Here is a 72,089-nt window from a genome sequence, read left to right as displayed (position 1 = left end):
ATATATGAAACACAAGAAGAACTCTCGACAAGCTTGGAGGCAATGCCAATCTATAGGCCATCAGCCCCACACGCTGAAGAATCTCAAACATCCCAATATATCTAGGACTAAGCTTACCTCGCTTCCCAAAATGCATGACACTCTTTATGGGTGATAGTTTGAGCAACACTTGCTCACCCTCCATAAAGTGCATATCTCTTACTTTCTGATCCATATACTTTTTTTGCCTTCTTTGAGCTGCTATAATTTTCTCCTGGATGAACCTAACCTTCTCCAATGAGTCTCTTTATAGATCAGTACCTCACAGTCTTACCTCCAAGGCATCAAACCATCTAATAGAAGATCTGCACCTCATTCCATACAAAGACTCAAACGGTGACATATCGATACTTGAATGATAACTGTTATTATATGCAAACTCGACCAAAGGTAGAAACTGATCTCGATAACCTTCAAAATTCATCACACACGCACAAAACATATCTTCCAATACTTGAATCATTCGCTTGGACTGCCATCGTCTGAGGGTGAAAAGTTGTAATAAGGTCCAACCTTGTACCCAACTCCTCATGCAACTTATTCCTAAAGATAGGGGTAAATTGAGTACCCCCTATCAGAGATGATAGAAATTAGGAACCCATACAACTGAACAATCTCTTTAAGATAAATCTTAGCCAACCTTTCTGCATTATAAGTCACCTAAACCGAATAAAATGCGTAGATGTCGTCAACCTATCCACAATAACCTATAGAATCATACTTCCCCAAAGTCTTGGGAAGAACTGCAACGAAATCCATAGTTATCCTCTCCTATTTCTATTCAGGAATAGGCATCCTCTGAAGAGTACCACCAGGCATTTTATACTCGTACTTTATCTGCTAGAAACTCTGTTATTTAGCAACAAAATCAACTATATCACGCTTCATTCGACCCCACCAGTAATGCTGCCTCAAATCATGATATATCTTAGTCGCTCAAGGATATATGAAATACTTCGAACAATAAGCCTCAGCTAGAACAGTAGGAATCAAATTATTAACATGAGGCACACAAACTCGTCTCTTAATCCACAACACACCCTCACCATTAAGAATGGCCTACTTGGCCTCACCATGCAAAACTTTATCACGAATCTTACTCAATTCAGCATCCTCGAATTGTTTAGCCTTAATTTGATTATGAAATATGGACCTTGCCTCAATGTTGGCTAGAACTCCTCCTCTCCCAGTCACCTCAAGTCGAATAAACTTGTTAGCTAAAGTCTGAATCTATCTAGCCAACGAACACCTACTAACATTCAAATAAGCCAAACTACCCATACTTGCTGACTTCCTGCTTAATACATTAGCAACCACATTAGCCTTCCCCGGATGCTAAAGAATGGTAATATCTTAATCTTTAAGCAACTCCATCCATATGCGTGAACACGTACTATAAGCTATATTCATTAGTGAATACTTCACAATGAACCCCATACAAGTAATGCCTTCATATCTTAAGAGCAAAAACCACAGCAACCATCTCCAAATCATGAGTTGGATAAATCTTCTCATTAGGCTTCAATTGCCTCGAAGCATAAGAAATCACATTCATTTCCTGCATCAAAACAACACCTAAACTAGAACGTGAGGCATCATAATAAAAAATAAAATCCTTACCTTCTACCAGCAAGGTAAGAATATGAGCGGTAGTCAACAAGTTCTTGAGCTTTTGAAATCTCTCCTCACACTTATCAGACCAAATAAAAGGTACATTCTTCTGAGTCAACTGCATCATATGAGTATCAATAGAGGCAAACTCCTTCATGAATCTGCGATAATAACTCGCTAACCCCATAAAGCTACAAACCTCTGACATTCAAGTAGGCCTAACCCAATTCTTAACCACTTCAATCCTCTACGAATCTACCAATTACCCTTTTTTTTGAAATCACATGCCCCAAAAAGGATACAGAAGCCAACCAAAATTCACAGTTAGAAAACTTTGCATAAAGCTTTTTCTCGTTTAACAAGCCCAAAATAATTCTTAAGTGATTCTCATGCTCATCTTTACTTTTAGAATAAACTAGAATACCATCAACAAAGACAATCACGAAAGAATCTAAGTAGGGTTTAAATATTCCATTCATCAAACTCATAAAAATAGTTGGGGCATTAGTTAGACCAAAAGACATCACAAGAAACTCGGTGCTCATACCTAGTTAGAAATGCAGTTTTAGAAATATCGTTGTAACACCCCAAAAATGGGTTCTGAGACGTCACACGGTGCTTAAGACTACGAGTAGTCTCAAGCTAACTCTTTAAGCCTTCTACTAAAGCTATAACTCATAATACAGGAATCTAAGCATGCAAAATAATAATGAACTACTGAATACTGTCTGAACTCAACTAGAATTAACTAAGCTTAGTGTCTGAAAGTACTTAACTAGGAAATCTGAACAACCAACATTGAAAAACTGAAATGTATCTAACAGTCGGACAAGCCTCTAACACTGCTAACTAGGGAGTCACTGGGACAGGCCCCCAGCTAACTCGAACTGACTGAAAATAACTGAATAAACTACTCCAAAAATCTAGAAACCTGATTAATTGGGTCCCCGAACTATGAGGACTCACCAATTATCAGGATGTAGATAGAGATGCTCGCGGTCAATCACGCTGCTGGAACTAAGCACCTGAACCTACATTATTAAATAATGTAGCACATAGACATATATGTGGATCAATTCTTTTGGAATGTACTGAGCATGTGGGAGTGAATGCATAAGTAAAATAATATATCAACATTCATATAAACTCATAAAGGAATGGATGCTAAGTGAAAATGACTCACATTGGCTTGAGTAACTGAAAGCTAAAAATCATAAATCATGAAAAATAAAGCATACTGTATAAATCTCGTGAGCCATAACACTTAGTTCTAAAAGCTGTACTTTTATTTTGTCTTAGGACTTAGGTTTTAGGGAGGTTCTTCTAACCGTCATACACCATGTGAGCTATCATGGTGTCCAACTTCTAGTTCCCCTAAGGGAGAAAACCTCACGTTGGGGAGAGGTGTCATACTCTTGCGACTGGAGCTTGATTGTTCACCTTGGCTTGGCGTAATACGGCGCTATCGCATTGCATTATTAGAAATGGATGGGTGCAAATTTGCACTCCACCATGACATGGTGCTATCGTGTTGCGTCACTGAAAATGGATGAGTGTGAATTTATACTCCACTGCGGCATTATCATGTTGCATCAATGGAAACGGACGAGTACGAATTTACACTCCTTCGTGACACGGTGCTTGTTCCACCTCAATTTTTTATGCGACTTGGCCAATTGCAGTGAGCTACTGGAAAGGACGATTGTGATTTAGGGGCTCACCACGATGCGGTATAATCGTGGTAAGCTACTGGCTCACACAAAAATTTCCATAACTTCTCACCTGATATCAGATTCGAACAAAATTGGTATCGTTGGAAAGTTGACTCAATTATCTTCAATTTGGTGGGTCTTGAGCTGGGAAATTCTACATACATCAAGAGTTATACACTTTAGAAGTTGACCCTTATAGAATCGAACACCAAACTTTGGACAAATCTAAGGTTCTTGACTCAACTAGACTCTAAGGAATTTCTATAACCATTCTTCACCTACTAAACACTTCACACACTAGAAGCTAAACTGAACTAGGAAAAGTATGGGGTATTACAATCGTCAGGACGAATCTTAAGCTGGTGATACCCAGACCTTAAATCAATCTTAGAAAATATAGATGCACCCGATATGGGGAAAAGGATACTTATTAAAGATCATAACTTTGTTTAACCGCCTGTATTCAATACACATACAAAGACTACCATCTTTCTTCTTTACAAACAAGACAGGAACACCCCATGGAGAGGCACTTGGATGGATAAACCCCTTACCCAACAAATCATACAATTGAGTATTTAGCTCCCTCAACTCAGTCGGAGCCATCCTATAGATAGAAATAGAAATAGGATGATTACCTGTCTCTAGATCAATACAGAAATCAATGTCACAGTCTGGTGGTATGCCAGATAAATCAGCTAATACCTCTTGGAACTCACATACCACAGGATCTGACTCAATAGATAGAACCTCTGTAGAAGTGTCCCGAAGATGTGCTAGGAAGGACAAACAACCTCTCCCAATTAACCTCCTTGTACGCAAAAAAAAGAATAAATTTCATTAGAGCAGGACTATAATCACCCTCCCACTCAAGTCTATCCATTCCCAACATAGCCATAGTCATTGTCTTAGCATGACAAGCTAATATAGCATGATACAGAGACCACCAACTCATTCCCAAAATTATGTAAAAATTTACCATGTCTAGAATCACTGAATCTGCCCAAGTTTGATACCTCATAAACATAACAGAACAAGAATGATAAACCCTATCAACAATAACAGAATCACCAACAGGAGTAGACATATAAATTGAAAAGTTAAGTAAATCACACACCATGTCTAATCCGACAGCAAAATTAGTAGATAAGTATGAAAAAGTAGAGCTAATATCAAATAATATAGTGGTCATCCGGTCACAAACAAGAATAGTACCTATAATAACAATATCTCATGCCTCTGGCTCGGTCTTGCCTGGAAAGGCATAGATATGGGCCCTACTACTAGTTTGAACGTCACCCCTGCTAAGCTGAGAACCACCTCGATAGGGCTGATTTCCACCCCTACCTACCTGATGACCACCATGACCACCCTGTGGATGACCTCTACCATTACTACTACCTCATCTACCTGCTGGAACTAGAGCTTTAGGAGCCTGCTACTGGCTAGACTGACCATATTTCCTCATATTAGGACAAAACCTCCTGATGTGACTAACTCTGCCATACTCATAACATATACAATCCTAGGTAGGCCACTGAGTTGATGAAGATGAAGTGATGTAACCACCAAAGTTTGAAAGTGGTTAGCTAACTTCAGAAAAACCATCAACAGACACCTGCATCGCTGATTGAATGGGGTGGAGGTATCCCTGTGAACTCTGAATCCAAGAATAAGAACCACTAAAACTGCTTCCTCTACAAGCCTTCTTTTCTAATGCCTTGGCATAACCCTCTTGCCTTACACCCTCCACCTTCTTGACAAAATCAACCATATTCTGAAAAAATCTACCTGCAGATGTCATTTGAAGAGCAAAAATATAGAGACATGTATATAAATCCTTCACAAAGAGATGGATCCTCCCCTCTTCAGTTTTCAGCAAATGAGGTGCATACTGATATAATGAATGAAATTTGGCCTCGTAGGTCTTAACTGACATATTTCCCTATTTAAGATTAGTGAAATCATCCCTTTTTCTATCACTCAAAGTACGAGGCACATACTTATCTAGAAAAATAAAGTAAAACTGAGTTCAAGTCAACGAAGGCAAACCTGCATTCCTACACTCTACATAAGCTCTCCACCGCATCTTGGCATCCCCTGAAACTAAAAAGTAACCAAATCTACACCATACCTCTCAACCACACCATTTTGTAAAGTCTCTCATGACAGTCAATAATAAACTCATCGACATCCTCAGACTTAGTGCCATGAAAAATAGAAGGCTTTATCTTGATGAACTTATAGAATAAATCATGCTCATATCCAATCATAACCGAACCTACTACCTGTCTTGGAAAAATATCTAATCCTGACACCTCTTCCATTCGAGAAGCTACAGTAGTAGCATGTTGCACCCCCGATACTAGATTGTTGGTGATGCGGTCATAGTTCCTATTCCTGCCAACCCACTCAAAAAACTTAGATACTGCAGAATCACTGTAGAAGACATCTGAATCGAAGTTGCACCTCCCTGAACTGGTACAACCTCATCATGAACTAGCATCCTCTCATTCGGTACTTGCATCGCTCCATCCTCTGTCATCCCAGCATATACTCATGTGGGGGAGGAGATATTGGCCTTTCTCTAGCTGGTCTCGCGGCCTGAACTCTACCCCTGGTGGATATAGCTCTCTTTTCTCTTCCTCCCCTTGCCTGTCCTCTACCCTGAGCAACAGCCTCAACAACCGGTTCAGGCACCTCAACTCTTGCTCCATTGGCATGAATAAGAGTGGAAAAAGTTAGATACCAATTGGAATCATCGGATATCAATTGAAATCAAGTATTAACACCTAAGAAAGAAGAATTTGAATTTTCCTAGTGTCCCTTAGCCTCTCAAAAAAATGTACAAACATCTTTATATCATTCCACAAGACTCTACTAGACATGTTCTTATACGACAAGATCGACGAACCTATGACTCTGATACCAATTTTATCACGACTCAAATGATCATGAGTATCTCCCACACTAATCTTTCTGTGGGAGAACCATCTAAATAGAACTATTACCTAATCACTTAGTCAATATTAAAATGAGAGTATCATAAAACCAACTTAATGACAATAATTCATAGCTAATCATAAGTAAGGCGAAAATCAAATAAAGTACTTTTTAAATCCCCAAGATCAAAATTCATCGTACAAGAACTTCTAAACAAAGATCATGTTTAAAAGAGATATCCAAAAGTAGCAAAAATAAAGAATATTTCATTGCCCAAAAGAGGGACAAAAACAAATAAGATGATTCATGGCAACCTGGAGATGGAATATTTACCCTTGGATCGAGATCTGCTATCAACCGCTAGAGGTGAGGTCGTGTTTGAGCCTCTAAAATACTTTTTGCACTCAACAAAAGAAGAGTACAGGGTAGTATCAATACATATTACTATATAATGGTAGGTATGTTAGACCAACTCAATTTAATAGCATGTACACAACATAAATCAATAACAAGTAGACAGGCATCGCCACATATCAAATATTCAATGAATCAATAATACAGCAATAATAGGTAAAACAGGGCTTACAAACAAGCCACATAATTATCAAGAGTATCAACCATACTGTAAAAAGCCACAAAATCAACAACAATATCATAAATAATGTCACACCCCCTTTTAACCAAAAAGATTAATTTTAAGGGTCGAAAGGGTTTTTATTATTAAAGTGACAAAATGAAGATAATTTGTTTCGAAAAAGATTATTTATATTCAAAATTCAGAGTCGCCACTTGGCATAAATCGGGTTTTCCAAGTCACCCTTGGATATTCTTTTTCAAAATAGTTTTGACTCTATAACTAATCTGTGAACAAAGATTTTGGCTAAGGAATTCTATTGATCGAGGGGAAGGTGTTAGGCACCCCTCGATCCCGGGGTTCGACCACGGTCGCTTGGTGGAGCGTATCGACTAATTTGACACTAAAAAATATATAAACCACACAAAACACACAAAATAATTAATCAAACAAAAAAGACAAAACAAGTCAAAAACTATAGTGTTCAGTCCAATTATTACAACCTAAAAGTAGAAAAATGCTAAAATATAAATCCTATTCTAAGATAATCCTAGACTATGCTCTACCCGATGCCTCGGGCCTTCGTCACGAACGTCCTCCGAATACAAGATACCTCGGGGCATTTTCCAGTGAATAAATACATCAGACTTTGGGGCATTCCCCGATAAAATGAATACATTTTCTCAATTCTGTGCGTTTGAAATAGAAGAACCATTCAACAAGTATTCACGCATTCAACAAGTCACTAATCCTAAATTTTTTGCCTATCCGAACCTACATTTGCCTATTCATTTCAACACATCATAATTCTATCATGTTTCATATCGACAATAAATTAAAATTAATCTGAATCTACCCTTTTCATCTATTTTTAATTCCCACCCCCCAACTTCCTTTTTATCAATCACGCCATCAAAATTATTCAAATTATTTCAGATATGGCCAAAATAGCATCGTCAAGCACATAATCATAAGATCAACAAAATCCAACAATCATGATCAACCCACACATACTCACAAAAAATTCAACAAAATCAAGATAAAATAAAGAGAACGAATTAAAAAAATAGACCTTCATAGAATGTTTTCATTGATAATAAAGAAGTTTGGAAACCGGAATCCTCGAATGGAGAATACCAATGACGAACAGACCAAATTAGTGTCCCGAAATCACCATTCGAATAGATTTCAAACCAAGAAGAAAAACATCAACACGAAACCCCCCTAAAAATCCAATAGAAAACTAACACCCGCACGAGTCGAACTCCGGTGAGCTCAGAAAGAGGCAAAAAATGACAGACCAAAATAGATTCCAGTGAAGCTCACTGTTTCCATCCATATTCAGCTAAAAACAATGGAAAACAGAGTATATTTTGGGGAATTTCACACTTTGGTGGATTTTTAATCCTGTAATACCTAGAATAGACCAAAACGGCCAGTTTCGGCGACCTTTAGCATGCCTCGATGTTTTCCAGTGATGCGGCTTCCAGAGTAGTAATAAGACACGACCCTCCCCACTCTTGATTTCTTAATCTCTATCTCCCTCATCTCGCTATCTCTCCCTCTCGCTCGATTTCACTCTCTTTCTCGATGGAAATTATGTGTGTGCGCGTTCTTAGTGAGATGAGTGTGTGTTCTTGCTGTATTGGGTGTAGTCAATAATAAGATAAAGAAGAAGAAAGTGGCGTCCTCTCCTTTTTCCCCCTTAAGATGCTGATCTTTTCCCTGTATATATGGTTGTGGGTTTTTTGTGTATTCTCTATTTTTTGTTAATGGTGCGGTGTATATTAAAATAGAAGAAGCTCCTCATAGTGATGGGTTTCCTCCCTATTGTATATGTGTGTATATATGTATAATAATGAAAAATGGTGTCTCCCTCTATTGTTGTGGGGCCCGCGTGTATATATCAAAAAATAGAATAATCTTGTGCTTTATTTTGTTAGAGGAGAATTAAAATATGAACGGAAAGTGGGCCACATGGGTATGTGGGGTAGAGATGGTGAGGTGGGGGTAGGGCGAGGGGGCATGGGGTGGTAATGTGTTGTCAAAAATTGATAGGAGAAGTGGTTAATTTTGTTACCAAAAGAATAATTGGGGAGTAGGTTTGTTAGTGGGTTTGTTATTTTTTGTATTTTTGTGGGATATAATAACATGGGTGAGGGTACGTGGTAAGACGGGGATAAAAATGGTAAAAATGCTTTCGGGGAGGGATAAAATTACGTGTCTACATCATTCCGCTCTTTGTATGTAAACACAAAGTGTTTTCATACAAAGAAGTAGATAACGAGACAGAATTTTAACCCGACCATTATTCAAAGGAAGAAACAAAAGGAAGAAGGACAACCGAGTTGGAGAGTCGAGTGAGGTCCCGTCAAGATTTCGATCCGTGGCTCTGCCATTACATTAAGAAAATAAAAATTACAAGTTAAAAACATAAATGAAATTACAAAAACTCTATCTATGCAGCTTTCCTTGACTCTTGACTTGCTACTTCATCACCCTATTCTTCAGGCGGGCTCTTGACTTGCAATTTCTTCATCCTGTTCTTCAGACGGGCTTCTGACTTGCAATTTCTTCACCCTGTTCTTCAGGCGGGCTCTTGACTTGCAATTTCATTACTTGTTGCTTGGTTTTTAATTTCTTCACCCTGTTCTTGACTTTCCATTTATTCGCCTTGTTCTTCAGGTGGGCTCCTGAAATCATATCAAAACTAGAAAGAAAATTATTCCAAACACAATTATTGTAAAGAGAAATTCCCTTTGCCAGAAGAGTAAAGTTCCAAAAACATAAATTAAATTTTTTTTCCCCAGTTTATCATCAGAAGACTTTTGAGAAATTCACATCATACCTACTTGCTTGTTGCAATGATGAATCAAGACTCTGACCAAGAAATGCATCTCTTGAGAGTAAAATTGAATGACCAAGACTAGGAAGTGCGTCTCCTAAGAAGTAAAGTGAGGGATTCTGACTAGAAAGTGTGTCTTCTAGAGATACAAGTTTAAGTTAAAAAGTGTGTCACCTGACAAATGAAAACTAGCAAGGAAGTGTGTCTCCTAAGGGTTAAGTGCAATAACTCGACTAAAAAGTGCATTTTCTAGAAATTAAGGGGACTGACTCGACTAGGAAGTACATCTACTAGGAATCAAGGGGACTGACTCAACTAGGAGGTACATCTACTAGGAATCAAGGGGACTGACTCAACCAGGAAGTACATCTACTAGGAATCAATACTTAAGTTAGGAAGTGCATCACCTAAAAGAAAAATTTGGATCACCCAATCAAGGAAGTGCGTCTCCTTATCAATGTTGCTTGAATTATCAAAACAAGAAAGTGTGTCTCCTTACTAATACCGCTTGAATTATCAAAACAAGGAAGTGCATCTCCTTACAAATGCCGCTTGAATTACCCAAACAAGGAAGTGCATCTCCTTATATTTGTAACTTGAATTACCCAAACAAGGAAGTGCATATCCTTATATTTGTAACTTGAATTACCCAAACAAGGAAGTGCATATCCTTATAAATGTCTCATGAATTAACCAAACAAGGAAGTGCATCTCATTACAAATATTTCTTGAACTACTCAAACAAGGAAGTACGTCTCCTTACAAATATTTCATGAATTACTCAAACAAGGAAATGTGTCTCCTTACAAATGTTGCTTGAATTACCCAAACAAGGAAGTGTGTCTCCTTACAAATATTGCTTGAATTGCCCAAACAAGGAAGTGCGTCTCCTCATAAATGTTGCTTGAATTGCCTAAACAAGGAAGTGCGTCTCTTAACAAATATTGCTTGAATTACCCAAACAAGGAACTGCGTCTCTTCACAAATATTGCTTGAATTGCCCAAACAAAAAAGTGTGACTCCTCACAAATATTGCTTGAATTGCCCAAACAAGGAAGTGTGTCTCCTTACAAATGTTTCATGAATTATCCAAACAAGAAAGTGTGTCTCCTAAGGTTCAACTGGAATGAATCGAGTAGAACATGCGACTTCTAGGAGTGAAGGTTCAATTTAGGAAGTGCATCACCTAATACATGAAACCTGGATTACTCAGATAAGGAGGTGCATCTCCTAGGGGTTAAGTAGAAGGACTCAACAAGAAAGTATGAATTCTAGAAGTGAAGGTTCAATTTAGGAAGTGCATCAGCTAATGAATGGGCTTGAATTATCCGAACAAGGAAGTGTGTCTCCTAGAGATATTGGATGATGAGTTTTTACCATGGTTTTGATTACCAAACCTGTGCTACAATATTGTATCCTACATTTGTGGGAAGTTAGGCATTGCAACCTTTGATGTTTAGGCTTTAAAATCCTAGATTCGAAGGTAACATGTGTTCCTGTTTCATACAAAGAAAACTTATGAGTTTAAAATATGGTGGCTGGTTTATGGCTTTAGCTTTCGTGGCAAATCGCTCTTTCCCTCATCACATTTAATCTTGTTTCCAACCATTATCATATATCATTGACTTGCTGCATCATTGACCCGAACTCTGATTATTAAGAGTGACTCCAGAACAAACACGAAATCTCTGCTTTGTCATGCTTCTCAGATAGACCCTTTTGAACCTTGGTATTTTCCTAAGTTCCCCGACTTGTCTTTTGAAAAAACTTTCTACATGCCCTTTTTTTCGGCTCACAATCATGTATCTTTCATGTACTGGCTTTTGTCTTGCCTTGTGCAATTGAAGAAGCTGGTATCCGATTTTGAAATCTTTCCTTACTTGTTTTTATACGAACTTGACTCAAGGACAAGAGAAGAAAAAGAATGAGATTTTTTTTTATTTGGATAACTGACTCAAGAAAGATAAAACAACAATAAAGAGAATAAAGAACAAACAATAAATGTCCCCATTTAAAACAAAGAAACAAAAATTTGTCCAAAAATCACAGTCAACTCTAATAATTATGCCATGCATTTGGATTAATATGCCTGATCTTTCTACCCACACTTTCTACCAACTGTTGTTGAGCTAAAGGTCTTGAAACTGAGTTGCTTCCTTAGGTCAATTGCATTCAAGACCTCATTCATCTAGTGATGCCTTGAAGGGTTTTCGCCAACAAGCCTCTCTCATTTTTCTTTTCCTCAGCTCGTCATTGCCTTGTAGTGTCTGTAAGGGTTTTTCACCAATGAGACTTTTTTATCTTCATTTCTCTCAGCTCAGCATCACCTATGGTTCTCGTGGGGTTTTCACCGATAAGACTCTCTTATTTTAATCTCTCTTAACTTACCATCGTCTTATGGTGCCCGTGAGGATTTTCACCAATGACTCTCTCATTTTTATTTCTCTCTTGATTCCTTATGCTGAGGAAGACAAGTGGTTCCCAAAATGCATCATCATATGCATTGTATCCTTAGCTTTAACATTCTCAAATATTGATCTGAAGGTCTTTCTTTGGTTGTAACTCGGTTTTTGGATAAGGTTAGAAAGAAAGGATGACATGAGGCCCAAACGACACTTGAAGTGGGGTAGGACTTACAACTTTTAGAATCGACTCAAACACTGAAAATTAACTCATGCCCCAGTTTCTTTTGGCTGGGTGACTCTAAATTATTTATTTGGTTAGACTGAGCTCAGAGTAAGGCAACCTACATATCTCCCCCGAGAGAGGAGAATCAGGTCACGCGTAGTTTTAGCAGCTTGTTCTTTTGATTCATTTTGATTTTTTTTCTCTTTTGTTGACTCTTTTTCTCTTTGAAACTTTCTGACTTTATTTTCTCGACACTTTTCTCTTTTTTTTCTTTTTGGACATATTTTTTTTTCTTCTCTTTTTTTTTTTAGAAAATTTTCTGACTCTATTATTTTGCTCGATACTTTTTTTTGAGCTTTGCTGACTCTATCTTGGTTCCAAAAGAGGGGTATGAAAGAAAATAAGACTAAAGCTCAAATGGGGTAAACAAAGAATGACACGATGTTTGGATAGCAGAATGAAATGTCTTCGTCATATCAATCCTTGAAAATGCAAGTATATATCTGCAATATGAAAGTGAGAGATGAAGATCATTTGTGACATCTTTTTAAGCACTAACATTGGCTGAGTTTGTGCGTCACTACTTCTTTCTGCGCTTTCTAGCATACAACTCCACTTTTGTTGTACATTCCTCACATTAAATAACTGATGATTTTATGGAGACAATTTTCTTTCTGTTGACGCAGCCATTATTTGACCTAATTGAGACGTGTCTTTCAATTGATGACCAAGTTATTTTTGTGATTCTCAAAATAAGTTCCTTAATTTTCAAAGAAGGCTTCAACTTGTCATCAAATGTCTCAGCACTCTACCTATTTCCTCAGATGTTCTCTTTTACTAACTTAAACCTCTGATTCAATGTTTCATGATTAAATTGGATTTTAAGATCTGACTGAAAATTCCACTAGCAGGTCATATCACTAGAATCAACATAAAATGCACTATGTGAAGAAAACAAACAAACAACATATATTTAAACACAAAGGGAAAAAGGGACACTTTATTTAATTGAAATAAAAGATAGAGGGTTCGAACATAAACGACAAAGAGACAAAACAAGATAAATCCTGAACTACAACCCTGAAATACTTAGGAAAATAGAAAGAAAATAAAACAAACTACCAGACCTCTTCCTAGTAGGGAGAGGGGTGACTTCACTAGTGTATAACAAACTCCACTTAATTCAACGGTAGGCTCAAGAGTATAACAATGATCATCAAGAGTATTGAACGTGGATTCACTAGTGGACTTGGGAAGCACAATCGTTGGATTGATAGACAAAGTGAAAGCCTTAGCAGAAGGTTGAGAAACAAAAGCATAGACGGTATGTGGTGCTGTGAATGTGGTAGACTGATACTGAAGAGCTAAAGAAAAAGTAGTGGAAGTATTGAGGTGCATTTGACATGGAATGGATTCTGAGGCATGCTGTGGTGCATCAACAATAGAAGGAAACTGACTTTGCGATTTTAGTGAAAGACTCAAGGTATTTGCAGGGTCAAAAGTGGGGAACGGAGGTAGAGGCAGCCCACTGGCCCAAGCTCGGTACATTTCTATCATTTGTTGTCCCAGTCTCAAATTCTCTTCCTTTAGACTCTCAATTTCCTGACTCTTTATTTCATCCATGATGCCACTCTCTATATCCTTGGTGGACACAACTAACCCTTCATTGGATTTGGTGTGATATGGAGGACCAGCCAAGAAGCCACAAACCAACCACCTTAAACTAACTGAACAAGAGACAACAAATATGTTTCAACATTTTTCTTCAAAACTTTTTTTCTTTTAGAAAAGATCACCGAACCCAAGAAGGGCGCCTACGTATCTCACCCCCAAAAGAGGAGAATCAGGTGTATGTAGTTCGTGAAGTTTTGCCAAAATGGCCAATTAAACTTTTTTTCTTTTTTTTTTGAAACTTTAAGAAGAAAAGAAAATAACAAATTCTCAAAAGAATTGACGAAAATCCCTTTTTTTTTTCATTTTTTAGGTTTAAATTCCTATACGAAATGGAACCTATGATTGCCAAAAAAAAAATCTCTTTGGATTTTCGATTTTCAATTTCATACAAAAATGAAACTTGAACCTATTAAAAAAAAATATTTTTGTAGTTTTGTTTTAAAACATGTACATGACCCCTACTCTAAATGAAGAGTGAAGAAATTTTTTTTGAATTTTTTCAGATTCCTATACGAAATGAAATTTATGATTACCAAAGAAAATCTTTTTGGGTTTTATATTTTGAATTTCATGCGAAAATAAAATTTGAAGGAAAATCTTTTTGTATTTTTCTTTTCAAGGCATATGTGAGGCACCTACTCTAAATGAAGAGTGAAGAAAATCTTTTTGGATTTTTTTTTAAAATAAGATCCCCAAACCCACAATAGGCTGCCTAAGTATCTCACTCCCGAGAGAGGAGAATCAGGAATGCGTAGTTCATCCAGATTGGACAATTAAGGATTAAATGACAAACTAAACCCTGACTTAAGAGACACAACCAAAGATAGACGATGAACCACGTTAATAAAATCTTTTTGAGTTATTAATTTGACACTTCATACAAAAAAAATGACACCAACAACTAGGGGTGTTCATGGTTTGGTTTTTAACCAAACCGAACCGCGATCCAAACCAAACCGATTAAAAAAACTGATACTTGATTAGATTTGATTTGGTTTGGTTTTGAATTTTAAAAAATCAATACTAATTTGGTTTGATTTGGTTTTACTCTAAAATGACCGACAAAATAACCAAACCGAACCGATATATATATATAATATAATTATTTATGTATTATTCATAAATACAATATAAATATTTGTTACATTTTATATTTTAATCATGTTTTAATTTTAGTCGTAACACATTAAGTCATTTCTTCATCTAGTTGATAGTACCTTATGAGATTCTAAGTGAATTTCGCACTCTGAATGACAAATGATACTAATTATGAAAATAATATCTTGTTGTATAATGAAATTTATAGCTGAGATTCATTTGACTATAGACAATCATTAATTTTAACTTTCATTTTGAGCCTTGTTGAGCAAGAAGTTTATGTGTTCATCTTTTAGGGATTTATCATATCATTCTGTTAAATGTAGTTTTAAAATATTTTTTTAGAAGCGTTCATATGGTGTTGTTCATAACTTTGCCGAAGTATAACACTCAGTTGACATCTTAGTTTCAAGGCTGAGATACAACACTCGGTTAACATCTCATATGTTAGATTGATTTTTTTTTTTTATTTTCAACTTTTATCATTAGCTAAAGTTATAAACCAAAAAAACCGAACCAAATCGAACTAAATCGACAAGAACCAAACCGACGATTATTTTTTTATTTGGTTTGGTTTGGTTTTAGAAATTTAAAAACTGACTAAGTTGGTTTGGTTATGATTTTGACCAATAACCGACCCAAACCGACCCATGAACACCTCTACCAACAACCATGAAAGAAAAATCTTTTTGATATTTTCGATATGAAATATACAAAACTTCTACCATTTTTTTAAAAATTTTCTTTTATAAAAAGCTCCTATTTGAAAAAAAATCTTTTTGAAATTTCGAATTATGAATACATGATAAAGGAACAAAAGGAAAATCTTTTTTATGTTTTTGAGAAAATGAGTGCGAAAGGTAAAATTTTTTGAATTTTTGAATTGTGATGAAAAAATCAAAAGCCCTAAAGAACTCTAAAAACTTACGAAACTCTTTTTTTTTTCTTTTTGACTCACTTTTTTTTTCAACACTTTCTTGTCTACAAACTTTACTTCTAACACATGCTTTACCCAAATCGGTCCATCAAATGACCACGTTACCCTCAAAGATGCAACATTTAGTACGTAGGGATGCTTCAGAGGTGGGTCTCCTACAAAGGACCAAGTGGGTCCCGCTAGGTTTTAATATGATGCAGATAAACATAACCTAAAGGCTGACCTACGTTGAGGTTTACTAACAAGGCCGTTCGGAGGAGCATATGGTCGATAGTGGCTGCTTTGCTTTCCACCCACTCCATACGTCCGACGGCTCCCCCTCTTAAAATAATGATGACTCAACTAGAGTTTGTGTGCACGACGTGCACTCCAAGACTTGTTGTAGAAAGAATTGACTTGGGTTATGCACATGATGTCAGATATAAAACGGTAACACACAAGAGAAAAACTATAAACACGTAGCATGTAAGCACTCAACAATGATAAAATAAACACAAACAATAACACAAACAATGTTTATACACTCATAATGTCAAACTAAGACAACTTTAAAAATAAGCTCGAATTCTGAAAAGTCCCCAACAGAGTCGCCAGAGCTGTCACACCCCTTTTTAACCAAAAAGATTCATTTTAAGGGTCGAAAGGGTTTTTATTATTAATGTGACAAAATGAAGATAATTTGTTTCGAAAAAGATTATTTATATTCAAAACTCAGAGTCGCCACTTGGCATAAATCGGGTGTGCCAAGTCACCCTTGGATATTCTTTTTCAAAACGGTTTTGATTCTATAACTGATCCGCGAACAGAGATTCCGGCTAAGGAATTCTGTTGACCGAGGGGAAGGTGTTAGGCACCCCTCGATCTCGGGGTTCGACCACGGTCACTTGGTGAAGCGTATCGGCTAATTTGAAACTAAAAAATGTATAAACAACACAAAACACACAAAACAATCAATCAAACAAACAAGACAAAACAAGTCCAAAAATATAATGTTCAGTCCAATTATTACAACTCGAAAATAGAAAAATGCGAAAATATAAATCCTATTTTAAGCTAATCCTAGACTATGCTCTACCCAACGCCTCGAGCCTTCGTCACGAACGTCCTCCGAATACAAGATACCTCGGGGCATTCCCCGGTGAATAAATATATCAGACTTCGGGGCATTCCCTGATAAAATGAATACATTTTCTCAATTCTATGCATTTGAAATACAAAGAATCATTCAACAAGTATTCACGCATTCAACAAGTCACCAATCTTAAATTTTTTGCCTATCCAAACCTACATTTGCCTATCCATTTTAACACATCATAATTATATTACGTTTCATATCGACAATAAATCAAAATTAATCCGAATCTACCCTTTTCGTTAATTTTTAATTCCCACCCCCCAACTTCCTTTTTATCAATCACGCCATCAAAATTATTCAAATTTGTTTCAGATATGGCCAAAATAGCATCGTCAAGCACATAATCATAAGATCAACAAAATCCAACAATCATGATCAACCCACACATACTCACAAACAATTCAACAAAATCAAGATAAAATGAAGAGAACAGGTTAAAGAAATTGACCTTCGTAGAATGTTTTCGTTGATAATAAAGAAGTTTGAAAATCGAAATCCTCAAACGGAGAACCCCAACGACGAACAGACCAAATCAGTATCCCAAAATCACCATCCGAATAGATTTCAAACCAAGAAGAAAAATATCAACACGAAACCCCCTAAAACTCCAGTAGAAAACTGACGCCCGCACAATTTGAACTCTGGTGAGCTTAGAAGGAGGCAAAAAATGACAGACCAAAACAGATTCTGGTGAAGCTCGCTGTTTCCATCCAAATTCAGCTAAAAAACAGCGGAAAACAGACGATATTTTGGGGAATTTCAACACTTTGGTGGATTTTAAACCTGTAATACCTGGAATAGACCAAAACAACCAGTTTCGGCGACCTTTAGCATGCCTCGACATTTTTCAATGATGCGGTTGCCAGAGTAGTAATCAGACACGACCCTCCCCGCTCTCGATTTCTCAATCTTTATCTCCCTCGTCTCGCTATCTCTCCCTCTCACTCGATTTCACTCTCTTTCTCGATGGAAATTATGTGTGTGTGCGTTCTTGGTGAGGTGAGTGTGTGTTCTTGGTGTATTGGGTGTAGTCAATGATAAGATAAAGAAGAAGAAAGTGGTGTTCTCTCCCTTTCCCCCCCTTAAGATGCTGATCTTTTACCTGTATAGATGGTTGTGGGTTTTTCATGTATTCTCTATTTTTTGTTAATGGTATGGTGTATATTAAAATAGAAGAAGCTCCTCAGAGTGATAGGTCTCCTCCCTATTTTATATGTGTGTATATATCTATAATAATGAAAAATTGTGTCTCCTTCTATTCTTGTGGGGCCCGCGTGTATATATCCACAAATGGAAGAATCTTGTGCTTTATTCTGTTAGAGTGGAATTAAAATATGAAGGGAAAGGGGGCCACGTGGGTATGTGGGGTAGAGGTGATGAGGTGGGGGTAGGGTGAGGGGGCATGGGGTGGTAACGTGTTGTCAAAAATTGATAGGAGAAGTGGTTAATTTTGTTACCAAAAGAATAATTGGGGATTAGGTTTGTTAGTGGATTTGTTATTTTTTGTATTTTTGTGGGATATAATAATATGGGTGAGGGTACGTGGTAAGGCGAGGATAAAAATGGTAAAAATACTTTTGGGGAGGGACAAAATTACGTGTCTACAAATAACAACTGCATCCTTCTAAACCCCGTAATTAGAACATCATTAGCTCGTTATCTGCTTAATAACCCATACAACCTCTCAAATTCAACATAAATATGTATGCACATGCTATGGGACTTATTTTTGTCCAACTAGTCATGACTTGTAGGGAATAATCTATGTTCATGTACCGCACCGATGTGGTACCCGATCCTCCATAAATAAGTAATATCCATATCATATTCATACCGTCGTGGTACTCGATCCTCCCTAACAAGTAATATCAATATCATATTCGTACCGCGTGGTATTTGATCCTCCATAAATAAGTAATATCAATATCATATTCGTACCGGTGTGGTACCTGATCCTTTATTAACAAGTAATATCAATATTGTATTCGTATCGGCGTGGTACCCGATCCTCCATAAACAAGTAATATCAATATTGTATTAGTACCGGCGTGGTATCCGATCCTCCATAACCATATTGGGTATATTTTATCAAATTCGCACTACATCTCAAGGTACAATATGATGTACTAAGTTTACAAGTACATTTAAAGTCATAAGACAATTCCATCAAGTAAATTTTCAATAATTATTTATACACGTCTCAACAATTCAAATATCATCTTCAAGCATGTCTGAATATCAGTCAACAAGCATCAAATTTAGGAGCATACACACAATTAAGTTGAGTCTAAACTTCAATTAAATCGTAACCTACCTCAATCGAAGAACTCAAAACCAAGCTACTTTGCGAGGGTCTTGCCCTTCCGTAAAGCCTCTGAGTGATCAAAATCTGTGCAAATATATAATCTACATAAAAGTACCAACTAGTATGTTAGATTTCAACTAAAATGAGTCATCATTCGATCTTCAATTTTAATAAATTTTTTCTCTAAGAACTCTATACCTAAACCTCAATTCTATAAATTTTGGAATCTAAGATAATACACGAACAATAGTGAACTACAAAAGCATTAATAACGTTGAAACCCATTAGCCATAAATCAATTCTATCACTAATTCTCAATTGTCGTTGCTGCCTTAGTAAATTACTGTAGTCAAATCATCACTTCGGCGATGTTGCGTCAATTCTAGTAGTGAAATTTATACTAACTCCTAATAAATTTTCCACTAATCCTAACAGACTACCAACTACAAAATACATTATATTTATATAACCTTTCTAAACATTCCAATTCAAATCTAATCTTACCGATTACTATATTATTATATAATATTACTAAGTAACCCAATTAAATATTGATATCATGGAAAACTTCACCAATTCAATCCTATGCTAATGACACCAAAAAGAATTAACAAACACAATTGGGTCATTGCCCGTCACGTTACTGCCACAATGCTTTATTATGGTGCTTAAACTACTAATTCATAGAATTCAGTCCCCATAGCCTCTAGATGATTAAGGCAGTGTAAGCGTAAAGTCTAAACCATGAAATAAAACTTATCAACTAACCTCAAGCTAGTCCGAGAGAGATCTCCTTCAAGGCTCCTTGTTATAAATGGTATTGTCGTTAACCGTCTGCCTCCCACTTGCCCTATATTTGATTTTATTATTAGTGTATGTGGTAAACCCTACCAACTTAAAAATTACTTTCATATTCATCACATAAGTAAGTAAATTGTAAATTTTTGACCCATTAAATTAATAATCATATCAATTATCTAAAAATATCTCAAACTTTTAATAAATTCTCGTAATTTATTTGGAATCTCATAAAAACAAATCAAATACGTAACTTGACTAAAAGTATATTTTCAATCTACTAGAATCACCAAAACACTAATTTAGGGTCATCTTAATTGAAGATTGACCATGATCAAGCTTAAATATATCAAAACGCAAGGAACTAAGTAATGACTTAAATCGCTTTTGAACACATCACGAATTAGTACTACCCATCCTGTAAGTCATAATTCACGTTTACAAACTACCGGAAGAGCCAAAATAGGAAAGATGAGAAAATTTCACAAACGACCAGAAGAATCGTTACAAAGGATGATCATCATCTTCGAGCAGCCAGGGATCTCTCTTTCATTCAATCTTATCCATTGTTTTCAGATACCTCCATACTAGCTCATTATTAGTTTTCTGGATTGTACCCATGAATTTGTTCTAGTTATATGTTCTGGCACGATGACCTTCGATTCTTAGGGACATTTTAGGTTTTATGATATTATTTACACTGTTTAAACTATTTCAGATATTATTGGTTTGATATAGAACTGGTTTTGCTCGCATTTAAAAATAATTAAGTGTTAGCAATGATTATTTGGATTAGATTATTCTCTTACTGCTGGGTCAACGAGAGTGTCACTTATAACAGATTTGGATCTTGACATCTTTAAAAAGATGTAATCTAAGAGCAAGACATAATATGCAGTAACAAAAGAACATATAATCACGGAGATAAGGCTACACAAAATAATACTACAATCAATCTATTTGAAAAAAAAAAAATCACAAAAACTCCAAGAGCAAGGAACTACAAACGCAGTACTACGACTACTAGTACAGATCACAAAATAAAGTATTCCTACCTATTAGCAATGACACACTCCTTTCTACCTTCCATCCTAATGCGTGTCATTCACATTTTCCTATTTAGAGTTATGTCCTTAATAAGTTATAACTACCCAAGTCCTATCTAATCACCCCCTCCAATATTTTTTCAGTATATCTCTACCTCCCCTTAGTCTATCCATAGTTAAATATCACCAAAATTCTAGAGCAAAAAACTACAAACGTAGCATTAAGACTATTAGTACGGACAAATAGACACACTCCTTTCTACCAACCTTCTACCCTAATTCGCATTCTCTACATCTTCTTATTTGGGATCATGTCTTTAGTAAGCTGTAATTACTCTAAGTCATGTGTAATCACCCTACAATATTTCTTCGTTCTACCCCTATATCTCCCGATTACATCCATAACTAACCTCTCACACTTCTACACTGGGGTATCCGTACTCCTCTTCATCACATGCTCGAAATAGTTCAACAACACTTTTCATATCTTATCTTTCATTGAAACCACTCCTATCTTATTTCGAATAACCTCATTTCTAATCTTATTTCATTTAGTAAATCCGTACATCCATCGCTTTATTCTCATCTTTGCCATCTTCATCTTTTAAACTTAGGTTCTTAACTAGCCAACACTCTTCCTCACAGAATATTGTGGAACTAACCACCACGTTGTAGAACTTTCCTTTAAGTTTAAGATGCATTTTTCAATCACATAAGATGCATCATTGGATTACTTTTTCTTTTTAATGCCTTGAGTATTAATTCTTATTACTATATTAGTCTCATACGTCATCTCGCTTAACTTGCACTTCAAATATTTTATCTTAATCTTACTTAACATACTCTTAAACTCTAAAATATGTCTTCAAGCCTCCAATTTAGCATCAACTCCTTTATGAGTTTCGTCAATCAATCACATCAATATATGACAAGACAAAATAGACTAAGTATCGATTCCTGTTAATTATTTTCTAAATTTGTTTTTCTTGGAGCAACTTCCCTCTCCTCCCCCACCCCCCGCCAAAAAAAAAATATGTACTTTTACCCCAAGAAAAGCAAATTTGTGGGTGGACTCACCGACTGGCGGTATATACACAAATTTACAAATCTAAGTAACTCCCATACGCATCCATCACTTTCCTCCCTCATTCTCCCACAAAAAAAACAGCAATTTCTCATCAGCCAACGCTGACAGTAACACCCTAAATTCCTACATATTCGTCAAAACCCAAAATAAAAACCCAATCTTGATTCCAATTTTTCTCAAAATTTGTGCTTAATTCTTTAATAAAATCGTGTTGTCTGGGCAGCTTTCGCGCACCTGACTGAATTTGGGGTTATTCGACAAAAGGGGTTCGAACTTTTGAGGTTTTGGGGGTTCTTAAGACCTATATATATACACCTATATAGGAGATTCCCATATAGTGTATCAGGTAGGAAGAAGATGTTATCAGATCATTTTCAAAATGGGGTGGAAACGGCGAAGCTGATGTGGTCTAGGATTCCGGCGACGGAGGAGGTGGTGGAGGAGGAAGAAGGGGAGGTGGGTACATCAAGAAAAGGCAATGGAGGGAGTACTGTGGAAAGTCTTGATTATGAAGTTGTTGAAAATTATGCTTATAGGCAAGAACAGGTTGGTGGGTTGCTCTTTTTTCTTTTTGTTTAAAGATAACAACTTTATGTTACTAGCTAGCTCTATATTAGGAAAATTTTATAGTATTAGAATGGAAAATTACAGAAAGGCTGAGGTCTTGTATTAAATATACTTGCTTTATGCTAGTGTTATACATCAAAAATGATTCTTGATCTTAGATTTCGGCTGTCACTCGTATTTTCATGCTCCAATTATTGCATGATTTCTTTGTCGCTACTGTACTGTTCTGTCTCCTGTTTGTTGTGTAATACAATAGTTGTTGAAAATTATGCTTATAGGGAAGAACTTTGTTTAAAGATAATACTTTTATGTTACTGCAAGCTCTATATTAGGAAAATCTGATTCTATTAGAATGGAACATTATTAGAGAAAAGTTCATTCTTATTTTAAATATACTTGCTTTATGCTAGTGTTATATATTAAATAAGATTCTAGATCTTCGATTTCGGCTATCACTCGTATTTTCGGGCTCCAATTATTGCATGATTTCGTTTGCATTGTTTTGTTGTTGTTATTGCTCCTGTATCTGTTTCACCGTTTGTTAACTGTTTGGGTTGCTCTTTTTTTGTGTAAAGCTGCTTTATGTTACTAGCTAGCTCTATATTAGGAAAATTTGATAGTATTTGAATGGAAAATTACATGAATGCTGAGTTCTTCTTCTAAATATACTTGCTTGCTTTATACTAGTAATTGTTAAATGATTTACATTTGGAAGATAAGATATTTGAAGTTGTGTTTTGATGTGTGGTTTTATATGGACAGGCTAAAAAAGGAAAGCTTTATATGGGATATGTTGTTGTGGTGAAGTGGTTCTTGGCGTTACTGATTGGAATTGGTGAGATTTCATATCAGCTTAATCTGTGGTTGTTTCTCTTTATGCCCTATGCCCATTTGCCTCAAATTAAAATTGCTTGGAGTTAATTTTTTGATTCACCTGGAAATGGAGGAAGGAATGGAATTTTGTGATACCGATTTTCTGCTGTGAATAGTTCTAGTTTCTGTTTCCCTCCCTCTATTTGGAAAGATAATAGCAATATCTGATTCCCAACAACAACAACAAAATAGCCAATGTGATGCCATAAGTGGGGTTGGGAAAGAATGGGGTGTACACAAACCTTACCTCTTCCTTGAGTGAGGTAGAGTGACTATTTTAAATAGACCCTTGGCTCAAGAAAAGTGTTTTCAAAAACAGGTTTGACAAATACACTAGTAAGTGGAAAAAAAATTAAAAAAGGTAAGGGAGTAGAAGCTATAGTGAGAATACCGTAGAAGAAAAGTAACAAAATAATGAAGATAATGCTAATAAAAGAAACAACAATAGTAATACAATTGAAGAATATGATAATATAGAATAATAATAATGATACTGATAAGTAGAAGTGAGAGCAAACAAGGTGCTCTAAGCTAGAGCCATGCTTTACCATAGGAAAGATAGAGGTCGCTCAACTACCTGCTAAACCTCTATCCTAATCCTCGACCTCCATACTTTTTATCTAGGTTGAGCTAAAGGTCTATCATGCATGGAAGCAAGCTAGCCTACTATGTTGGAAAGTTGGGGAAACAATGGATTTCCATCGCGAAAGATTCAATCCGGCTACAGTTCCTGGAATGATCCAAACGCTTTGTCTTCATCTCTTCGATAGGAATACAGTAACGATCATAGCGATCTCCCCGGTACCTACTGATGAGTCAAGGTCCAATTGGTCATGAACATCGTAAGGTGCTTGTCTTATGTATAGCGTCAAGAGTAATGACATAGATAAGATCGTTTCTTAAAGAGTTCCATTGTCGAATTGATCTTGAAACTGGATCCCAATAGAAGTTGCCGTCCAGAGGTACCTTATGAAAGTCGGTCCACGGTAGTTCATGTCTAATCACCTCTTCCAAAGTCTTCCTCTGGCTATCTTTACCTTTTTCACTGCTAACCTCTCGTTCTTCCTCACTGGGGCATCCGTGCTCCTCTTTTTTACATGCCTAAATCATCTGAGTCTCACTTCCATAATTTGTCCACCAATGGGCCCACTTAGTCTCATATATTTTCATTCCTAATTTTATCTCTGCTAATATACCAAACATCCGTATAAGCATCCTCATTTGTGCTACGTTCATTTTTTGAACTGGTTAATACTTTCCCTTAAATAACATAGTTGGTCTAACATTCACTCTATAGAACTTACCTTTAACTCTCGGTGGTTTATTCTTATCACATAGGACAAGATACTTGAAGCTTCCTCTATTGGGGACGAGTTGTGTATCAATCCTCACTTCAACATCCCCCTCATATGATGCTCATTTAACTTGAACTCCATGACTCTTATCTTAGTCTTGCTCTACCTGAAAGACTATAGGGTCTGTCTTCAAACCTCCAATCTATCACTAACTCCGCCGTGTGTCTCATCACTCAATACTATGTTATCTGCAAATAACATACATCATGGTACCTCTCTATAAATATGTCATGTCAATTCATCCATCATCTTTCAATTCTCTTTCTAGTATGCTTCCTCCATAAGAACACTGTGATATTTTAATATTCAAAAACTGAGAGATTAAATTTTATTCTTTTGCTCTGATTTGAAACTACTTGGTCATAAATGACTACCTAAAATCAAAATATTTCATTTCATTGTAAAGAATATCTTTAAAATCATTTAATTACTGTGCTGGGTTTAGCTTATTCTTCATGAATGGAATCCCTCGTCTTAAGAAGAATATTGCAACATTTCTGACATTTGCAACTTACTGTATATAGCATGGATAGCTATTGTCAGTCACACATATTTCAGAAAGCCATTAAGGTAATAACTTGAATTTAACCTTACCGTTTCTCCGTAAAAAGAAAATTTTGATTTAAGCAAATGAGATTATAGTGCTAAAGTCCATGTTGGCGGTTTCGTGTGTTGAGTAATGCTTCATATTTTAGTTTGTAAATATCATTTTCCTAACTTTTAAACAGGTGCTTTTGACCAGCAATTTGTTTTAGTTGTTCCTCAGAAAATTGTAAAATTCCAACTGCAATGTGCATTATCCGTGGATTCAGTATTCTGTTCTGGGACTCGAAACTACATGAATATCATTTTTGCGCTTAAAATAGCTTTTAGAAAATGAACTTTTCAATGCCCCATTGGAACTTGCCAACTGATTGTATTTCTAGTTCAATTTGGAGCTTTATCATAGTTTACCACCTCAGAAATAATTTCTCTCTCTAGGAAAAGCCCTTTCCAGAAAAATTCTATTTCATGGGCCGGAAGATTCAAACTAGCTTAATTCATTATCTGAATCCTGTTCTTCTAGGTGGATGTTAGGACCAATCTTGTTGTTGGATTATATAGGTGGTGACTGGTGTGTCAAGAAATGGACCTTGGGCCTAACTCAACCTCAAAAGCTAGCTCAAGAGGTGAGGATTACCCAAGTCCATATAAGCAATCTACCAGTCCATTCCCCAACCAATGTGGGACTTTTTACCCACTCTAACACGATGGATGATGAATTTTTATCAAATAATCATGGAAAATCTGGTGATTAATATTTTGGAGTATTGCACACATTTCAATGGAGAGTCCATTCCCCAACCAATGTGGGACTTTTTACCCACTCTAACACGATGGATGATGAATTTTTATCAAATAATCATGGAAAATCTGGTGATTAATATTTTGGAGTATTGCACACATTTCAATGGAGATCAGTCGGATTGGATGTGAATTGTTCATATTCAGCTTCCTTGTGTTATTGAAATTAATTTGTTTTGCTCATTTTAACTGACAGCACCTTCTTGTCGTGTTCTGAAATGGTGGGAGTTATTGAGAACTAAAAGCACGCCTCAGTGAGCAAAACTTTGCCACAATTTTGTTCTATTAATCTTATTTATGTTTATTTATGTATTTCAATCAGCATTTGATCTAGTAGTTTCTCTCTCATGAACTGAGTATTTATTTATTTGCTCTCAGGCACAGGGCTTGCTGCTGTTTTCATTAATCTTTCTGTTGAAAATTTTGCGGGATGGAAGTTCTCATTGACATTTCAAATTATTCAGAAGTCATACTTTGCTGGATGTCTTGTGTATATTTTGATCAACCTGGTTCTAGTATTATCTTCTGTATATATTATCACATACTTTGCACCAGCTGCGTCAGGATCAGGAATTCCTGAAATAAAGGGTTATCTAAATGGTACGCTTGTACTTACTCGTATTGGTTGTTAAATGAATGGCGAGGATAATATCATCTTCTAGGTTACTCATTTTGGTCGGTATGTGTAGGAATTGACACGCATGGTATCCTTCTTTTGAGAACTCTGATTGGAAAGGTATGATAGCACAGCTAAGCTTTGATCTGGATTCTCTGTCACTCTAAATCAGATAATTTGTTGTTATTCTTACTCGGTCTTTTAGATTTTTGGAAGCATAGGTTCAGTGGGTGGTGGTCTTGCTCTTGGCAAAGAAGGGCCGCTTGTACATATTGGTGCTTGTATTGCTTCTTTGCTTGGACAAGTGAGTATTACTCTTTTTCTTCTGTAACTTCATTTCGCATTTTCATTTTTCACGAGTTTAGATTTTATCTTATGTTCTTCTTAATCAATGAAACGTTTGTTGCTTAATTCTATGTTCTGTTACTGCATTTCACTTTTGACTTTTCATGAATCCAAATTTTATCTTATATTATAAGTTTTGGCAATGAAATATTTATTGCTGATTCTATGTTTTGTTTGTTTTACGTGTCAAATGAATCAAAGATATGATACTTATTCTGTATTGTTGATCATCTAAAATATGTACAATATTTACTTCGAGATGATATGCTAAATGCTCATGTATTTTGATGTAATTACAGGGTGGATCCACAAAATATCACCTGCGGTCAAGGTGGCTCCAAGTTTTTAGCAGTGACCGGGATCGTCGTGATTTGGTGAGTGACTGATTGTCTTTTTGGTGTAAAGAGGAATTTGTAGATGAAGCAGAATTAACACTTAGTTTCTTAGACCTATACAAGAAGTACTAAGCCTCTTAGAATCCCGGTAAGTTTGGAAAGGGATTTTTCTTTTGGTTTCTTGCTCACTTGTTATTAGTACAGTACTTCCTTAGTGCTAGCTTTATACTAATACTATTAGTCAATTACCCCCCTCTCTCTCTCTCAAAGGAAGAAGAAACTGATGTCTTTTTGATTAAATTGAGATAGAATCACCTTTTCCATTTTTACTTGGAGGAACATTGTCTACCAATTGTCCGCAAGGAGCTCTTTGGATATTTTCCAACTCTAGAGGCCCTATACTGTTTTAGTTTGCTTGATCTGTTCGTCTACGAAGTGCCAAGTGCCAACAGAAGGGTCTCAATATGTGCTTATTTTTGTAGTTTTACTGTTAGAGGCTTTGCACACTGGTTTTACTCCTCTGTTTGGTCATTTTTGCTTTTGTTTAAATGTTGAGACACTCGAGCAGTATTGCGTGTTTTGACAGTTCAATTAGTGGAACCGAGAGATTTGAAGTACAACCACTAGATCAAAATTTTTTTTCTGCTGCAGCCTCTCCTTTTTCTTATACTATTTTTTAACCATTTAGTTCTCAAGAATTGTGTTTTATATTTAACAAGAACGTGGAGAGTGATTCTTGTTTGTAAACAACTTATCTGCATCCGGTGTGTGCATGATTTTAACTCAAGGATCCAAAGTTGAACAATTTAGAAAGTTATTTTGTATCTGATGTTGAATAATTTAACATAAGTTAATTTTTCAAGTTATGATTTAACACCCTTTTTATGGTTTATGGTTTAACATTCATCTCATTTTTCTTTATACCTTTTTTTCCTTGATTATGGATCTTTCGATATTTCTTAACTTAACCATGGAAAAAATGAATATAAAAGGATAACATGTGTCATGCATTTAGTTACACCAGGTGCAAGTAAGACTTCTTTTTCATGTTTATTCACAGTGTTTCATGTAGAGTATAGTGAATATAAATGTTAGAGAAGTTACACGACATGAGATGCATCTTGTGCAATTCGATGTGTGTATTGTAGTCCATTCTAATTCAACCTGAGTAAAGGGAGTCAATAAAGTAGTATATGTGTAGTAGTGGTACTTTTTAAAATATGGGACTTGGTTTTAGAAGCAATATTTCGCTGCTAAAGCATTTCAGTGGTGGATCATCCCCTTGTGTGTCAGTGTCAATAAGGTTGATGTTGCACAGTTATACTTTGTTTTAAGCATCCAGATTTATTTATTTATGAAAAGTAAACATTCATGTTGCACAATTATCTTTTTTCATTTTCTTAGTGGTTGCAATAGTAATCATGCAATTTAATTTTGGATCCTGAGTATCTTTATCGACAGTGTAAAAGATTTTGTACGCATCAATTTGGTTTAACTGGTTGTATCTGGTTATTTACAGTTCTTTGCAGGTTATCAACCTACATGACTGAAATCAATGTTTTTAATAGCCTGATAGTGTAAAAAACTAAACCAATGTTGTGTAGTGGTTCCGTCTTGTATATGACGTGTTCTTCATAATTATTAAAGTTGTTAAGAATCTACAAGAATCTTTTTAAAGATCTGAACCTGTAAATATAATATCAATCCGTATAATTGTGATGAGGATCTGTGAGAATCTGTAAATTTGATATCACTCTCTCCCAACCTAGGTTAGACCATTTAAAGCTTGAGGCACTAATCTAGCTGAACATTCTAAATGTGTTCTTTTCTTCTCTTTTACGTAAGGTCCCAGATTCTTTATGAATCTTAGGAAGTGCTAAAAGGATTTGGAGATGAGAGCTAAGATCTGGTCTTTAAGTTCTCATGATGAGTGGGGTTTTGTCTGCCCTAAGAATTGCTTACTCGTTTTTATCCGTCAGGTGACTTGTGGATGTGCTGCTGGAGTTGCTGCTGCTTTTAGAGCTCCTGTAGGTGGTGTATTATTTGCTCTTGAAGAGGTCACTTCTTGGTAATTCTCATCGCTCCTTTGAGCTTCTTTCATGTACATTTAGTGCAATTTATGAGACATTTTTTGTGTTGACCAATTTCTACTTATGCATACTTCTATTTCTGACACTGCTAATGAGCAGTATCTAAACCATCAATGTTAAGCCCATTGGTGTTGTGAATTAATTGTCATATTTGCTGGTTTACTGGTTTTTTAATAAGCACGGTTAAGCTTTTCACTCTGTACCTTTTGGAATGTGGTGCACTTTAAGGAACTATGATTTGTTTGAATTATTTTATTCTTTCAATCATAAACAACACACTGTTTTTCCTTCCACTTGAGTAATAGTTTGCATGTTGCAATGTGAAAATTTAGATGCCGTCTGATCATGTGTTGTTTCATTGTTGATCAAAAGGTGGAGGAGTCAGCTAATGTGGAGGGTCTTCTTTACCTCTGCAATTGTAGCTGTCGTTGTCCGTACAGCAATGGGATGGTGTAAAAATGGTAATTGCGGGCATTTTGGCGCGGGAGGCTTCATTATATGGGACATCTCTGGGTTAGATTCTGAACTCATTTAGTTCCTCTGTACTAACTTCATTTAGGTCTTCTGCATTATATCCTCGTTACTCTTTTGACATCTTAAAATTCTCTTAGTGGTCAAGAGGACTATTCTTTTGCGGAGTTGTTGCCCATGGCAGTTATTGGAGTTATAGGAGGTCTCCTTGGTATGTACGGTTCGCATTAAGATGTTGGGATACCGGAAGAAAATGTTTGGTGAATTAATTGGTCATGCATTGACTTATGCAGGAGCATTATTCAATCAGCTTACTCTTTATGTAACACACTGGCGCAGAAATTATTTGCACAAGAAAGGAAATCGTGTGAAAGTAAGTTTACTAATTAAGAAAAAAATTTCTTGCCCTTGTGTATTCTCATCTTTGAAGATGAGTGCATTTTCTTGCTAAGCTTGATGAACTAATTTTGTGGTCTGCCGCTCAGATTATTGAAGCTTGTGTCATCTCTGTGATAACTTCTGCTATTTCATTTGGATTGCCACTTTTTAGAAGATGTACTCCGTGCCCTGAATTCGAGGCTAACTCTGGCATTGAATGTCCCCAAGCACCGGGAATGTTTGGCAATTATGTTAATGTAAGATCCTCTATGACTTGTGACTTCTCAACAACAACAACAACAACAACATACCCAGTGTTGTCCCACAAACATTTGTTATTTTATTTTTTATCATATCCAGTCTATGACTAATGAGTTCTGTTTTATTCTATATTTATTCAAGCATTTAGTTTCTGGTACTTTGCTTTTGTGATTTTATTTTTATCATATTTGTAAGCTTGTAAAATTTTATGCTGCATGTGGTTGTCCTTCCTAAATCTTATGCACAAACAACAATACATACCCAGTGAAATCCGGGTCTGGGGAGGGTAGATTTTACGCAGACCTTACCAATTCCTTGTGGAGGTAGATGCTGTTCCAAAGACCCTCGGCTTAAGTGCGGCAAATCCAAGTACAAAGAAGAAGAAAACAATGGATATCAAGCAGTCAGTGGCTCTTATCGGGGGTCGAAGCTGTGACATCTGGAAGAGTAGAATTAACTGTTCTGTTTATAATAAATAAGCAATTGCTGTAAGCAATTTGAATCTGTTATGCGTACACCATCCAGGAATAGAGTTAATTTACGATCCTGGTTTGATTAATTATGTGCTGAAAGCTAACGTCCAAATGAGTACTATACAGTTTCTCCCAAAAAAATAGTATGTGCTGAAAGTTCAAGTCCTATTCCAGGCTTTGCTAAAATATCATGAAATGTTTCATTTTCCTTTGTGGCGTTGGGTTGTGTTGATATTTGCTTCTGTATTTTTATTGATATATTTTGGTTTTCTTCTTTTGTTTGTGATGTTTGAATTTTGTGAATTTTGCAGTTTTACTGTCAGAACAAGAAGGAGTACAATGACCTCGCAACCATATTCTTCAACACCCAGGTCGTTAAACAATTCCTCAACCTGTATTTATTTTAAATAAAGTTGTCAAGCTTCATTTTCACTGATGGAGCTTTGTGTCTCATACATGTCTGCAGGATGATGCTATAAGAAATTTATTCAGTGCAAAGACAGCTCACGAATTCAGTGCTCAAAGCCTACTCGCATTTTTGGTATTGAATATTTGTTAACTTTCTCCTTCCCATTTATGCAAGATTATAGCTTCATGTATTTTATGCGTTCGTTCCAACTTTTATGGGTGGGTGAACTGTAATTGCTAATTTGCATGAAAATTCATGTGCTGGAAAACTTAGCAAATTATGGTATCAATATTTAGATGCCCATAGAACTGCTGTTGCTGAAATTTTTACAATGTTTTTTATCAAGAGCACAATACATGAAGCAGCTTCATGTATTGGTATCAATATCATGACATGGAGCAGCTTCAGCTTATTGTGGACATGACCCTAGATAGGAAGGCGTGGAGGTCGAGGATTAGGGTAGAAGGCTAGTGTTAAGTGTGTGGGTTGTAGCTAGCAGTCAGGAGAATTCTTGTGTAGCCGGATTTAGTAATCATAGGTCAGTGTACATAGGTTTGAGATGTGAGTGTATGTCACTACTAGGTGGGTGTCCTATTTTCTATTGCTTAGTTCCTATTTTTCTTATTCCGTGTTGCTCTTATTTCCCGCATTTCATATTCCTGTGAGTTTATTCTATTATTTTCAATTCTTTATTTCAGTTATGTCATCCATCCCCTTGTTTATTATCCTTATCTTGAGCCGGGGTCTATCGGAAACAAACCTCTCTACTTCTTCGGAGGTAGCGGTATGGACTGTGTACATCTTACCCTCCCCAGGCCCCACGCTGTGGGAATACACTGGGTTTGTTGTTGTTGTTTATCAAGAGCACTGCGAAAAGTTTTAAACTCAAGACACCATTACAAAATATTTTAGAATGCTCTTTGATCAGAAACATTGTAAAAAAATTCATGATGTTGTCAGTTTCATAGAAAAAATAAATTCATGATGTTGTCAGTTTCATAGAAAAAAAAATCATGATGTTGTCTTGAGTTTAATTCAGATCTTCCTTTTACTGGGATGTGAGTTTCTTATTTTGGGGGGGGGGGGGGGGGGGGGGGGGGTTTTTTTGTTTGCTTTTGATCTTTCTTCCTTTTTTTTTTTTTTTTTCCAGAAAAGACTATAATTAAATTAGTATTCGGAGGCACAATGCTATTGTTGTGCTCAGGTTGTGTTGAGTGAACCTTATTATGGATGCGGGAAACAATTTGAATAACGTTGTCTTTTCAACTCTTCAAATTTTATGCCTCTGCCTATGCTGCCTAGAGTTCTTGTGCTTAAGTGCACTTTCTGATGTATATGCAGTTCAGGGAAGAAAGCTATAGAAAAAATCTCTCTCATGTCTTGCTGGTTACAATTATACGGGAAATTAATGGTTGGTTTATTTGTCTCTCAGGTTATGTTTTACAGCTTGGCAGTGGTGACCTTTGGAGCTGCAGTTCCAGCAGGTCAGTTTGTGCCAGGCATCATGATAGGATCAACTTATGGACGACTTGTTGGCATGTTTGTGGTTAGATTTTATAGGAAGCTGAATATTGAAGAGGGGACGTAAGTATTGTTTTTTTATTTACTCCTTTTTAGCCATATACATTATAGATTTATCCTCTGGTGAAAGCTTTGACATAGGGATACTGGAATTAAGTTGTTTCCCCCCTGCGGTTCAGAAAGTGTGATCTGCCTAACTATGAGTTCCTCTGAGTATTTAAGTACATGATCACTATTGGCTCTTGGTTGTCACTTTTTAAAGAGGTGAGGAGTTCGTGTCACAATTGATGGAAGCAGATTCCCTGGTGTTCAAAGAACAAAGGATAGTATGCTTCTTGATTTTTGATAGAGTAAACAATCAGAGCATCACTTTGATCGAAATTGGAAGCCCTATAGTCATTTTGTTTCTTTTTCTTTTTGCTCTGTGGTGTATTGGTGGTGTGTGTGGTGGTGGGGCGTGGGGGGTCAACTAGGCCTCTGCTCTAGTCTAACAAAATCAGATCTCTCTCTCAGAGGTCGGTATGAGAATCTCCCTTCAAGTTTACCTCCCTTGCAGAACCGTCATATCACAATGGCATCAAAGAAATGGGAGTGTTTCTGCATTACATCAGCTTGACTTGACTAATCCTGTGGACGGGTCATCAACATAATCTCTTTTAAGCTATGTTGCTCGACTCTTCGAAATGTCATCGGGTGAGATGAGGATCCTTCAAAGTAATGCTTTTGAGGAGCATCTGACACGGGTGAGGCTACACTTTTGGAGAGTCCGAGCAACTTAGCTTTTAAGTTACTAATGGTGGTGTATCATACTCTCTACTTGCAATATGCTGGGATTGTGTAGTCTCTTGTGTTGTCCATTGGGATCTCTAATCAATAAGCAAATAAATAGTTATGCTGATTCCGCAACATTAGTCAGTTCAGACTGGCTCGTGTCATAGATGGCAATAAATCTGAATTACTAGAGGAAAATGGTTTGATCTTCCACCAACTTGATCTAGCTAGATCTGCTAGTCTTGAAAATATTGATTGCAGTTTATACGGAATTAATTGAAATAATTTTTTTAACCTTACCCTCTCAAAGAGAGTAAGGCTGATAGATGTTTAAAGTTTTTTCTTACCCTATCCAAAAAAAAATGATGTTTGAAATTTTTTGAGCGATTCCACTTGTGACTTTGAGCTTGAGGTTTTAGGTTCAACATTCTGATTTTTTCACATGATTAATCTTGCATTGGACTGTTTTTCTTTTCACTCACCTCTAAGTATCCTAAGCTTCTTTTGTTGAATTATAGGTATGCTCTTCTAGGTGCTGCATCTTTTCTTGGAGGCTCGATGCGTGTGACTGTATCTCTCTGTGTCATCATGGTCGAGATTACAAATAACTTAAAGCTTTTACCTCTAATAATGCTGGTTCTTCTCATCTCAAAGGTGCGCTTTGATACTGGTTGGCTTACAATTTTTTCCGGCTGTCTTTTCATTCACATAGGACTAAGGGTTATCCATGTGTAGGCTGTTGGTGATGCTTTTAATGAAGGATTATATGAAGAACAGGCTAGATTAAGGGCAATTCCATTACTTGAATCTAGACCAAAGTATCAAATGCGTTATATGACGGCAAAGGAGGCATGTGGGAATCAAAACGTAAGAATTTCTTCAGTGCCCTTGTCATGTTCTGCTCCAACTAGCAGATGCTTGTTTCCTTGTTTGTTCGGAAGTCATCTTTTTTCACAATTGAGATAAGACGATTAGGTGGTTTCTTTACCTTTTTCTACTTGTAGTTATTAAATTAGCACTCTTGCATGATTTGGACGGTCGAGATCTTCTTTTCTTGTTTATTTTATTTCTGCTAAAAGCAACTGAAGCAGCAGCTCTGTAATGCAGCAATTCCATGATATTTCAAGAATGAGTTCTATGTTCATGCAACACGAGCTGATTTGACTGTGACTAGTAACCTTAATGTTAAAAGGAAGATGCAAACGAGGCAGAAGCTTTACTAAACTTTAGAGTCCCTCTAAGATTAGAAGCCATATTTTCAATTTTTTGCTCACTCAAACAGAATACCTTTCTGTTGTTTATGAATACAACTATTTCTATTTCAAAAAGAAAAAGAATCTCTTCTGACCCACACCTGTGCAGTTGCTGTGCAAATTCTAGCTCACTTATCACCTCTAATTCCTATATCTTTTAGGTTGTATACTTCCCTCGGGTTGTGAAGGTTGCAGATGTAGTTTCTATTTTAAGGAGCAATAACCACAATGGTTTCCCTGTAAGTTAAGCTTTGTCCCTCTGCTATGTTCAATGGAAGCTATCTGCACGTTGGATCATTTTTCTGGTTCATTTATTTTTAGGTTGTTGACCACTCGAGAAGTGGGGAGACACTTGTTATTGGACTTATACTAAGAAGGTGAGAGATAGTGATGATCTTTTCTGATATTGATGCCTTATTTGGGGACACAGATTTCTATACGAAGAAATCAGTTGACTTGAACAGAATATTTATTCTATCTTCTTGTTTATGCAGTCATTTATTGGTGCTTCTACAATCAAAAGTTGATTTTCAGCATAGCCCTTTACCCTATGATTCAAGAGGTGATCTTTTGCCAATCAGGTAACTTGGTTGAACTATTACTGAGGATCGCTTATTGATGCTTCTTTGTCCACTACATGAAAATTTACAGATTCTGTATTTCCCAGGCACAACCTTAATGAATTTGTGAAACCCGTTTCTACTAAAGGGATATCTCTCCGTGATATCCATTTAACTCCAGATGATGTGGAGATGTACATTGATCTTGCCCCATTTTTAAACCCGTCTCCGTACGTTGTCCCGGAAGACATGTCGTTAACGAAGGTAACATTCTTTTCTAATTGATGCTCCTTTATTAATTTCCAAGGCATTATTTTGCTAACGTTTGCATGGAATTGAAGACACCATGACAAAAGTAGGCTTAGTTGTTGTCTTAAGGTGGAAAACAAGAATTTATTCCCACTCATGTCCGATACACAAAGTTTAGCCATGGTCAAGCTTAAAAAAACAAAATGTTTTAACATTCTGTTGATGGTGCAGGTATATAATCTTTTTCGTCAGCTAGGACTGAGGCACTTACTTGTTGTTCCACGTCCTGCTCGTGTTATTGGCATGATAACTCGAAAAGATCTGATACTTGAGGTACCTTTGCTAGACCTATCTTCATTTATATTAAATTTAGAGTGGCTATTTTTCTGTTCAAACCATGCATCACAACAGCCTGGTATTAAGTGGGGAGCAGGGTAAAGGGGTAGATCCATACTGCCCCGAGTTCAAACCTGTGGCCCAACTTGGGTTGGACCAGCTAACTCACCAGGGGATTTCTCGGCTATTTCGAAAAAAGTGGTTATTGTTAACTGATGTTCATAATCTAGATTTTATAATGCAGGATAATGATGATCAGGCGGCCGTAGAGCTCCAATCAACTAGTGTAAGGTCTCTTTCTTTACTTATACTGTTGGACATATTTTGTTTTGATTTTTCTTTTCTTGATTTGTTTATAAAAATTTTCTGGTTTGATTATAATGGATATGCATCTGATTTTACTTGGTCATTCTGTGACAGCTACTACACAATTACCTAAAATGTCTTAAGCTTACTAATAATTCTCAGAATTGAAAGAAATGGCTGGCAGCTGGCCGGAATACCATAGTTGCCATAATATGTGCAGATTAACTAAGTTCGGTATTATTCAGGCCTGTTTCTTTTTTTCTGTTTCCTTTTTCCTTTTTTCGACTTTCTTGCCAACTTATGTTGTGGACAATCATTAAGGGCTCAGCTCTCTGACCCATGCTAATCTATTTCACTCGCCCAAATTGTTAAATTCTTGGTAGGTTATGGTTAGGCAGATTGCACTAGAAGGGAGTCGGAAGATTTTATCTTGTACATTTATTCCTGTGGTCAATTTTTATCAGAGTATGTAATCACGTACAGCCATTGTGCAGCATATGCGAGTCATCTTTCTTCTGTTTATTACCTTCATGGTTCAATATTGTAGCAGATTGGTGAACTCTGCGGCACTCTCTTGCTTTGTAACAAGGTGGTTGTGATAGCAACATGTCTGTTGCATAGCCTGTGCATTCGTGTACTGTTCTTTTGTGCAAAATAGATGAAAAAAAGGCGAATAGTTATTGCATCAATGGACTAACGGTTGTTTCTAGAGTTACTCCTCTAAATCAAAAGAACTAACATGACATTTTTGTTTGTTATACAGAGGTAGACAAGCTAACCGTAGAAGAATCAAGGAGAAAGGAGATGCACAACAGCCACTTCTTGATGGTCTTCTTTAAATTAGAATCCCAGCGATTCGCTGCTGTTTCTGCAGTGAAGAATAGCTTCTTCCACTCTCCCCTCTCAAGATTTTGTTGCAGTTGATCTGATTCTATCTCACTTCATAAATATGTTTTTAGGTTCTAGGAGATGTACAGTGTATTCATTTCCCCTTGAGAGTCATGGGGTAGTAGAAACTAGAAACAGATCAATTTTTATATATATATATTTTTTGTAGTTCTTGCAAATGGTGTATAATGAGAAATTAATTGAAAAGCTGTGCTGCTTTTCATTTAACATTTGGAGCAATAGTTGGAAGAAAGTTGACAGTGTCCCAGAGAGTTGAATTTCAGTGATCTCTACAACTTGCAGTTGATGCTTTCTTGTGCCTCGCATTTGTTGTCCATTGTTTTAACTAAAATGAAGGGGAGCCTTGAAGTAACTGGTAAAGCTGGTAAAGCTGCTGTCATGTGATTAGGAAGTTAAGGGTTCAAGTTTTGGAAACAGTCTCTGGCAGAAATGCAAGGTAAGGCTGCATATAAGACGCCCTTGCGGTGGGGTCCTTCCCCGGACACCACGCATAGCGGTAGTTTTTGTGCATCGGGAGCCTAAAAGTTAGTGTTAAAGATCTTACACTTTTTTTAATAAAAATAAATAAATTAGAAAGTACTTTACTATTTGTGGGGCACTACAAAATTACTTTATGTTATATTCATTTCAATTTACATAAATTAAACCGGTTTCTGCACAGAATATAAGAAAGAAATGAGGACTTAAAATTTATGAACTTAAACATCTCATTACACTTGTAAGGCTATTTAACTTTTGAGACTCATAATATTTGTGTGGTTATAAAGGCTTTTCCTCAAGGATAAGATGAGAAGTGTATATTTGTTGATTCCAAATCTAAAAGTCTCTGCCTTAATATTTTGGAGTGGATTAAAAAAATTGTCACAGAAACAAAACAGCAATTGTTAAATACTTAGAAATATTTGATTGGGCTTATTTTTTCTGAATTGTGATGAGCCAATACCTTGCACCTTACATTGCTACCACAAGAAGCAAACGAACCAACAAGCTTTATGTATAAATTTATGATATGAAACAAAAAGTACAATCTTGTACAAGTTTTGTACTGCCATGACAAAACTGATAGAAAAATGTCTTACAATTATTACATTCCTGTAAAAACAAGAGAAACTAGTGTTCTCAAACCACGTCAAACTTTAGGTCATGATCAACATATTCCACAACCATATATCAAAAAACTAAACCTTAGCAAAATCCAAAAGACTAGTTTCCACTCCTCAAGCAAAACTGACAAGAACTAAAGAAACAGCCAAGAAAACACCAATTTTGCTAGGAAGCCAATAAGAGGCATGACTAGGAGAAGGTGAAGGTACTGCTAGAGCAGGGACGGTACTCGACGACGACGAAGGAGAGGGCGATGGAGACGGGGATGATGAGGCGCGAAGAACGTTGATATCGACTTTCTGTCCAGCTTGGCAATGGCCAGGTACACCACATAGGAAGAAATGGTGGCCATGAGTAGCTATAGTAATGGAGTCCTTCCCAGTTGTGTGTGTTGCAATAGGAGCAGATGCATTGCAGGACTGGTATTCAGCATGTTTCACTTGCATCACATTGTGGAATTGTGGGCTGTACTGGAATACTGTCACAAAATTCTTCAATGTTAAACATAATATGAAGGATAGAGTCTAAACAGCTATTATACAACCAAGTCATCTACATAAAAGATACCTACAAGTAATCGTCCATAAAAACGTTAGAATGTTTATGCACATGTGATAGCTTCTACACAATCACTGAATTGAAAAGAAGCAGAAGCTAAAACTCCATTAAGAAACTCATGAGTTTACATGTTCCTATACTATGTCTTCTCTCTTAACTTGAAAACTAAACTAGTGCACCTCTTATCTCTTCTATATATAGAAGTGTAGCACTGACTTACCTATCTCAACTGCTACACGTGATTAGCACATGGCCACTCTAACAAACTCTTAACAACCTGCAAGTTGCAAGCTAATTGTACAACTCAACAGTAGCAACTCAATACACCCCCTCAAACTGCAGGGTGGAATATGTCTAACACACCAAGTTTGGTCAAAAGGAGATGATGTTGTTGGGCACCAAGACCTTTAGTAAGAATGACTGCTGGTTGCAAGGCAGTGCAAAGATATTTAGGGCTGATGAAATTGGATTTCACTTTCTCTCTGATGAAGTGACAATCAATCTCAACATGCTTAGTCCGCTCATGAAATATAGGATTCTCAGCAGTTTGAATGGCTGACTTGCTATCAGTAAAGACAGAGATAGGATAAGTGATTGGAACATGCAGCTCCTTAAGTAGCCCAGCTAGCCATACCAATTCTGCAACAAGGGTTGCCAAACTTCTATATTCTGCTTTGGCAGAATTTCTACTAATGGTTTGTTGCTTCTTTGATTTCCAAGATATCAAGGAGTCTCCAAGTTTTACTATATAACCAGTGACCGACCTCCTTGTGTTGGAACATGAAGCCCAGTCAAAATCACAATAACCTGTAAGTGTTGTAGGACCTGTTCCTCTCTTGAGTAAGACACCAAAACCTGGTGAGTTTTTGATATATCTGACTATCCTACTTGCTGCCTCCCTGTGTGATACCTTAGGATGTTGCATGAATTGACTTAAAACTTGTAAACTGAAACATATATCAGGTCTGGTAATGGTCAGATATAACAACTTACCAATCAATCTCTGATAAGCAGTAATATCTTCTAGATCCGGATCATTGGTAGTGCCAAGATGTTGATCAAACTCCACACTAGTCAACTTGTGGTTGAATTCTAATGGAGTGCTTACAACTTTAGGTCCACTAAGACCAGCTTCTGAAATGAGTTGCATGGCAGACTTCCTCTGATTTAGCAAGATTCCATCTTTGAACTTCAGAACTTCAATTCCCAAGAAATATTTTAGACTTCCCAAATCTTTCATCTTGAAGTTATCCTGTAGTGTAGTTTTAGCTTCTTAAATCAGCTGCGAAGAATTTCCAGTGATCAACAGATCATCTACATAAACTAAGATGGCTGCCAAATCAGCCCCTTCTTTCTTGATAAACAATGAATGATCATGAGCACTTTGAGAATAACCAGCTTCAGTAAGCTTGATGTTCCATTGTCTGGATGCCTGCTTTAATCCATACAAAGACTTTCTAAGTTTGCAAACCTTAGAGTTAGATGTTCCAGCTTGTTGAAAACTAAGAAAGAGATCCATGTAAATGTCTTCACGCAAATCTCCTAGCAAAAAAATATTATTTACATCTATTTGATAAAGACCTCATCCACTAGAGGCTGCTAGGCTGAGGACTGTTCTGATAGTAACCATCTTTGCAACTGGGGAGAAGGTCTCATGGTAATCAAGACCTTCTTTTGAGTGTAACTTTTTGCAACCAATTTAGCTTTATATCTATCTACCTCACCGTTAGCTTTGTACTTAATTTTCTATACCCATCTTGAGCTAATTGCCTTCTCTCCTCGAGGTAGATCTACTATAGTCCATCTGTTGTTGTCTTCTAAAGCTTGTATCTCCTCCTGCTGCATAGCATCAATCCAAAGTTTGCCTTAAGAGGCTTCATGAAATGAGGTGGGTTCCATAGTAACTGAGAAAGCTTGCAAATAAGCTTTATAACCTGTAGTAATATTATCATAACAGACATGATTAGTAATGGAATGAGGACTAGATTTTTTAGGCACAACATAATCCTTGATCCATATAGGAGGTTTGCTAGTTCTATGTGTTTTCCAGACACTCCCAGTAATCTGTTGAATCTCAACAGAATCTGCATGTATTGATGGCACTAAAATTGCCTCATCATATAGAAGTACTGAAGGTCCCTCAACAGATGGAACATCAGTCTCTACATGTTCCTCATGGGAATCATTCCCATGAGGTTTTTCTTCAGCAAGAGAATCAGGCTCTAAGGCACCATCATGAAGTGAAGGTGAAACAGGTCCTGTAGAGTGTATGTCTGAGGGTTGCAACACTGGCTGCTGAATAGGAAAAGCATGGTCTTACAAATGTGAAAGGTCCAAAAATAGAGCCAGTAATGGAGAAGCCCCCTAATGGAGAAGCCCCCTCAGCTGATTGCAAAACTTTGAAGGGAAACACTTCTTTTTGAAAAGTAACATCTCTGCTAACAACAAAACTTTTGTTGTCCAAATCATACAGTTTATATCCTTTTTGTGTAGTAGAAAATCCTAGCAACACAGCCTTCCTTGCTCTAGCCTCAAATTTGTCACCTCTAGGTAATACACTAGCAAAACACAAGCAACCAAACACCTTAAGGTGATCCAATCTAGGAGTATGTCCAAACAACAACTCATAAGGTGATTTTTCATTCAACACTGCAGTAGGCAATCTATTAATCAAATATGCTGCAGTTTCCACACAATCACCCCAAAATCTACTTGGAACATGAGATTGCAACTCCAATGCTCTTCCCATGTCTAAAAGATGTTTATGTTTTCTTTCAACTGGCAACTGCTTTGATGTATAATACCAAAAGAAGATAATAGATTTATTCATATGACTATTAAAAAACTCAGTTCCATTATCTGATCAGACAACTTTTATTCCACAATCAAACTGATTACCAATCATGGTTATAAAACTTTTCAACACGACTACGACTTCTTTCTTAGATTGTAAAAATGAAATCCATGTAAACCTACTATAGTCATCAACTACAGTTAAGAAAGTGTTTTCTGTCATAAGTAGGATGTTTGTGTGAGGTTCCCAAACATCCAAATGAACAAGCTGAAATATACTACTGGACTTAGTAAGACTACAGGGAAACTTGAGTCTGCATTGTTCAGCCAGAGGACAAATCATACAGTCTTTTGGAACATTTATGTCAACTTGGTTCTTTAAAAAAGAAATATGCTTCAACACTTGCATAGATGGATTCCCCAATCTAAGATGCCACAACCGTTGTTCTGTGAAACTCTTGCCTTGAACAACATTACCAGCAACTGATAGTGTTTTGTGCCTTAAGATGTAAAGCCCTTCTTCTTCCTTACCAATCCCAATCACCTCTCCAGTAGAGAGAGCCTGCATCACACACATGTCAGGATAAAAAGACACCATACAATTCAGATCATTAGTTAGTTTAGACACTGACAATAGATTGAACCTGAAATTTGGCACATGGAGGACATTAGTCGGCTTGCAGTTTCCCAGAATTATTGTATTTCCAGTGAATTTTACTTCCTGTTGACACTTGCACTTTATTATTTTGTGATGCTGATAATATTCTACATTCACTCAACATATGTTTACAATAGGTTATATGATGTGTTGCTCCAGAATCAATGATCCACTTAACTGCATTACCACTAGCATTGTCACAGACATGCATACCTGCTGCAGCATTAGTCTCACAATGAGCAGTAGGTTTAGGCACCATCATTTTGAGAACCTGATCATATTGTTCTTTTGTGAAATATCCACTAGGAAAGTAGACTTGAGAATCTTATCCTGATCTTTCTTCATTCCTTTTTAAGCTTGATGTTTCAGCTGCAAAGGTATGAGCATGAGGCATTACTCCTGCATCTATGGACATTTTCTTCTTTCTTTTGAAATCAATAGGGAAACCTACAATTTTGTAACAAGTCTCTTGTGTATGACCTTTATACCCACAATGTACACAAATGATGCCAGATCTCTTCCCTTGGAACTTCCTTCCCTGGAAAGTATGATTTTGTGGTTAAAAATTGTGTAGCTGACTAGAGTTGTTCTGGTTTATGCCAGCCAACATTGTTAGAGGTTCATTTCTGTCCTCAACTAGACCTAGTTTCCGTTGGCTTTCTTCCTGAATGGCCATTGAATAAGCTTGGTTTACACTAGGAACTATTGGACTAAGCAAAACGGAACTCCTTACTTGAGCATAACTCTCATTCAACCCCTACTAAGAACTGCAACAATCTTGGTTGTTTCACATGTTCAACATACGAGCTTGACTCTACACATTCACAAGTAGGAGAAGGCACCATAACATCTATCTCATCCCACAAATCTCTCATTTTGGAGTAATAAGTTGTGCCAGAAACGATTCCTTGAGTCATCACAGTAATCTCTTTCCATAGGTGAAAAATTCTAGTTAGATTGGACTTATCAAACCTTTCTTAGAAATCACTCCAGACCTTCTTTGAGCATGATGCATACACGATGCTTGTCATTAATTCTGGTGCTACAGCTGCACTAATCCAAGACAACACAACTGCATCACATCTCTCCCATCTAATCGCCAAGTTCCCTTTATACGAACTCTTTGCACATGTGCCATCAACAAATCCAAGTTTGTTTTTTACTAGCAGTGCCAATCGCATGGATCTGCTCCATATTCCATAATTCTCTGGACCTGTGAGCTTTATCAGAATCAAGGCAACACCAGGAGTATCAGATGCCTATAGATGCAGAGGATGATTGTGATCCGTCTGCGGATCAATAGCAGTTTCTTCTCTTTGATCACTAGCCATTGTTGAAGCTCAAAAAGTATCAATGAAAATCCTAATCGACTACTAGCACTTCGTCACTCGATCGCTGGCTTTGATACCATGATAACTTCTACACAATCACTGAATTGAAAAGAAGCAGAAGCTAAAACTCCATTAAGAAACTCATGAGTTTACATGTTCCTATACTGGATCTTCTCTCTTAACTTGAAAACTAAACTAGTGCACCTCTTATCTCTTCTATTTATAGAAGTGTAGCACCGACTTAACCCATCTCAACTGCTACACGTGATTAGCACATGACCACTTTAGCAAACTCTAACAACCTGTAAGTTGCAAGCTAATTGTACAACTCAGCTATAGCAGCTCAATAACATGGGCAGAGCAGAGGCTTTATTTGAAACCTCTTTCACTGAAACAATACATTGTATGTACATAGGAGGTCAATATTTTTAAATGTATATATAGTAAATATAGAATCCCTTGGCTTTTTTATGCGTCATTTTCAGCTCACTAAGTACATGACAGCAGATGGGAGGGCATGGAGGTCGAGGATTAGGGTAGATATTTATCAGGTAGTAGAGCTTTTTCTCTCTCCATAATGGTTGAGCAGGGTTCTAGGGTTCTAGTCTGCAACATTTCTTTGTTACCTTACCGTAATATTACAACTATACTAGAGTTATCTTATGCTTCAGTTGTTAAAGTCCCACATCAGAAAAGGGATGGGTAATAGGTTTCCTTATAAGAACTTTGGGCAAACCTTCCATCACGAGCTAACTTTTGAGGTTGAGTTAGGGCCAAGATCCATTTCTGTACATCCAATTTGTTATTAACGTTGTTTCCTTTGCCTGGGTTTTCTTCAATATGTATAGGGTCATGTTGTTCTCGTTGTTATTGTGTACTTTTATATTTTGAATACCCTAAATGAAAATCTTGGCTCTACTAATTATATATACATGTGTTAAGAGTTTTAAAATTCTTTTTATACTATTAGATCTGCTAGAAGATAACTAAAGGTAATGCCTTCTAAAACAGAAGAAGACGGAGAAAGGAGAGGTTGCAATTGAATCAAACATCTTCTAACTACATGTCTTAAGGCTAAAGAAACTTTTGACAATCTCATGAACCAATTACCTTTCAAAGGCTGCTTATCATAAATGGATAATTGCACATTTTTAACATAATCCATAATGTGTTGAATGATTACTAATGAACTTACTAATGAACTTCTAATTGCCCTCGATGTTGCTCGTACTCTTCAAAAATGTCAGCGAGTGCGTGACGGATTCTTAAAAATAGTTTATTTTTGGAGAATCCAACACGGGTGTGGCGTCGACGTGAAGAGTCGGCGCAACTTAAGGTTATCACACTAGCTAGACATACAGACATTTCATCAACAACCTACATTGCATGGGATTAATATACTAGTAGGCTTAACCATTCTAGTTTCTTCGCTTTCTATTTGATCAATTGCATAAATCTCTTGGATCATGGAAACTTACTAGCCCTATTTTCGGTTCATTGTGAAGTTCTCATTTCAATAACTCCACCACGAGCTGCTAAAGCACACTCAATCAATCGTCAATCTCCCAAGTAAAGCTGACAAGTACAATTATGTATCATCCCGTGGCTTCATTGTCTCTTGCCTACTCATCCAGGCTTATTTATAGTACCGTACTACAATCTACTCTCTTAGGTCCAAGGACCTCTATGCCAATCATCACCGGTTCATGAAAAAAACGAACCACTATCTCCTGATTGATCATTACTCTATTCTTGTTTGTTGCAATGCTCCAAACCTCCTAGTCAAATATCCTAGGATTTATGTTATGATGTGTAAAGAAGTTTCGCATTATCAGCACAGCTTAATAAATTGTATTTCAAAAGTCAGCTTACTATAGACAATTATCTTTAGCCGACTTGAAAGTACAAATTTATTTACACTTCCGGTGTATACATAAACAAAGTCAACGCTCCGTGTTAGCAGGATCGGGGAAAAGGGATGCACCCCTTGAGATATGGTGTAGACAATATTGATTGATTGGTCAGTGGAGATGTGCACAAATAGCCAGCAATGAATAACCAAATGACTAATATTGTGGTGCAGGAGTGTTAAGGTCACTCTCCTAGTTAAGTAGTGGGGATATTCAAATATCAATAATGAAAGCGTGCAAGTGCATCACTCAAAACAATTCAATAGCAAACCAAATTTTGAAAGGTGCATTAAGTGGAAAAGCTATTACACCTAAAAAAAACTGCAACTTTACATCTTTTTCATCAAAAAGTAAGACAATATTTTGACACAGGCACCTAATATGACAACATTTTGACACAGAAAGATTATGAATTTTGGTAGTTATTTCAACGCAATATGTGTGCCTGCCTGCCGGTTAAGGTTTGTGTGTGCGTGTGTGTGGTTTTTTTTTTTTTTTGGGTGGGGTGGGGGGTCGGGGGTGCGGGGATTTGAAAAAAGAATAAACTAAAAAACATTCAGCAACTGAAGGATTCTTGGAGCAACGGTAATTTGTCTCTGTGTCACTGTGTGTTCTAAGGATCACAGTTTGAACCGCGAAAGCAGCCACTAGTGCTTGTATAGGTAGGTTGTCTACATCAGATCACGAGTTCGAGCAATAGAAGTAGTCACTAACACCACTTTATGGCGAGGGGTTTAAACCCCTTTGATGGAGAAGTACACTATTTATACATGGTTAAAATTATTTTTATGTATATATATATTTGATGTTGAACCTCCATCGACTAGTTGGTGTGCTTACTTTTTTCGATTTTGTAACTCTTTAGGGAAAATTTTGACTTTGCTATATTAGTCACTAATAACATCACACCCCTTATTGTGAGACCCTTCACCCTTTCCCAAAACCTGCTAACGCGTGATACTTTGTGGATCGGATTTGCTTCTTTTTAGTAGAAGAAAAGCCTAGTTTTTTGCAGTGTGCCAAAAGCTAAAATTTTCAGGCAACAATACAGAGAAAGGCTATTATTATGCGGAGCATGTATTCCTAAAAGATACTAAAAAAATTCATATTTTAATGTATAATTTAAGTTGTATAGTGGCAAGCAAAGGGGACTGATTCCTGTTAGTGGGATTCCCTAAAGTCAAAACAAACAAACAAACAACTGTTCCAATTTTCTTCCAAGAATTTTACATCTTCCTTTTGTTCAAACAAAACATCTCAAGAAAACAAACCTAGCTCAAAAAATATACTTCCTTCTTTTGCTCATTTAACTTGACACAAAATTTAAGAAAATAAAGAAATTTATGAATCTTGTGGCCTTAAATTAAAGTTATGTCAAATGTACTAAAATGATCTTTAATTTTATGGTCCTAAACATGTCGTATTGTAAAAAAAAATGTTAATTCATTTTAAATGGACTAAAAAGAAAAGTAGGTATTTTTTTTAAACGGGGGGAGTATTAAGTTTTCACAAAAGAGAACAACAAAATTTTAGAAAGACAAGCACAAGTTTGAAACTTTCTCCTCATAGTAAAAATTAGAGTACATAAATACAACAACATCCGAGTATAATCCCACAAAATGAGATCTAAATAGTATAATATACGCAAACCTTACCCTTACCCCTACCCCTACCCCTACTTACAGGGAGAAATATTATTTCCGATAAATTCTCGACTGAATGAAAAACAGTTCAAAGCAGTCCAGAAAGAGAATAAGCGAAAGTAAAAGCATGACAAAGCTTTCTGAATAACGAACTACAACAAAATAATACGATAATTAAAGTACATGAATTACCAAGATTATTGGAAACAAGTGAAAGTTTCCAAGTAACATGAACATGAAGGAGGAAAAAACATACCAATAACATCTCCAACTGAAAAAGTTTTATTAGCAGCCCATTGTTTGTAATCAACATTACCAATAGTTGTCCAACCAGCTGAGTCTCCAACCTTATAAACAACACCAAAACATAACTGCATAAAAGAAGCTAAAATCAAGAAAAGCAGTATCATTTTTGGTCTGTTTTCAAGAGTATAAGCCATTTGACTATTTTTATTTATTTTATTTTTTTTAGAATCTGCTTTTTTTGAGTTTTAGAAGAGGTGAGAACTGAAAAGTCTCAGTCTGGTCTAGCAGTTAATATACTAACTTTAGGAATTCAGGACTTTATGGATTTTTTTGAAAATTACATCTGTGCTTATGATAATGATGTGTCTCTTCAATAAAAGCGCCTATTTCCTATTTCATTCCATATTAATAATGGTTCGTTTTGTTAAATTAAAAAAGAATACATTAAGTTTTTTCTCCTATTTCCGTCATTCATAAATACGTATTCATTTTTAACTTCACACATATGTTAATAAATAATAAAATAAAGAGATAATTTTATTATATCACATTTTAAATATAATAAATTTTTTATTTTAAAAAATACAATAAATTATGTATTGTATTTACGATCAAAAATAGAATAGATAAATATAAATAAATTATTCATTATTTTTATAGACTAAACAAATATTATTAGATATCTCAAAATAGAAAAGTGAACAAATAAAAATAACAGGAGAAAGTATTAACTTACAAATTAATACTCACAAGTTTGAACACTTATTTGTAAAGTTTCAAAAATACTTATTGGGAATTGAATTAGTAAAACTATACTTTTATTTATTTATAATTATTTTAACATATATATATATATATATATAAAATGGAGTACTAGTGGGAGGCAATCCTCACACCTTGTTTTTTTTTTCTAAAAGAAAAAAGGGTGGAGAAGAATAAAGGAGGTGGTCCTGATCATGCCTAGCAAAAGACATTTATATATATATATATATATTTTAATTGAAAAAGTCAGAAACAAAAAATTATATTTTTAAAGGAAACAGAAATTTTAGTAGTTTTGTATGTTAAAAAAAAATGACTTCCACAAAAACGTCACATCTCAAAGGGGTATAATATAAACGGACAAGTATTAACGGTTGATTTTCACGGTTCTGAATTTGTAAGTTACTTACTCCCTCCGTCTCATTTTATCCTTCCCAAATTTCTTAATTTGAGATCTTATTTTACTTGTTCTTTTTTACTTATTAAGATAAAACAGTTTTTTTCCATATTTTATCCTTTGCATTATTTACTTTTTTTTTTTAAATTCAAATATAAACATCATTTAATAAGGGTACTATGGTAAACTAACCATGTTATTTATTATTTTTCTTAATAGTTATGCCATCCCAATTTGGGACGAGTAAAATGGGACGGAGAGAGTATGATTTATGTGTCACACAAATTAAAATTAGATATTTATGGTAGTTATACTAATTTCTCTTTGTGCAACGATACTTTTTCATTGTATTACTCCCCCGTCTCAAATTATCCGTCCCAAATTGAGATAGTACATTGATTAAGAAAAATAATTAATAATATGACTAATTTATCATAGTGCCCCTTGATGTTTACATTTTAATTTGAAGAAAAAGTAATTAATGCAAATGGTAAAATATGGAAAAAAATTTATCTCTTCTTGATTAATGAAAAAGGACAAGTAAAATGAAAAACTAAATTAGGAAATTTGAAACGGAGGGAGTAAAATAGATGTCTAATAATACTTGTTCAGATTGACAAAATCAATAAATAATCTATCCTTTTCTATTCATTTTATTACTGTTATTAAATATTATCTATCACGCAATGTATTTTTTAAGATATTAAATTTATTATATTTAAAGAATAATATAGTAAAATTACCTTTAATATTTATTATTTTTTAACTTATATATCAAGTCAATAGTAGATGAATATTTGTTTCTATTTATATAGTTGGCAATTTGGAGAAGTAGTAATTGACTTAATTTAGAAATACGATTGGAAGACTTGAAAGGAAAGGATGTTTTGGGTATTGGTGGGTAGTTTTGATCATACCATCCAAATTAAAGTATGTTGCTTTTTAGCTTAAAGGTCAAATTTGTTTGTTCGTTTGGTGTGAAGATGAACCATTTATTTGCTTATAGGGGGTAATGATGCATGTCTAGATGAAGAGTGAGCCTTCAAGTTTGGTCTAAGTACGAGGTACATTAAAGCTATCGTAGGGGAGTTAGTTGAATTATACCAGGTGCATGTATCGATGAGAGATGATAACATTTAATAAAATAATTAAGGGAAGTGTTAAATAGTCACAATTTTTGACCCAAATTTGGCTATAATTGTGAAAAGACTTTCATAGTCTTGTTTAGATTTTAAAATAAAAGGGCAAGAAAAATCTAAAAATTAAGTGTGGACGCAACTTTTTTTCATTGTGGCCAAAAAGATTTTTTCAATAATTAAATGTAGTTGCAAGTAGTTGGGCAGCTAGGGAACGCAAGGCTTCATTTGAATCTTTTTTAAAGGAAAAATTTTATGATATATACATCTAAAAGATCACGCTATCGCTTTATATATATAGATAATGAATCTCCTTAATTAATTTCTTTTTGCGATACTTTTTTTTTTATAAAATTTAAATTTTTTTAATGAAAATTTTTACGCCATCATTATTTGTAAGTTCGACTCGAGCATCATCGAATTTTTTTTAAAGAAAAAGTTACTTGACTTACATGTGTGTGCTTTGCTTAGTTGTCCGCCTTTATGAATTAAAAATGAAATTACAATAGAGAAGAGAAGCTGTCCATTTCACAAGGACTAAATGAAAAGAAATTGGGTCAAAAGATTGAAGAAATAAAGGCTAACACAACAATTCAAAGTTTCATTTTCACCAAACTTTCCAATATCTTGGACCCTACCTAGAGTCTTCCTTGAAGAAAATTAAAGGGACATTTTGACAAAGAATGTCAACAATTGTAATATATTTAATGAACAATGTCATTGAATGGCATAATAAGACGATTTAGTTGCATAATATATTGAATTAGCTCTTAAACAGTAAAGAAGTGTCGACTCTCTTATTCCAACTAGCAATCAATAAGCACCAAGCTCAGACGTGAAGTTGTTAGTTTTTGCTAATTCGCCTCTTGCTTCTACCATCTATCTTTATTTGTTCACTTTCATATTGGCAAACGATCCGGTTAACACTTTCATATTGGCGTAAGGTAAGGGTGTCAAACGGGCCAATTTAACCGCCCCGAACCGGCCCACTAAAGGAAACCGGACCGGTTTGACCCGGCCTGGTAAGCCCAAGGGCTTTAAGGGCCCGGGTCCCGGTCTGGTTGGATTTTGAATTTGGGCCAGATTAACCCAGACCGGACTCAACCCGGTTAGGGCCCGTTGGTTAATCGGCTCGAGTAGGCTCGGCCCGAATAAGCCCCTTTTTTTTTTTTAAATAGTTTGGAAAATTGGGTCAAAAACGGCTAGTTTGGGCCCAAATATAAAAAAAAAAATTTTTTATTTAAAATCATTTTTTAATCCCAAAAAAATTTCTATAAATACCCTACACTTTCAAATCATTTTTCACACAATTTTTCATCCTCTCAAGTCTCAACTCTCATTCTCTCTCAAATCTCATTTCTCAATTCTCAAATATTCTATATATTTAATTTCTAAAGTGCTCACTTTAATTTTTTTTATTTTGCGATTACTAAGTACGAGTGGAAGTTTCTAAAGTCGCAACCTTCGAATACTTTCAAAATTTGGTATTGTCGTTCCATCTCTTACTTTTAATTTATAATTAGTGTATTAATTGTTGAATATTTATTTTTATTACTTTTTGTGTATTTTGAATATTTTTTAGTTTGATTTATACCATGGATAAATTAAGAAACCTCAGTAAAAGTGTCAAAATTTTTTGTCTCGGAAGTGGTAGTGGTAGCCAAAAGCGAATTACTAGCGGTAGAGGTACTTCAAGTTCTAGATATACCCGTGTGCCTTCGCCTCCGGTACCACTTAGTCAACCTTTTGAGGAAGAAATAGGTGTAGGTGCTCACGATATGGATTATTTAGAAGTTCAGAAAAATTATGGTATAGAAGAAGAAAATGAAGTAGATGCGGTTGATTTAGATGAAGATGATAAAAATATTGGTGAGACACCCGAAGTAGGAAATGCTAACGTTAGATCCGAATCGGTTAATCTCCTTCCCCGTCCTCCCCGTGCCCCAAGAGCTCGTAAATAAACTAGTGTTGCATGGAAATTTTTTGAACGTATATTAGATACTGAGGTGCAATGTAATATTTGTCAAAAAATATATAGGCATAAAAGAGGAGGCAAGCAAGGGGGTACGGGTACGTTAATGAGACATTTAGCTGAAGACCACGAAAGAGAGTTAAAAATTGCACAAGGTGGTAAGGATGTTGGTGGGCCCACACAAACTAGAATGGACCCAACAACCGGTCACATAACGAAGAAGTATAATAAATTGAGGGACCGGAAAGAAATAGCAAAAATAGTAGCTATAGGTTGTTTGCGTTATAGTTTTCCTTCTTCTGATGTTTTTATTCATTATATTCAAACAATTTATAATCCTACGTTTAATGGTATTCCTAGAAGTACTTGTCGGTCTGATATTTTTAGACTTCATTCATAGTATTGTTTTTATTTATCTACATTATTAAAAAATATTCAATGTAGAATATCCTTAACTTCTGATCTTGGTTGTGCTGTAAATAAAAATAATTATTTAACCGTTACTTGTCACTGGATGGATAGTAATTTTGTGATGCAAAAACGTATTCTTGCTTTTTTATATGATGAAGATCATAAACATACTGGACAATTTATTGCTGACTCGATACATAAAGTTGTAGCATTTTATGGTATCAAAAATAAAATCTTATGTATCGCTTTTGATAACGCTTCTAACAATAAGACTGCTATAACAAAGTTGAAATCTAAGCTATCACCGTCGTTACCTGAAATTTTTCATATTAAGTGTGCATGTCATATATATAATTTAATTGTAAAAGATGGTTTTGATTTTTTTGAGATTTCTATTGAAAACATTCGTCTTGCTGTTGGTTTTATACAAGGAAATAATCGTAGATCAAGAATTAAAGAATTTAAAGTTAAATATCAAGAAAATGAACTTGCACCGATATTGATGCCTGAGGAAATTGATATTAGATGGAATTCTACATATGATTTTTTAAAAACTTGTTATAAATATAGAGTTTCTATTACATTAGATTTTAACCAACATTGTGGTTTATTTGCTGATTCTGCTGATTGCATGCTACTTGATTCTGATTGGGTTGTTATTAATGATCTTGTTAAGTTTTTGAAAAAATTTTATGTAGCTATGGTTGAATTTTTCGGTGCTTATTATCCTACTGTTTGTAATATTTTGGGATATATAACCGATATTTCTGGTTTGCTCAAAGAATATAAAAATAAAGAAGGTTATGAAAATGCTATTGGTGCCATGTTTACTAAATTTAAAAAATATTTTTTCTCGATTCCCCGTATTTTCTTGGTTGGTGCTATGCTAAATCCGTGCATTAAAACCATACTATGTGCCACTTTAGTACTCTTATTTATCGTAACTTAGAAATAAATACTAACAATGATTCTGAACAAGTACAACCTGATTTGTGGACGGCTACGTCTGATGCGAATGATTACATAGATAAATTATATAACCACTATGTTGATTTAGTTGATTTAGCTGTACCGACACATATCAGTCCAACTGTCGTTCCTCATCTTCCTGAGGTGCTATCATTTTCTAAAAGGCCGGCACATTGTGATTTTCTGATTCCTTTTATGATTTACCATGTTGGAAAAGTGTTGACGAGGGAGCTTACACATCAACTTATCAGGAAGAGCTTAAGTATTATCTTCGGTCGCCGCTAGAGGATCGCAGATGACGGATCAACACGTTGGATTGGTGGAGGAATAATGAATCACAATATCCTGTGCTTTCAAGATTAGCTAGAGATATCTTGAACGTTCCAATGTCAACCGTTGCATCAGAAGCGACTTTAGTCAGGGACAACAAAAACTTGGAGACAACCGACACTCATTGGGAAGCAATGCAATGAATGTTCTAGTTTGCCTCAGAGATTGAATTAGAGCAAAAAGAAGAAATCAAGGAATGGAATCGGAGCCGAATGACGAGCAGAAACTTGAAGAAATTATGACTTCGTGGGAGAACTCAGCAGGATCAAGTCCAATGCATGGGTTTGCCCCCATTGACTTTGACTATCCTATGCAAGTTTCTGTTAATATTAACATGGATGAGTTGGAAAAAATGATGCATAGTTTGTAGATTTTTTATTCATGTAAATTATAAATTTTGGATCACTTTGCAATCAATAAAATTCAACATTCATTAATTAACTATCAAGCATTATTAATTTATTATATTAAGTAGTATATGTTTTGTATATTATTGTATATATCTTCTATACACATGTATATTTAACGTATATATTTAATGTATCAAAGTGTATATGTTTTACAAATTAGTATATAACTATATATATATATATATATATATATATATATATATAACAGTATATATAAATATATATTGTAGAATAGTATATTTTATTTAAAGTAGTACATATATATGTGTGTGTGTATATATATATATATATATATATATATATATATATAGGTACTTTATTTAAAGTAGTACATATATATTGAATGGTGCATATATATGTGTATATATTATATCTTCTATAGACTTATATCTTTAACGTATACAAGTGTATATATTTTATAAATTAGTACATAAGTATATATATATATATATTGTAGTATATACATTATTTAAAGTAGTATATATATATTGAATGGTGCGTATATATGTGTATATATCTTCTATAGACGTATATCTTTAACGTATACAAGTGTATATGTTCTATAAATTAGTATGTAATTATATATATATATATATACATATTTTTGTATATATATATATATATATTGTAGTATATATTTTATTTAAAGAAGTACATATATATTGAATGGTGCGTATATATGTGTATTATCTTCTATAAGCGTATATATTTAACCTATAAATGTGTATATGTTTTATAAATTAGTATAAAACTATATATACATATATTGTAGTGTATATATATATATATATTGTACTATTGTAGATTTGAAGTATATTTTTTATTTAAAGTAGTACGTATAGTCATATATAATTATATATTGAATAATACATATATATGTGTAATTGTTTATATATATTTTAAAAAATTATATATATTGTATAATTGTAGTGTATATAGTGTATATTGAAGTGTGTATAGTGTATATAATTGTAGTTTATGTAGTGTATATTGGATTTTTCATTTTTTTTTAAACGGGTTTGACCGGTTTTTAACTGGGTTTGACCGGGTTTAGGTGGGTTTAACCAGGTTGGGTTAAGTGGGCCGGTTCAGGGTTGTTTTCAACATTTTTACTGTTGAACCCTGAACCGGACCAGCCCACCTAACCCCAACCCGGACCGGAACCGGCCCACAACCTGGTTAAACTAAACGGGCCGATTCCGATTTGGTCCGGCCCGGCCCACTTGACACCTTTAGCGTAAGGATTAAGAAACAGTAAATGATAAGGTAATTTTACCATATTACCTTTTGAATATAATAAATTTAATACTTTAGGAAATATATTAGATAATGAATCGTATTTAACTGGTAAAGTTATTGCCATATGACCAGAAGGTCACGGGTTCAATCCTTGGAAACAGCCTCTGGTAGAAATGTAAGGTAAGGTAGTGTAAGATACACCCTTGTGGTGGGACCCTTCACTACTAAAAAAATCGGTGAAACCGACTACAAAAAACCGACCACACGTGGTCCGAAAAAACCGACCACACGTGGTCGGCTTTAATTTTTTTAATTATTTTTTTTAAAGCGACCACAAGTGGTCTCTTTTATATTTTAAAAAATCAAAATAATTATTACAATAATTTTAATAATACTTATTATTTATTTAACAAATGAAAATTTTAAAAAATAACAAAACCGACCACTAGTGGTCGGTTTTAAAAAATTCTTTTTTAATTTATTTTTAGAAAAACCGACCACAAGTGGTCGGTTTTTATAAAAAAATAATTAAAAAATACTTATAAAAATCGACGACAAGTGGTCGCTTTTCTAATTAAAATAAAATAATAATTTTAAAAAAATGACCACTTGTAGTCGGTTTTTGAAGTAAAAAAATTAAAAAGTAAATAATTTTAAGTAACACCTAATTATATATATATAATCAAAACCTAATATATTAAGCTAATCAAATATAATTAATCAATCACTAATCTAAGTATGTATAAGAAACACATCGCATTATATTATTGGATAATATACTTGTATACGTATTTGATGTATATAGTACATATTTTGAACTTGATATAGTCGATAGTGTGTATATGTGTGTGTATGTATATGTATATATATAATATATATATATATATTATATAGTGACGGTATATTAATGACATAAGATAAATCAACCAATAATTTATTTGAGTATATGTGAAATACAATGGGGTAGTAAAATCGGGTATGTGATGTATATAGTACGTATATGAAATACTTTGCATTATATTATTGGATAAGATACTCGTGTACGTATGTAATGTATATAGTATGTATTGATATAGTCGATAATGTGTATATATGTGTGTGTATGTATATATATATATATATATATATATATATATATATATATATAAAGTATATACATATTATATGGTGAAGGTATATATATTAATGACATAAGATAAACCAACCAATAATTCAACTGAGTTTCTGTGAAATATGTTGTATATTATTATGGGTTAGTAAGATTCGGTATGTGATGTATATAGTACGTATTTGAATGTTGATAGCCAATTGAATATATTTATATATACGTATATCTCGTGTAGTGATGAAATAGATATACTATTTTGTGTCAATATAATGTAGACACACGTATATTGTTGAAGTTGTAATAATGTAAAGCAAGTATTACGAGGTATATCGGGGGGGGGGGGGGGGGGGGGGGGGGGGGAGGGGGGGGGGGGGGGAGAAAAAGGAAGGAGAAGGAAAGTAGGAGAGGGAGACTAAAAATTGAATCATGAAACTGGCATGTACTTACCATTTGCTTTAAATTTTGAATTTTGAACGACCGCCAAATTTTGACGGTGAATTTGAGTTTTTTTGCTTAAAATTTTTGTATATGAGTATACGTGAAATAAGTTGAATATTATTATGGGGTAGAAAAATCGTGTATGTGATATTTATATTACGTATTTAAATGGTGATAGACAATTGAATATATGTATATATACATATATCTCGTATAGTGATATATGCAGTAATCGAAAGCTCGATAACTAAATCTATATATCAAAATATTTTGAATAATACATTGATATCATACTATTGAATAAATAGATACTATTTTGTGTCACTGTAGATACGTGTATATTGTTGAAGTTGTAATAACGTAAGACGTTGATAATTTATCTGATTAACACACACACACACACACACACACACACACATATATATATATATATGTATTTATATATATAAAATATCGTAATTAAAAGCTAATGAATCAAAAATTTATCGTAATTTACGAAATTCATTGATATTATTATAGAATGGAGGAAATATACTACTCGTGTTAATGTGATGATAAAATAACTAATTATCTGATTTATATATATGCACATTGTATTAAATTAGTTAGATATTGTTATAAATATTATAGCATTTATTAAAAAAATTAATAATTAAAAATTAATTTTAATTTGTTAATTTATTAATTAATTTATTAATTGTAATTTATTAAAATTTAATTTATCAAAAATTTTGTAAAAACCGACCACAAGTGGTCGGTTTTACTGTTAATTAAAAAAATAATTAATAACCTGACCCACCCAAATAATTCACTTTCCCAATTGATATACACAAAAAAATGGAAAACAGCATACACACACAAACACTCAACCCGCATATACGCACAAACACATACTGACACTCGAAATCAGTCGAACAAGTGGGTTCTCGTAGCAAATCTTGATTTCTCCAACTCAAGTAAGTAAGAATGTGAGATTTGTTGATCTTATTTTGAGTTAACTTCACTTTATTTTAAATTTTAAACCCCTAGTTCTTATGTTTTAGTTGAAAATGGGGAAATTGGGGATAAACTTGAATGTAGTATGGATTGTGTGTGTTCTGTGGACTGAAATGAGTAATATCTTGCATAGAGTAGATGGGTATTTTGGAGAAATTGCAGTAGTCTATCTTTTAATTTGCTAAGCTCATCATTTTCGATATTGCAGCTTTCCGTGAGAGAATCTATAAGAAGATTGAAGTTGCCATTTTGAAATATCAAGAAATTAAGGAAAATATCAAAGGTATGTTGACATAGTGAAGCTATGTGGGGCCTTGTGCGATTCACTATTGTTGTTATCTTCCTTTCATTATTCATATTGAAGTCTAGTGAAGCCGTGCGTGGCCTTATGCGATTCACTAGCATTGTTCTTGACATCTTGTTGGTCTTGCTGACATTTTGTTTTGAATGTGGTTTGTTAGGTGACTTTTTGCTTGAAAATGGTTAGGTTTAGGGACTTTAAAGGAATTTTTTTTGTTTTGAATGTGGTTTGGTAGGTGACTTAATTGGTTGAAAATGGTTAAGTGTAGAGACTTTGAAGGGAATTTTGTGTTTTGAATATGGTTTTGTTTTGATACTTAGTTGGTTGAAAATGGATAAGTGTAGGGACTTTAAAGAGGATTTTTTTTTGTTTTGAATGTAGTTTGGTAAGTGACTTAGTTTCTTGAAAATGGTTAAGTGTAGGGACTTTACAGAGAATTTTTTTTGTTTTGCATGTGGTTTGGTAGGTGACTTAGTCACTTGAATATGGTTAAGTTTAGGAACTTTAAAGGGGATTTTTTTGTTTTGAATGTGGTTTGTTAGGTGACTTAGTTGTTTGAAAATGGTTAAGTGTGGGGACTTTAAAGGAAATTTTTTTATTTTGAATATAGTTTGGTAGGTGACTTAGTCACTTGAATATGGTTAAGTCTAGGAACTTTAAAGGGAATTTTTTTTGTTTTGAATGTGGTTTATTAGGTGACTTAGTTTCTTGAAAATGGTTAAGTTTAGGGACTTTAAATGGGAGTTTTTTTGTTTTGAATGTGGTTTGGTAGGTGACTTAGTTGGTTGAATATGGTTAAGTCTAGGGATTTTGAAGGGAATTTTGTATTTTGAATGCGGTTTTGTTTTGATATTTAGTTGGTTAAACATTGTTAAAGGGGATTTTCTTATTTTGAATGTGATAATGCTCAAACTACACCTCTCTAATGAGAATGTAGCGATCGTCGTCAATATATAACCCAACTAGGTTGGGGTCGAATCCCACAGGGAATATGGTGTGAACTTAAATCGTTTGCGATTTAATTAACTGATAGTTGGATGTTTCTTGAAATGAGGGTTTTGAGTTTAACAAATAATTGTTGGTCACTTTAGCTTCAGTGTTTGTAATCAAGAGTTTATGGAAAAACCAGAATTATGTTCACTAGGGGTTTTGGTATTTAACAAATGCTAATAGTGATTCAAGATTCTCACGATAGGTAGGAACAACAGATTGTATTTATCAAAGTTATGCCTAGATGTCTCTCGACCTACTTAAGCATTTAATTACCTAATCCTCTCGGACTTAGAGAATTTATATTCACTGACCAGACTTCACCTCAGGTTAATTAACCTTGTTACAACGTCAATTATTAAATGGAAGGTTGGTAGCTTCCAAGTCCATGTTGATAGTTCACTTCGTACTATAATTGATTTCTTATCTCAAGAAAATCAAAGCAGGTGTTATCTATTGTTTACAACCAATAGATGATAATTAAAACCTCAGAATTATCAAGGAGTCCTATTATCTTTCAAATCTACTTACCTCTAGATCCCATAATTCGGGTTGAAGGGATTTAGCCACTCATAATGCAAAAATCAAAACAACTAGTTGTACTCATACTTTGAAAAATGAACATACCACAAGATGAATAGTAACTAGTGATTCTCAGATTAGATCAGAATAGAAATCCCAAAGTAATGATGAAAATCTCTTCAAAGTTAATTGTTTTTCAAGCTAAGAAATTAGAGAGAAAAATAACAAAATACGTGTGTCCAAAATATGTTCGAAACTCCCTTAGAAAACCCTAAACAATTCTTTAAATAGTTCACCCTAATTATGGAAACAAAATCACAAAGTTTAACAATTCCTCGAATTAGACGACTACATTTGTGACGCCTTATCAGGAGTCTGATGATTTATCATAAATGTCATCAGATCCTTCTTCAGTTTTAGCACTTTCCGCTTAAGGCTGATGACGAACTGTGACGGCCTATCAGGTCTTTGACGACTTATCATGGATGTCTTCACTTCTCTACCTCAGCTGTCATATTCTGCCTTAGGGTGACGGCAATTTTGACGACCTATCAACTCTTTGACGGCTTATCAGTAAATATCGTCATAACTTTCAGCTGAGGTCCATTCTCTGTCTAAGGATGACGATGAAGATGATAACTTATCACAGGGCTGACGACTTATCAGGAATGTCGTTAGCCACACTTCTCTTTTATTTGCTTCAGATTTCAACTCTTTTGCTTCCATCCTTGTTAGTTCTCATGCATCTTGGCTTCTACTGCAAAATCAAAGATAAAGCAATCAAAAATGACAAAAGTTTCTTAAGACTTTGTAATTATTCTCAGTTAAAAGCCTCAAATGTGTTAGCATCAGCTCAACATCAACACCCTCAAATTAAAACAATTGCTTGTCCTCAAGCAACTCAAACACAATTAAGAGTATACAAAGTACATTCAACAGTTAATAATCGATATCATCTCAAAGCCTCTTCACCATCTCCAAGGTCAATCAATTTAAAAACGACTGTGTATATTATAGAAGAACAACAATGCAATATACAGGAATCAAGATATGGCACCAACTCAACAACACAACCATGCATGTATCAAGTTTACACTATCCAAACAAGTCAGTAACTAGCAATGTAACCAGTGTGCCCTCACTACAAGGAAATTCCCCTTTTCTCATATCAAATATCACATATATAACCATGGGGACAATTACAAGACACTCACTCTCAGAATGAAGTTCCAATCAATGTATGCCGAATACCATAGGCTTGCCCTTATTTTCATTACCCATATCTTTAGACAGGTCAGCTAGGATTACTATAGGTCTTCTCTTTGGCTTGTAATGTAGGCTAGGGGTTGGTATAGTACTCGATGATATTTAAAGTGACTAAGGCTCCTTGACACTACACTAGCTTTTTGGGGTTTCACTAATTAGCCTTTTTTTATTCTTCTCATTTCTTGATCACACTTATTCAGGATGAGTGCGTTCTTTTCTACAATCACTTTTTTTTCACAACTTTTCTTTTTCTTGCTCTTTTCCACTGCACCCAACTTTTTATTCTTTTCTTTTACTCTACATTTATTCCTACTCACTTTACATCAAGCACCCCTATGATAGCCACCCTCAACTTAGGCCATTTGTCTAAGTCAAGGTGCATGGTGTCCAAGGAGGACTGGGGACAAAACAGGTTCATTATGATATAAACGAGAAGGTGACAAGTGTCATAAAAGGTAATACGATAATCAGGCTCAAATTAGGGATCAAGGGATATTCTACGTACCAGGGAAGGTCATTTAGGCTAAAAGTGGGCTAATATCAAAACGGCCTATGATCCTTTCCTAACCCCTATCCTTTAACCTAGGTAAGACTAACCGGGCAAGTTCTGGATTCAACATACAACGAGAACTGAGAAATATCTCACACGCACATGGCACACAAGTATATCATAAGCTACTACTCATTCAGTTCATGCAGCTGTTTAGCACTGATTATTTTGTATCTAAAACTAATGCCATACAAAGATGCACAGTGGTCACACTTAGATGCAATTCACATAGTTAACTACTCAGTCCATTGGAGAGGTGCTCAAAAATCACAAAAACAATCTAACTACCTCAAGTACTTGCATTTCTCCTAGTCGACCACAAAATCTTACAACAATAATTTACCCTACACCCTCAACTTAAAATCAAAACAAAACTGAACTAAGGGTTAGGGTATACCTGGAGTAGATCAAACAAGGGGGTCAAGGGTTGCCTCCCATGTAGCGCCTGATTTAATGTCGTGGCATGACTCAGGTTCCTCGATTACTTCAGACTTCATCGAGACAGATAGTAGCAATACTTTTCATCGATTCTTTTGGACCGCTATAGAGTTTGACTCGTTGTTCGTTTACCTTAAAGGTTCCACCGTCTTCATTTTCAAGTTCTATTACTCTAGATGAGTAGACTTGACTGACTCTAAACGGGTCTGATCACTTGGATTTAAGCTTACCTGGGTACAGTTTGAGTATGGAATTGAACAAAAACACCAAGTCAGCTTTTTAGAAATCTTGATTTTCGATCCTCCAATCATGATACTTCTTCATCTTTTCTTTATATAGGTCTGCTTTTTCATATGCCTTGAGAAAAAATTCATCCATCTCATTCAGTTGTCCCAGTCTTAGCTCTGCTACCTACTTTCAACTTAAATTTAACCTTTTAAGTGCCCATAATGCCTTGTTCTCCAGCTCTATTGGTAAGTGGCATGCTTTTCCATAGATCAGTTAAAATTGTGACATGCCAATGGGTGTCTTGAAAGTAGTCCGGTATGCCCACAAAGCATCATTAAGCTTTTGAGACCAGTCTTTTCGACTAGCATTCACTATTTTAGCTAGGATGGCTTTAATCTCTCGATTAGACACCTCCACTTGCCCACTAGTTTGTGGGTGATATGGAGTGGCTACTCTATGCTGTTTCACCCCATATTTTTCTAAAGCCGCTCAAAACACTTTATTGCAAAATTTAGATCCTCTATTGCTTATAATAGTACGTGGTACTCTAAAGCGAGAGAAGATGTTCTTCTTGAGAAAAGCAATAACCCTCTTTCCTTCATTATCAGACAAGGCAACAACTTCGACCTATTTTGAGACATAGTCAACAACAACTAAAATATAATTCATCCCATATGATCTTACAAAAAGACCCATGAAATCGATGCCCTAGACGTCAAACAATTCCACTTCAAGCATCTTAGTCAAAAGCCTCTCATATATTTTGGAGATTGACCCCTGTCTCTGACATTGGTCGCATTTCAGCACAAACTCGTGAGCATCCTTGAACAATATTAGCCAATATACATTGTGACCTACATAGTGACCTCTAATTGGAGAAGCATGGCATGCTTCCAATATACACAATACATCCACTTCTGGCACACATCTCCTTATAATATTGTTAGCACATCGCCGAAAAAGATGTGACTCATCCCAGAAGTAATGTGTCACATCATGAAGGAATTTCTTTCTCTGATGGGGAGAAAGATTTTCTGGAATGACCTCACTCACAACATAATTTGCAGCGTACCAAGGCAATTTCTCCACAGCAGCAGCCAAGATATCTTCATCAGGAAATACATCATTTATCTCCATTTTATCACTATTTGTCTGCTTACCGTCTATTCTGGATAGATGATCCGTAGCCTGGTTTTCACAACCTTTCCTATCTTTGACTTCAAAGTCTAATTCTTATAGCAGCAACACCCATCTAATCAGCCTTGGTTTTGCATCCTTCTTAGCCATCAAATACCTCAAGACTTCATGGTCAGTGTGGACTACCACCTTGGTCCCAAGTAGATAAGCCCTGAATTTCTTAAAAGCATACACCACAGCCAAGAGTTCCTGCTCGGTGATGGTGTAGTTTTTTTGTGCTCCATTCAGTGCTTTGCTGGCATAATACGTAGGATAAAATAGTTTGTCTTTATTTTGTCCTAACACAGCTCCAAGGGCAACACCTCTTGCATCACACATGATCTCAAACGGTTTTAACCAATCCGGTACAACAATGATAGGGGCCTCAACCAACTTCTTTTTAAGGCATTCAAATGCCTTCAAGCAATCATCATCGAAGGAAAACTTCACTTTTTTCTACAAAATTTTGCAAAGTGGATTTGCAACCTTTGAGAAGTCTCTTATAAACCACCGGTAAAAGCCAGCATGTCCAAGAAAACTACGCACTCCCTTCACTAAAATAGGAGGTGGTAGTTTCTCAATAACTTCAACCTTGACTCAATCAACTTCTATCCCTTTTGCTAAAATTTTATGCCTGAGAACGATGCCCTCTTTTACCATAAAGTGACATTTCTCCCAATTAAGCACCAGATTGAATTCAACACATCATCGCAAGGCCATACTCAGATTTACCAAACATAACTCAAACGAGTCTCCCACCACAGAGAAATCATTCATTAATACCTCTATGGTGTCCTCTACCATATCCGAGAAGATAGATATCATGCACTGTTGAAAGATAGCAGGTGTATTACATAGCCCAAATGGCATCCTCTTTAATAGTCATATTATCCTGATCTTCAGAAGCAATATAGATCTGATTATATCCAGAATAACCATCTAAGAAGTAGTTCCATCCCCTTTCGGCCAATCGATCAAGCATTTGGTCCATAAAGGGCATTGGGAAGTTGTCTTTCAAAGTTTATGAGTTTAGTTTGTGGTATTCCATGCAAACTCTCCACCCAGTCACAGGCCTAAGTGGAATCATCTCATTCCTATTATTTGCAACCACAGTCATGCCCCCTTTTTTGGGCACGCATTGAACTGGGATCACCTATTTGCTATCCAAAATAGGGTAAACCAATCCTAATCCAACCACTTAATAATTTCCTTCTTAACCACCTCTTGCATTGGTGGGTTAAGATGGCACTAGTGCTTGATGATTGGAATACGGTCTTTCTCAAGTTGTATTTTATGCGTGCAGATGCCAGGGGGAATGCTAATAATATCTGCGATAGTCCATACAATTGCTCTCTTGTACCTATGAAGTACTGAAATAAGTGTTTCTACTTGCCTCTCGCCCAAATCAACCACGATAATAACGGGTAGTGTGTTTTCATTGCCCAAAAACACGTACCTTAAATGTCCAGCCAGTTCTTTCAATTCAAACACCGGTGGCTCTTCAATGGATGGCTTAGCCGGTGGTGTTGGTCGATTAACAAGATCAAGGTCTAGCTTCCTAGTAGCATAAGAGTATGAACCCATTCCTAACAAAGCACAAACAGTCTCTTCATACTCCTTAATGCCTTCACGATTAAAATTTATTAGGACTGTGGCTAAAGGCTTGACAACAAGTTGCTTCTCTATTGACATCTTCTATTCATCCTCATAATACACATCAATAACTAAGAACACACTCATTTCTTCATGCTGCTTCATTGACTGGCATACATCAAATTGCACCACCTTATCATTCATCCTGAATAAGAGCTTATTAGCTCTCAAATCAATCAACACATTTTTGGTTGCGAGGAAAGGTCGACCCAAGATTATGGGCACCTCAAAGTCCACCTCGCAATTCAGAATGATGAAATTTGCAAGGAATATAAAGCTAGCCACCTTCACCAACACGTCATACAAAACACCAATAGGTCATTTTACTGACCTATCCGCCATCACGAGTCGTATGTTGGTGGGTGTGGGATTTCCCAAACCCAGCTTTCTATATACAGCCAGGGGCATCATATTAATGGTCTCTCCCAGATCACATAATGCCTTACCAAATTCTAGAGACTCAATCGTGCCAGGAATAGTGAATGCTCCTGGGTTTGGCTTCTTCTGCACTAAGGTCCTCGTAGGAATAGTGCTATAATGATGGAGATTATCTTTTTGTTCGTAGATCACCTCTCTTTTCTTAGTCACAAGGTCCTTCATGAATTTAGCATACCCTGGAATTTGCTCGAGTGCCTCAACCAATGGCACATTCACTGTCAATTGTTTGAGCATTACCATGAATTTGCTGAATTTTGCATCAAAAGGAGGTGGTGATCTTGGGACAGTTTTCAATACTACCTTTTTCTCCTTTTCTTTCCCTTTATCCAGAGCATCATTAGAACCATCCAGCTTCTTAGACTCCACTGTACATTCTTCTTTAGGTTCATCATCAACTACCTCATTAACTATATTTTTACCCACAGAAGGGCCAGGTAATATCTTACCACTTTTAGTAGTAATCGCCATACATGAGCTATCATTTCACGGATTCTGGATCGTATCACTTTGTAAAATTTTGCTCTTTCTCTAGTTAAATACTGTGAAGAGTTGGCTCATCTGCTGCTCCAACTATTTAATTATGGTGGAGTGTGAGTTTACCAATTGACTGATAGATGATAGATCGATCTTCATGGTGGTCACACTAGAGTTAGTAGCCTCCACTCCCTTCAACAACTTCGCCATCATGTCCTCCATGGACTTATTTTCAGACCTTATTATAGCAGCCTCATGATTTCCAAGAGGGACATATAGCCCACTCCTATCATTATTGTTCTTCTAATTTCCCTGCTCCCTATCTTTATAACCAGGTTGATCATAATAATTTTGACCTTGATTCCCTTGGATATTGCCTCAAAAACCCCCTTGATTATTAACATAGTTCACCCCTTCTTCTGCATCAGTTTCAACTCTATCTTGAGACCCCACAGCTTTCACCTTATTAGTCTTACGTGATAGCAAGTGCTTGATTAGCAAGTCCATCTGCAATTTTAGGTAAGCCATATCTTGGTCATGCTCCCCATCTCTTCTGTGTTGTTTCACAGTCATACCTATAAAAATAGTGGGGCTGGCTACCATAAAGTCTCTGATATGCCATGCCCGACTCTGTTTGGTCATTCTCTCTAGCATTTCTAAAGCCTCTGGGAATGTAAGATCAACAAACAAACCACCACCAGCATTATCTGTAATTGGTTTTATAACAGAGTTAAGAGCCTTGTACAAAGTCTCCATCAGGTTTATGTCCGTCATATTATGATTCGGACACTATGTCAGCTTCTTCTTGAATCTTTCCCAGGTTTCATGCAAGGCTTCAGTCGGGAGCTTCCTAAAGTTACTGATCTCATACCTCAACTGTACCCTCTTGGAAGGTGAAAAGAACCTTTCTAGGAAAGCTCCTTTCAACTGCCTTCATGTGGTTATAGAATTGGGTGTCAGCTTATTAAGCCATAATATTGCCTCCCCAGATAGAGACAACAAAAACAATCTTAATTGAATAGCATTCTGACCCACTTCTGGGTTATCAAAATATTTACAAATGGTGACAAAGTTCACCAGATGAAAGTTTGGGTCATCCCCAGGAAGGCGACCAAACAACCCCTTCAGATTAAGGAGTTGAATCATAGTACTCGTAATGTTGAAATTTTCCCCAGGTGCCAACGGTGGAGGAATAATTGCACCTGTTGCACCTAATTCATCCATTCCATCATCATCATTATTGAGGTCATACTGGAAAGGATGGTAATCTTTCCTTCCTCAGAATGGACAGTTCCTGTTAGCATTATGTTGTACTGGTGAAGCTACTTGCTCTGTAGGCCTTGAGTTACCAGGATTTAGTAACTCCTCGTCTCCCAAATATTCATCCTCAAGATTTGGATATCATTCTTGTTGACCGATATTCTGCACATTCACCTGAGCTCTAGCTAAGGCTGCTAATCTGTCAGTGTCTTGCTGGTCTGCCATTCTTACAATTTGTTGCGGTTCCGGATTAAGTGGTAATAATGGTTATTCGGAACTTTTGGTTCTTGGCATACACTACAAATATCTTGTAATAAACAAAAACAACAAATAAACGTAAAACTAGGAAACTTGACTAACAGTCAATTAGCGCACCCAAACTTTAATTTACAACTGTACTCCTCGGCAACGTCGTCATTTTTGATAACGTTCAAATTACACCTCTCTAATGAGAATTTAAGAGATCATTGTTAATATATAACCCAACTAGGTTGGGGTCGAATCCTACAGGGAATATGATGTGAACTTAAGTCATTTGTGATTTAATCAACTGATAGTTGAATGTTTCCTGAGATGGGGGTTTTGTGTTTAACAAATAATTGTTGGTCACTTTAGCTTCAGTGTTTGTAATCAAGAGTTTATGGAAAAACCAGAATTATGTTCACTAGGGGTTTTGGTATTTAACAGATGGTAATAGTGATTCAAGATTCTCACGATAGGTAGGAACAACAGATTGGCTTTATTGAAGTTATGCCTAAATGTCTTTCGACCTACTTAAGCATTTAATTACCTAATACTCTCAGACTTAGGGAATTTATATTCACTAACCAGACTTCACCTCTGGTTAATTAACCTTGTTTCAGCATCAATTATTAAATGGAAGGTTGGTAGCTTCCAAGTCCCTGTTGATAGTTCACTTCCTACTATAATTGATTTCTTATCTCAAGAAAATCAAAGCAGGTGTTATCTATTATTTTCAAGTAATAGATGATAATTAAAACCTCAAAATTATTAAAGAGTCCTATTACCTTTTGAATCTTGAACACTTAGCATCATATCAAGACTTACCCCTAGATCCCATAATTCGGGTTAAAGGGATTTAGCCACCATAATGAAAAAATTGAAACAAATGGTTGTACTCATACTTTGAAAAATAAACTTACCACAAGATGAAAAGTAACTAGTGATTCTCAGATTAGATCACAATAGAAATCCCAAAGTAATGATGAAAATCTCTTCAAAGTTAATTGTTTTTCAACCCAAGAAACTAGAGAGAAAAATAACAAAATATGTGTGTCCAAAATATGTTAGGAACTCCCTTAGATAACCCTAAAAAATTCTTTAAATAGTTCACCCTAATTATGGAAACAAAATCACAGAGTTTAACAATTCCTCAAATTAGACGACGACATTCATGACTCCTTATCAGGAGTCTGATAACTTATCACAAATATCGTCAGATCCTTCTTCATTTTTAGCACTTCTTACTTAACTATGACGATGAATTGTGATGGACTATTTGGTCTTTGATGACTTATCACAGATGTCGTTACTTCTCTACCTCAGCCCCCATGTTCTTCCTTAAGCTGACGGCAACTTTGACGACCTATCAACTCTTTGACGGCTTATTAGGAAATGTCTTCACAACTTTCAGCTGAGGTCCATTCTCTATCTAAGGCTGACGATGAAGCTGATAATTTATCACAGAGCTGACGAATTATCAAGAATTTCGTCAGCCACACTTCTCTTCTATTTGCTTCAGATTTCAACTAGTTTGCTTCCATCCTTGTTGGTTCTCATGCATCTTGGCTTCTACTACAAAATCAAATATAAAGCAATCAAAAACAACAAAAGTTGCTTAAGACCTTGCAATTATTCTCAGTTAAAATCCTCAAATATGTTAGCATCAGCTTACACATCAGAATGTGGTTTGATAGGTGACTTAGTCACTTGAATATGGTTAAGTCTAGGAACTTTAAAGGGGATTTTTTTGTTTTCAATGTGGTTTGTTAGATGACTTAATTGCTTGAAAATGGTTAAGTTTAGGTACTTTAAAGGGGATTTTTTTGTTTTGAATGTGGTTTGTTAGGTGACTTAGTCACTTGAATATGGTTAAGTCTAGGAACTTTAAAGAGAATCTTTTTATTTTGAATGTGGTTTGTTAGGAGACTTAGTTGCTTGAAAATAGTTAAGTTTGGGAACTTTAAAGGGGATTTTTTTTATTTTGAATGTGGTTTGTTAGGTGACTTAGTTGCTTAAAAATTGTTAAATTCTTGTGACTTGATCTAATTAGTTGAATCTGATTGATTGCGTAGATTGAACCTGATTATAACTTGATATATCAATAGAACAATAATAATAGAATGAGTATTAGGGAGGAATTTGTTGAAGGTGTTAAAAGATTTGTTGAACATGCTAAGACCCTTGATATGTGGACACGTTATCGAGTTATGCATTGTCCTTGTGTTAGATATGATGGTATAAATCTTGTAAGTGAAAAAGATGTAAAGGAACATCTTTATAGAAAGGGGTTTCATGATGACTTTTTAAGACTGTGTGGTATTCATGGGGATGTTGTGCAAAATAACTTTATTGTTGAAGAAAGTAATAGGTCTGTAGGGAATAATGAATATCAAGATACTAGGATGACAGAAATGGTGCATGATGCTTTTGGGATGCAACACGGGGTTGAATTTAGGGAAAATATTGAAGATGTTCCTAATAGCGAAGCGGGTAATTTCTACAAAGAATTGCATGCTGCTAGTCATCCTTTGTTTGACGGGTGTTTGTATTCTCGTTTATTTATTGATGTTAGATGATTAAGTATTAAATCCGACTGGAATATTGCTGAAGGAAGAGTGGACTCAATGATAGACCTTATTAAAGAGTTAGTTGACCCCGGCTTGGAGGTTCCTGATTCATTCTATAAGGCAAAAAGATTGGTGTCAAATTTAGATCTCTCCTCGGTTAAAATTGATTGTTGTGAAAATAGCTGCATGTTATACTTTAAGGAAGATGCTAAGCTAGAGTTCTGTAAGTTTTGTCAGCACTCCTGATATAAGCATGGTTCTACTGAAAATAAAATTGTGATTGAGGTAATGCATTATTTACCTCTTATACCAAGGTTGGAGAGGTTGTATGCTTCAAACAGCTTAGCTATTCATATGAGATGGCACAGTGAAAATAGAAGGCCCACTGGTGTTATGTGTTATCCATTTGATGGAGAGTCTTGGAAGCATTTTAATGCAACTTATCCAGATTTTGCAGCTGAGCCATAAAACATTCGATTGGGATTATGTGTGGATAGGTTCTCTCCCTTTTTAGTTAGTAGTGCGCCATATTCATGTTGGCCTATATTTATAACTCCTTATAATCTTCCTCCTTAACTGTTGATGAATATTCCCTATATATTTCTGAATTGTGTTATTCCTAGCCCGCGTAATCCAAAAAGCGGAATAGATATCTACTTGCAACCTTTGATTGATGAGCTTCAAATTTTATGGCACGAGGGGGTTGAAACTTGGGACATCACTCTTAAATAGAATTTCAATCTGCGTGCATATCTAATGTGGACTGTTAATGATTTTTCTGCTTATGGAATGTTGTCTGGGTTGATGACAGCTGGAAAGATGGCTTGTCCATACTGGATGGAAAAAACAAAATCTTTCATATTAAGACATGGCGGGAAAAATTCATGGTTTTATTGTCATCATTATTTCTTCCCACCTGATCATGAATTTAAGAGACTTAAGAATGTATTCAGAAGGAATAGAAGGGAAGATGATGGTCCACCTCCAAGGCTGTCTGGTCATGATGTCTGGAAAGTAGTTTAAAATTTGCCTAAAGATAGCGAGGAATGATTGTACAGGCTTGATGATATGACATTTCGCTTAACTAGACTAAGCAAAGTATATTTTGGGAGTTAGAATATTGGCCCTATAATTAACTTAGAAATAATGTTGATGTCATGCATACTGAGAAAAACTATTTTAACAAATTGTTCCACATAGTTATAGATGTCACCGACAAAACAAAGGATAATCCTAAGGCCAGACTTGACTTGCTAGAATATTGCAACCGCAGAGAATTACACTTACAGCAGGGGACTAATGGTAATTTTCTTAAGCCCAAGGCTAGTTTTACATTCAAGTTGGACCAAAAACGTCAAATATGTGAGTGGGTTCAAAGTTTGAAGATGCCCGATGGATATACCTCAAATTTGGGAAAGAAGATTGATATGACACAAGAAATTTTACATGGAATAAAAAGCCATGATTGTCATGTTTTCATGGAATAATTACTTTTAATTGCTTTTATTGGTTTACCTGAAAGCATATGGAAACCAATAGCAGAGATCAGTTTATTTTTCAAAGACTTATGTTCCACCATATTAAAAGAAGAAAATCTAGTGCGAATGAAAAGTAATATTGTTGTTATAACCAACAAGCTGGAGAAGATTTTCCCACCAGCGTTCTTCGATATGATGAAACATCTTCCTATTCACCTTGTCCACAAAGCTTGGCTAGGT

At 35.5% G+C, this 72,089-nt stretch overlaps 2 protein-coding genes across 3 annotated transcripts; one reads left to right on the top strand and one right to left on the bottom strand.

The window, feature by feature from the left end:
• Positions 1 to 22,365: 22,365 nt before the first annotated feature.
• On the top strand, positions 22,366 to 38,116 carry LOC107864120 (chloride channel protein CLC-d). 2 transcript variants are annotated; one of them, XM_016710397.2, is made up of 23 exons: positions 22,366 to 22,978; positions 23,762 to 23,834; positions 26,950 to 27,171; positions 27,261 to 27,307; positions 27,393 to 27,491; positions 27,832 to 27,906; positions 29,847 to 29,935; positions 30,330 to 30,470; positions 30,569 to 30,639; positions 30,722 to 30,801; positions 30,914 to 31,063; positions 31,852 to 31,911; positions 32,007 to 32,081; positions 33,382 to 33,533; positions 34,760 to 34,895; positions 34,977 to 35,108; positions 35,656 to 35,733; positions 35,816 to 35,871; positions 35,989 to 36,075; positions 36,162 to 36,318; positions 36,535 to 36,636; positions 36,884 to 36,925; positions 37,709 to 38,116. In XM_016710397.2, the coding sequence occupies exons 1-23, from the start codon at positions 22,790 to 22,792 to the stop codon at positions 37,712 to 37,714; spliced, it is 2,319 nt and encodes a 772-aa protein (XP_016565883.1). In that variant the 5' UTR covers positions 22,366 to 22,789; the 3' UTR covers positions 37,715 to 38,116. The 2 variants fall into 2 exon arrangements, with proteins under 2 accessions (XP_016565883.1, XP_016565882.1); XM_016710396.2 differs by having other exon boundaries at positions 36,884 to 36,930.
• Positions 38,117 to 38,824: 708 nt separating this feature from the next.
• LOC107864119 (mavicyanin) lies at positions 38,825 to 48,467 on the bottom strand. The gene is made up of 2 exons (XM_016710395.2): positions 48,108 to 48,467; positions 38,825 to 39,436 (listed from the first exon to the last, which is right to left on the bottom strand). Exons 1-2 carry the CDS (start codon positions 48,289 to 48,291, stop codon positions 39,072 to 39,074), a joined length of 549 nt encoding a protein of 182 aa, XP_016565881.1. The 5' UTR covers positions 48,292 to 48,467; the 3' UTR covers positions 38,825 to 39,071.
• Positions 48,468 to 72,089: the final 23,622 nt, after the last annotated feature.

This window comes from Capsicum annuum, chromosome 3 (genome assembly GCF_002878395.1).
Source record: "Capsicum annuum cultivar UCD-10X-F1 chromosome 3, UCD10Xv1.1, whole genome shotgun sequence".
In the NCBI taxonomy this organism is placed as follows: Eukaryota; Viridiplantae; Streptophyta; class Magnoliopsida; order Solanales; family Solanaceae; genus Capsicum; species Capsicum annuum.
Note: the sequence above shows the minus strand (reverse complement) of the source record. Positions and strands in the feature narration are given on the sequence as shown.

What these genes read in the sequence shown, in the direction of transcription:
- LOC107864120 (XM_016710396.2), top strand. Translation starts at nt 22,790, where the DNA reads ATGTTATCAGATCATTTTCAAAATGGGGTGGAAACGGCGAAGCTGATG. An exon ending in AGAAAGGAAATCGTGTGAAA is followed by an intron (nt 30,802 to 30,913) that starts GTAAGTTTACTA and finishes TCTGCCGCTCAG; the next exon opens with ATTATTGAAGCTTGTGTCAT. An exon ending in CTGAATATTGAAGAGGGGAC is followed by an intron (nt 33,534 to 34,759) that starts GTAAGTATTGTT and finishes GTTGAATTATAG; the next exon opens with GTATGCTCTTCTAGGTGCTG.
- LOC107864119 (XM_016710395.2), bottom strand. Translation starts at nt 48,291, where the DNA reads ATGGCTTATACTCTTGAAAACAGACCAAAAATGATACTGCTTTTCTTG. An exon ending in TTCAGTTGGAGATGTTATTG is followed by an intron (nt 39,437 to 48,107) that starts GTATGTTTTTTC and finishes ATTTTGTGACAG; the next exon opens with TATTCCAGTACAGCCCACAA.